This window comes from Chelon labrosus (assembly GCF_963514085.1).
Source record: "Chelon labrosus genome assembly, chromosome: 6".
In the NCBI taxonomy this organism is placed as follows: Eukaryota; Metazoa; Chordata; class Actinopteri; order Mugiliformes; family Mugilidae; genus Chelon; species Chelon labrosus.
The window spans coordinates 1,286,374-1,358,462 of NC_140342.1; the positions used below are offsets into that span (position 1 = coordinate 1,286,374).

The 72,089-nt window shown below is 41.0% G+C and overlaps 2 protein-coding genes across 2 annotated transcripts; both read right to left on the reverse strand.

Annotated features, from left to right (window-relative positions):
• Nucleotides 1-9,107: 9,107 nt before the first annotated feature.
• Nucleotides 9,108-13,165, reverse strand: LOC311488962 (GTPase IMAP family member 9-like). Its single transcript, XM_084545833.1, has 2 exons — nt 13,095-13,165; nt 9,108-10,234 (listed from the first exon to the last, which is right to left on the reverse strand). Exons 1-2 carry the CDS (start codon nt 13,114-13,116, stop codon nt 9,345-9,347), a joined length of 912 nt encoding a protein of 303 aa, XP_084401959.1. The 5' UTR covers nt 13,117-13,165; the 3' UTR covers nt 9,108-9,344.
• Nucleotides 13,166-36,317: 23,152 nt separating this feature from the next.
• On the reverse strand, nt 36,318-40,369 carry LOC311488961 (GTPase IMAP family member 9-like). The gene is made up of 2 exons (XM_084545832.1): nt 40,299-40,369; nt 36,318-37,444 (listed from the first exon to the last, which is right to left on the reverse strand). The coding sequence occupies exons 1-2, from the start codon at nt 40,318-40,320 to the stop codon at nt 36,555-36,557; spliced, it is 912 nt and encodes a 303-aa protein (XP_084401958.1). The 5' UTR covers nt 40,321-40,369; the 3' UTR covers nt 36,318-36,554.
• Nucleotides 40,370-72,089: the final 31,720 nt, after the last annotated feature.

Sequence of the window (72,089 nt, forward strand, 5' to 3'; positions counted from 1 at the left end):
AAGTTTAAGAATGAAAGTCAGCAATGGTAAGGACAGTGGTGGTGGTACAACCTTCAGAGGTGGGCAGACAAGGGACAAAGTCCAGCATGATATCTGTCCATTGTCGATAGGGCACTGGGAGAGGCTGTAGGAGACCAGAAGCTGGGAGATGGGAAGTCTTACTTATGGCACAGACTGGACAAGGTCTAAACAACACTCAGGGGCAGAGCACAAGTCTGGAAATTCTGTGTCCGAGGGCACAATGGGAAGTTGAGACTGATGAGGCGTCTTTGGGAGATCACATCTTCCTGGTGACAGATAAGGAGGACACAACGCAGGCGAACACATGGCTGAACGACTCTCCTCCCACTTTAATATTTTCCCATCAGCCCAGTCAATATATGAATTATGTTTGAGCAGCCAGGGAAATCCCAAGATTGATGGGTGCGTGCTAATCAGAGTAAAACAGGTGAAAGCAGATTTCAACATGATGCTTTAATAATGTTAATTTGAAAGTAGCCTTGGCCTTGAGGGGAGTTGATAAGGGGCTACAAGTCAGCCTCAAAAATTCCAGCGAGCTGAACTTGGAATATCAAGCATTTTGTGTACACAACTTTCCATGTTATAACCGGGGTACACCCTGAACAGGTCGCCAGTCTGTCGCAGGGCTAACACAGAGAGACAGAAATTACAATAGCCACATTGCCCAGTTTTAAAATATGTAGAGAAATCCATCAGGGGTGTTCAGCCTCTCCATGCCTGTTGCTTTAAGTGACTCAGCTTCTGGGTACCCCCCCTAACCTTGACTGCAGGTGGAGGGGAATAAATTCTGAACAGAACTAGATGTATTACTATACTTCTGAAAGATGGAACTCATTACTCTCGTTCATTAGTAATTACTGTACATGACTGTAAAGTTCCTTTTTAAAAACATATCATGCTAAAAGGCTCCATTTCATATAGGAATTAATTTGTAAATGATGTCATGGAGACAATGAGCATTATTTCTTAATCTCCAAGAGTGTCTTCTAGCACAGATTTATAAATTTTAATGGCCAGGTCTGTTTTTCTGTCATTTACTGTATAACTGATGCAAATTGATCATAAAACCATATTGTTTGTACTGTTAGTTGTATTTGATTAGTGACGTTGGCACAAACCAATGGATTGATTTGCCATTAGACACCTTTAGTAGTGCTAATGATGACGTTCATTTCAGTTACAAAGGAATATTTAGTTTTGTTGTGTACTTGATAGTGTTTAAGGTCTCCCTCCATTAGCAAGATGGAGGAGGAAAAAGGTCAAAAAAGGAAATATAATCATTTATTTATCCCATGGTGTGAATATAATGATTTACGAAACTTATACAGTTATTATAATATCATGTCATAATTCATAACTTCTAAAATAAAACTTCTATGAATAAATAAACAAAACTTTCTATAACACAACCAATATTTAGTGTGGTGTAATTCTTTTTTTCAGTTCAGAAGCCTAGATACTTCTCTGTTCAGAACATGACAAAAGAGTGCATCACAACACAGAGTTACAGTTAGACAGCTGAACCACCAAGCATTGTTACAAATCCAGCCAATTTAGCTTTAATTTACAAAAATCTGTATAAGTATATAATCTCTTCATTTGGTTATTTTAATGTGAATTAGTGTTCATGATACTAGGAGGATTTATTATTTTGGGGGATTTGTGAAATCAAGCCAATTACAATATAACCTTCCAAACATATTGAAACAAATGGATCTGAGGGGATTTGCAGGACAGATTTATCTTCTACTACCGTCGCTTTTACATCTGTGGGTCTTTTAATGCCCGAGCTCGCCACTTAATCACAAAGCTGATTGTTTTCACCCAACTAAACTATTTGGAAATTGTTGTTAATCTCCTTCCCCACTGGAGTCTGTTTTGGTCAGACATAATCTGCCAGAGTCTGATCGAGCTGCATAATCCTAGCCCCTCCACCCCTCTATTGGATATCTCTGTTGGTGGCTGGAAATGTGACCCCACCCCCATCTCCTCTGGCGTAGCTTCTCTACTGTATGAGTCTGCCCTGGGGGCTAAACAATATGCTCCTATTTTTTAATTAATCTAAACCTAAATCTGTGTATTGAAGACCAGAGCTGCATTGTATGACTGATGATGACGATCTGAGATGTTTTTTTGTGTGTTTTGATTGATTACACTCCTTTATTTTTACCCTTCCTTTATTCCTCCAACCATCCTACCATACATCTATGCCTTAATTCCTTCTCTTTATCCCATTTTCTCTTGTCTTTGTTTCCTTTTGTCTTCTGCCTTTCCATGCAGTTTTACTACCTTTTCCTTCTTTCTGCCCCCGAGTTTCTTCCTTCCCTCCCTCCTTCTCTCCCTCCCTCCTTTTTAACCACCCACCCAAAAACCTCCTACCCCTCATGTCCTCTCCTAACCTCACACCCCCAACATCTTCTTTCTTTCTCTCTCATATGTTCTTTCTTCTTCACCAAACTGATTTGGGTCAGTATTTTTTATCTCTTGGGATCACTCCTAGCAGTGATCAGGCAAATTGCATAACTTTGCCCACATAGGCGTCTGAGGCTTTGCTTTGACATTGTGCTGCCGTTGGAGATGCAGTGACGTGGAAGTGACTGACAGCTGGGTCGGTTGAGGAATGAATGAAGATCAATGACACATATCGAGAGACAGCACTGAGCTGGAGGAGGAGTGCCTGGGTGTGTGTGTGTGTGTGTGTGTGAGAGAGAGAGAGAGAGAGAGAGAGAGAGAGAGAGAGAGAGAGAGAGTCAGTGGTACTCCAAGTGAATACTTTTTTGAATAGGGTTTTTTTTTTATGACCTAAAACATACTTACAAACCGACTTGTATGTATGTAAACAATTAATTTGTAATTTGTTTTATTTACACATCCACAGTTCATTGGTTTAAGTGGTTTTCATAACCAAATAATTTTCTGTTGACTGAACTGTGATTACCAGACTAGTGTTAGTTTATGAATAAAAATACCCGTTGATCCACATGAAACTCACAAATGGTTCGTATGGAAAATAATATGAATCATAAATTAAACCATTACTCAAACTGCAGGTGGTCCTATATCAGAAGAGCTGGAATTAGCAGGGACTTCCACAACTCTCACCCCACTGACTCTGTTAACACCCTCTAAAAAAAGTGATCACCTAATAATGACAGTCATTCATCCTGTGTAAGCTTCTGCTGACTTCAAGTCATTGTGCATTCCTTGTACTTTAAGCGCCCTCTGCTGGAAATATTGGAGTAAAGCCTCACTCCCCTTAGACCAGAGGTGTCACACATACAGCCCAAAATTATCTCAAGTGGGCCGGACCAGTAACATAACAGCACAATAACAGTGATACATGAACTATCTTTTTACAAAACATTTTATGAACAACTTGAAATTTCTTAAGAAAAATAAATGCAATTTTCATTCAGTTTTGGGGCTAAGTGTTGTGTTATGTCCACAACTCTTGCTAAAACACTGAACTCTTAGTAGACAAATTAGGAGTAGCAGTTACTTTTATGTAAAATTTATATGTCTCTAGTGTAATTTTTGGCAGTTTGCAAATTCAACCTGCTGGCCAGATTGGACCTCCCCAGCACAGGGATCACAATTTTTCATTTTATTAGACAACTTCCAGTCCCATTATTTACAGGAATTATGTTTCAGTTTCCTGAGGTGTTTTGTTGTTTGTTTGTTTTATATATATACACTACCGGTCAAAAGTTTTCGAACACCACACTTTTTCCATTTTTTTTACTGAAAATTATTCAGTTTAGTGTCTCATTGCACTCTGAAATGAAAGCATAGAACAAATAAGCAATTTGGGTTGAAAAAGAAATCATGGAATCAATTTATAGACCAAAATGTATTCTCAACTTTTGACTCATCAAAGTAGCCACCTTTGGCAGATATAACAGCTGAACACACTCGTGGCATTCTTTCTACAATAGAAATCAAATATTCTTCAGAAAGTTCTTCCCAAGTCTGTTGCAGAAGTTCCCATAAATGTGTGGCACTTGTAGGTTGCTTGTCTTTCACTCTTCTGTCCAGTTCATCCCAAACCAGCTTGATGGGGTTCAAGTCTGGAGACTGTGCTGGCCACTCCATGTTTTCAAGCTTACCATCTTGTTCTTTTTTCCTGAGGTAGTTCTGGTATAGCTTGGACTTGTGTTTTGGGTCATTATCTTGCTGTAGGATGAACCTCTGACCAACTAGGTGCATACCAGAGGGTATTGCATGGTGCTGCAGAATGCTGTGGTAGCTGTTTTGGTTCAGGGTGCCTCTCACTCTGTACATGCCAGACCTCTTCCTGTCAGAGTTTCTTTTTCTCACCATTTTTGTAGCAACACACTACTTTCTGTAGTACAATACTGTTCACCTGATGCTCATGGGGGTCTGGTACCACAGTGTTTTCCAACACTGCTTTTATGCAGACAGAGGGGGTTGTAAGTAACCAAGAAAAGTTGGAACACCTGTAGGAATTAGTAGCACCAGCTTTGAAGGCTGATTCAACCTTCATTGCTGCAAAACAGCTTTAAATTGTTAACCCACTTGGTGTTCCCTGAAAGAGGCCTTTTTGTATAATTCTGAAATGTACATTATTTTTCAGTTTTGGGTAACCAAACCCTTTTTTTTTTTTTTAACCTCTGGCTGTTCAGTACTTACCTTTGTACCATTTCAAGCTATTCATTGGACTTGCACGACTTGAATTGCAATAAATAACTGGAAAAATTAGGGTGTTCTAAAACTTTTGACCGGTAGTGTACCTCTATAATTATGGACTAGTAAGCCTGTAGCTAAACATCTTTATCAATGAGCAACTGACTAAGAAGCTTTAGAAGAGGTTAACAGACTGCAGATCAATTAAAATCTGCCAAATCTGCACATTTTAAAGACAAAAATGTTAAGTGTATAATGTGAATGTTTTGCATTCACCATGCCATTTTCTTTTTCTTACATCCCAGCTGGTGTATAAGTAGCAAAAAACTGATGTTGCAGTAAATGTTTGCAATTGTAGAATCTGTGTATATAATTACAATTTACAAGTCACTGACCCTGGATCCAGCAAAACAGCCCCAGACCATCACACTTCCTCCTCCATGTTTGACAGTTGATGTCACACACTGTGGAACCATCCTCTCGCCTACTCGATGGCGTACAAAGATCCTGCGTGATGAACCGGAGATTTGAAATTTTGATTCATCAGTCCATAATACCTTCTTCCAGTCTTCAGTAGTCCAATGGCGGTGTTTCATGGCCCGGGCGAGCCTCTTTGTCTTATTCTGACATCTTAGCAATGGCTTTCTTGCTGCAACTCGTCCTGTCAAACCTGCTGCTCAAAGTCTTCTCTTCACAGTTGAAATTGAGACTTGCTTACTACGACCACTATTAAGCTGTGCTTGAAGCTGTTGTCCTGTGAGCCACCTATCACGCAAGCTGTTAACTCTCAGAAACTTGTCCTCTGATTCAGTTGTGGCTTTGGGTCTGCCAGACCTCTTCCTGTCAGAGTTTCCCCCAGTTTCTGAGTGCCTTTTGATGGTGAATAAAACTGTACTCATTGACACCTTGACTTTCTTTGCAATTTCCCTGTAGGAAAGACCTACATTTTAAGTGTTATGATGGTCTGTCTCTCTTCCATTGTTAATTGCCTTTTTCTCACCATTTTTGTAGCAACACACTATTTTCTGCAGTACAATACTGTTCACCTGATGCTCATGAGGGTTTGGTACCACAGTGTTTTCCAACACTGCTTTTATGCAGACAGAGGGGGTTGTAAATAACCAAGACAAGTTGGAACACCTGTAGGAATTAGTAGCACCAGCTTTCAAGGCTGATTCAACCTTCATTGCTGCAGAACAGCTTTAAATTGTTGACCCACTTCGTGTTCAAATATTGGATTTTAAGTATGTAGGCCAGGTGTTGGACACATTTATCCAGTAATTAAGCCTTTGAAGTGAAAAATATTTACATACTTGCAAGGAGGAGGCATTTCTAAATCTTAGTCAAAGTATTTTATTGCACATACAGTGGCTGCAGCAATCTTTAAAAATAGGAATTAATAAACAAGAACAGAAGCAACAGAACAGTACCAGTCTCCTTCTGTTCACCAGAAACACTGGAACATATTAAGGAAGGTTTTCATACTGTGTTGCATAACATACTGTTCACACTGTAACTCCGTATATCTGCAGAATTCAATGTTTTACAATTAAAGGCATAATAGACGGAAACAGAAATAAGACCAGCTTAAAGGCCTTTAAAGACAAGCTGTAACTATAAAGAAGTTATAAGGTGAAATACGGCTGTGTTTGTTTTGTTTTGATTAGTTTTTTGTTGAAGGGCCAAATTGTTAGGTTATACTTTCAAGCTACCCTGACTGAGAACAATAGACCATCTGTGATTAGAATGAATGGGAATGTCACCATGGTTTAGAGAGACAGAGACAGAGGACACACACACACACACACACGGGTTAAGGGTGTGTGGAAAACAGGGAAAAACAGACATACAGACAGACAAATACACAACATCATATACAATGCTTACACATCAGACATGTGCTTTCTTTGACAGAATTATTATATGTGGTCTTTAGAGAATTATGTTATTAACTGTATAACACTGGAAAATCAGTTGCTTCCCATGTTTTAAAATAAATACACTGAAGCTATCTGGCCATCCTGGTCTTGTCAAATTTAAATGCACTAAGGAACATCACAAGTATTGAACAGCAACATAAATTCTACCTGCTATCTGTTTAACTATTTAACTATGTACAACTAAATTATGGACGTTAACAAGATGATCTGAACTATTCTTCATAGCAAACCTAGATTTTTTTTTTTCTCACACTGAACCACTTCCTTGTAGAAAAATACTCATAATAATACTCGGCACTGCTGGACTAATGTTAGGAATGACTTGTTGTTTTTAAAGTGCTGATGAATGAATGGTTTGTGCATCCATGAGAGAAAGTGGTCAGGGTTGCTATGTAGCTTAAAATCTGAATTGCCCCTTATTGTGTACCAGCTCGTGATGGGAAGTCCCTCTTTTCAAAGACTCAGCTTAGAAGAGGTTCCCAAACAACTACCAAATTTAGTTTCTCTCGGAGTCTTCTGTTTTATCCTACGTAGCAAATATGAATGGTTTTTGTGTTGGTAAGCAATTTTTCATTTGTGCTCTCATAAAAGTCCTATTTTTATGCATTTTTTTTTCATCACAAAAAATGCTGGCACTATTGTTTGAAATTTCAATCGTGTATATATATATATATATATATATATATATATAGATAGATAGATAGATATATACTTGCATTTTGTATTCATAGTTTATATTGCTTTACACACTTTTCTATATAGTTACATGATGTGTATATGGTTTATATAATTTATACTTACTTTTATACATTGTACATACCTTTTATTTTATTTTTGACCATTTTTGACCCCTTTTTTAAAAACAGTGGGATGATCCTAGTCTGCCCTTGCATGTGATTGGCTACATGGGAAAAACACATTTCTACTATTTACATGGTATTCATGAAGATTTAGTTATTTCATTCAGTTTTCCACCACTGTGTCATGTTTAAGTAACTGTGATAATCGCACGGCAATTTATTTTCTTGTTTTCAGGCAAGTGTTTTGAAGTACATATACTGTGTATCTTCTGCTCTCAACAGAATTGTGCAACTGGAGATTGCTGACTGGTCACTGCCTGCCTGCACCGTTTAGTAAGGGCAGAATAAATTCAACACTCTTACACTGTGTTACCAGTCTAGTTGTTTCTGTCCCCAAAAAGAAAGATTTGTGTTAAGTATACAGATCGAAGAAAATATTGCAATAAATCATCCCAGCTTTTTCTGTATGTCAGTATAATTCACAATCACCAAATTCAGGATTTGTCATTCATCTATTGTATATTAATTTACAGTCATATAAAGAAAAACACTGAAAACCACCTAAATTGTGTTTTTGGCTTAACCTGAAAAATTAAAACTATTGTAAAGTTGTGCAACCTACAGTCTATATATGTGCGTGTGTGTGTGTGTGTGTGTGTGGGTGTGTGTGTGAGTGTGTGTGTGTGTGTGTGTGTGGCAGAGGGCCAGAGTGGATCGAGCCACTTACAAGTATTACGCAAGGCTCTAAGTATTCCCATATGCTCACCTTTGACCTCCATCGACTTATCCTTTTACATAACACACATTTCTGGTATCCTCCTATCTCTTCCACACCCCTTCCTACTTTTACACTCCATAACGTCATTTCCGTATCCTCCTATCTCCCCGCCCCTTTCGCCTACTTCCACACCCCATTTCCACACCCCCGCCCCCCCGCCCCCCCACCACACAGCCCTTGACGGGGGTCATCAATAGTTCAAGGCCATAAATCATAATTAAGAGTGACTCAAGATGTATCTCTATGTTTTTCACATCTTATCACATCTCATCACAGAAATATAACGTTTAGTTTTTCAGTTCCTCATGGGGGGCTCTGAAGAACTGTTTGTGAATAATTGGTTGATATTGTAAATTTACAATTTAATACATTAAATAAAGGTTTAGAATCAACAGTGGTGTGTATTTCATTTGTACTGAAGTTCCTCACCCTACTTTAATTAAACGGTGAAAATATTTAGAGTTTTTGTTTGGCAGCTGTAGTTGCCAGTCATTTGTTTTTCTAAGGTGGTTTTAAGGCTTATTAAAGCTGTTTGATCATAATTTAGGAAAAATCTGTAGAACTTAATATTAGTTTTTTTTTACATTATTTTTATTTTTATATTTTTACGATTTAGAAGCAAACCATTGATCAGCAACAGTGTTCTCACAACATGTCACAATAGTTGACGTCACAACACAACAAAGCATTTTGTGTACAGGACTTCCCATGTCGTGACCACCAGCTCAGCAGTTCCATTTGAACGCAGCAGTAGATCGATGACACCCCTGGACGTCACATACATGTCTCCTGAAGAGCAGACTTGAAGCTCAGTGTGGTGTCTGTGGTTGTCTCCATCTTAGCAGCTCCTTCTAATGTTTGTGACTGTGTTTTAAAGCATTAATCAAAGGGAACACTGTTAATGAATAACTGTCTTAATGCACATTGTGTTTGGTTTGTTGATTTATTACAAGACACAAAGAACATGTGATATCATCATCCAATCAGAACATTAGTAATCTCAGGACAGTTGAAGGTTAAGACAGCAGAGCTTGGTCTCATTAATCACATGATGAATAATTGTTACTGACATTAAGAAGCTCACAGTTAGTGAAGATGATCATAAACATAAAGACTCAAATAAAACTTAGTTACTGTGATTAATGAGCTGCAGCTAATGAATCACTGTATAACACAATCATCTCTCACTAGCGCAGCTACACCTCCCACTACAGTTCCCACTCCAGCTCCAACTACAATTCCCACTGGACCTGCAACACTTCCAACAGAAGCTCCAACTACAGCACTTATGGCAATAAGTTTGCCATCAGAAATAAATTTGTTGTCTTTCTCAGCTTCTTTTCTTGCGGCTCCAGGCGTCATGTCTGGATTTTTCTTCAGTAGTTTTTCCTTCTTTTCTTCTATGGCTTTCTCAGCCTCTCTGAACATCTCGTTGGTGTAGTAACTTCCTCCATTGATCTGGATCATTGAGTTGATCTTCTTCAGCAGCTCTCTGACCTGAGATGGATCTTTATCTCTGTTGTTAAAGACATGATATCCTCCTTCACACTGTTTAATGAAGCCATTGAGAGCTTTGTTTCCTCCGATCATTTCTTCTATGGAGACATCTTCTTCCTCCAGATCATCTCCACGGGTGAACAACACAATCGTGTAACGAGCTGCTGCTTCTCCAAAGATCTTCTGGATGAGTTTCACTGTTTCCTCTTCTTCTTCTGTGAATCTGTTTATACTGATCACCACCATGAACACATGAGGACCAGGAGCAGAGAATGAGATGCATCTAGTGATCTCTGTTATCACTTCTTTTTTTTTTTCTGTTTCAGTTTTTCTGGTGTCATATAGACCTGGAGTATCAACCACGGCCACTCTCTGACCTTCAAACTCTCTTGTCTCCTTCTGACACTCTGAAGTTACTGAAGAAATACCCGGTATGGATTTAAAAGCTCTTTCTTCTTTCTTCTTTCTTCCTAAGATGGTGTTTCCTGTTGAACTCTTCCCAGTTCCAGTTTTCCCAACAAGAACAATCCTCATCTCTCTTTCCTGTTCAGCATCTGTTGGAAAAATTCACAGAGACATTAGAGATGCTGTAAAGTCTAAATTCATCTGCAGCTCTCTGAAAATAATCTTTTTGAACACCCACCCACACACACACACACACACACACATATATATATATCAGGGGTCACGTTAACCGAATATTTTCCGTCATTGACCGTTTTTTTAAAATATGACGGAAAAATCTGAAGGCCGTCCGTCATTTTGACAGATTGCAGTTCACAACCCTGACCACTTGGTGGCGAGTGACCTTATTAATTGCCTCTTCTCTCTCGTCGAAGTTTACGTTCCAAACATCTCGGAACTTTTGTCGGTGCACGATTTCCTGGTACTCTGATCACACTGAACCTATGCAGCTAACTATCGACCAGGGATTCTCAAAGTGTGGTGCACACCCCTGGAGGTGTGAACTGCCTCTAGGCGGTGGGCGAGATGCAAAATGCAATGGTGGAGAAGAAGTTATCTTCTTCTACGCACCGTATATGCAACTAACTGAGCCAGCTGCTGCACTTGAAAATCGTCAGATGGATAATTTTTTGTTATCCGTTCCTGAGCCTATGCTCTTTGTTATTTATGTTGTGGGTCGTGTGTAACTTTATTACAATTTAATTCAAATTACTGGCGTTCTAATTTTATTTCCATAACCTATGATGACGCGGTTGTGTTTGCTCCACGGTCATTTAAAGTTGCTGCAATTTTTGTTTAATCGGCTGTAAATATTATCCATATTTCTCCCAACTGATCTGTTTCTGCCTCTGAGTCTGAGCCTGAGCCTGTCATCCATCCCCTTTGCTCTTAACAGTGGAAGCTTGTGCGTACCGTCCAAGAGCTGTTTACGCTAGCAGTCCCGTTCCGAGTACGGACACGTGTCGGCAGCCGAAATTTTATTTATTTATTTTTTTTGGTTACCATTTAAAATAAATACTGTTCTGAAAAAAGTACTTAAAGTTAATGAAACTTCAATGAAAAGGAAATGCTATTGAATATGTCTTTATTTTAAATGATAATATATAATCGTTTAAAAAATAATTAAAGTGACGGGTAAAAATAGATTATGACAGAATTTTTATGACCTTGTCAGTCAAAATGACCGACAATGAAAAAGTCGGCTTATAGTCCGGAAATTACGGTATATCAGCAATACAGCTGGAAGCCCCGCTTGCTTATTCTCTTTCTCTCTCTCTTTCCCGCAAAAATCTCGCGAGACTCTATTAAACTTATCACTATGAAGGTAAACAATATCACATTTTTAGGATTGATTTAGGAACATTCATAATGTAAAATGTCTACTTTAAACAAGGAACTATATCGGATTACTCTCTAGGCAATTGAATCAGGTCAACTGGACTTGGTTTTTGTCTGTGTCTGCGGGCTAGTCAGACTTGCTGCTAGTCTCTCGAACTGATGAAGCCGCTTGGATAAGGAGCGAAACGTCTTCACAGACAAAAACCAAGTCCAGTTGACCGGATTCAATTGCCTAGAGATGCCTTTGACCTGGACAAATGAGAATTTGCACAGACTCATCGGATTACATCATATTGCACTGAATCGTACCGAATCGTACCGAATCGGATCGGATCGGATCGGATCAAATCCTACCGAATCGAATCGAATCGGTTGTTTTTAAAATGTATCCTTCCTGAATCGTTTCGTACCCCATGTATCTAGATACGTATCGAATCGTCTTATATTGGAGAGATGCACACCCCTAATATGTATATATACATCAGCTAAGAGTTACATTTTCAGTCACCAAAGAGGGTGACTTACATCTACAATGAACCTACAATACATTTTCACAGTCCTCCGATTCTATACCTTAAATTGCTGACTGAAAAATCTACATGATTCCGTTCGTGGAAACATCAGCACCATGCCCTCAAATGACATATTAATAATGTTAGCATCTTAACTGGTAGCAGCAGTACAATGTTCTGGTGTGTGTGTTTTTTGTGTGTGTTAGTTTGGTTTGTATTGGTTTGTATTTTTGTATTTTTGTCTTCTTTTGTTTTTGACAGCAGAACAACTCTGGACAAAAGAACCTCCAGCAAAATATAATACAGTGACATATTAAACAGGGAAAGAGGGGGAGCTGCATTTGAAACCAAATGGTGTGCCATATTGATGTCTCATTAGAATTCTGACCCTTAGCTGTCTTTATTTTAAATGATAATATATAATCGTTTAAAAAATAATTAAAGTGACGGGTAAAAATAGATTATGACAGAATTTTTATGACCTTGTCAGTCAAAATGACCGACAATGAAAAAGTCTAGCGCAACCTCTGATATATATACACTATCATCTTCATCAAGTTATGTGCAGATCAAGCCGATACAGACCCAGAGCTGGCAGAGACAGAACCAGACGACTGAGGATATACAGGATATAACTAATGATAAAATTAATCTGATCTCAGCTCCAATTCACCAACATTTGACAGCTATGACATCCTTAAGAATGACTGGTGTGTGTGTTGGGGGGGGGGGGGGGGGGGGGGGGGGGTCAGTATTAGTGTCTTTATTCACTAGGTGGCAGCAGAGCTCAAACTACTGCCTGTTCTACCTAGTAGTAGAAGAACACAGGAACACAGGTTCTGTCCTCTCGGGGACGCGTGACAGAAAATAATGGAGAACCACTGAGTCCTGATTCTCAGCTGGAAACTCTCCAACATGGAGACAGTTTATAATTTAGAGAATAAATATCTGAGTGAACCGTCAGGATCAGACAAAACAAACACATGAAGTAAAATACATCAATAAATCACATTTAAACAGCTTCATGTTTATTCAGTTAAATTCATTATAGAAAACAGCTTCAAAACTAAATTAACACAACAGCTTTAAATGTACTTACACTCAGCTACTCTGGTCTCCATGATTGTGTTTGTCAGTCGGCTGATCTGTGAAGTCCTTCTCTGCTGGAGAATACTTTCACTTTCATCAGCTCTGCTTTATATTCTGCTTTTTATAGTTTATAGTCTCCTCCTCTGATCATGTGATGTCCTTATCACCACAGACGTCATTAAATTTATGTAACCCAGGTCCCATGTAGTTAAATATAAAGCTAGAGTGGTCAATATGATGAAACTGGGCCTGGGCTCCTTGTAGAAAGACACAACTGTTTGCCTCTCTCATAGAAAAACGTACCCTGACTACGTTGGTCCAAGTGCCAAAACGTAGAGGGGTTACAATAATGGCCCTTGAATCGTATAACTGTTACATTTTTTTTGCCTATTCTTTTCCTATGGTTTTGCGTCCAAGTCACGTGACTCTCACGATTCCGGCCGCGAGAACAAAAAACATGGCGGACATTTCTCAAATTTTTAGTGAAAAAATCTATATTTTGAGTTAGTTTCTGCATAAAAATGCGTTTTGATTATATTTCTAGCGAGAAATATATATTTTATTTTCATAATATTCACTCAGTGAATGTACATAATCACTCGCTCGCTCGTTGTTGCGAAGATTTTTCAGATCTCGCCAGAATAATGTGAAACTGAAACGTTTTGGTTGCTAGAAGAAGAAGAAGACGAAGAAGACGAAGAAGAAGAAGAAGAAGAAGACTTTTGACTTGCTTGTTGGAATCATTGTTAGCTGTTTGAATATTTTCACTTTGTAAGAAAATGGACTGACGTGTTATTTGTGGTATTAGGTATTACTTCTCTAACATGATATTTCAATAAATAGCCAGGCAGTGTTCCACTGATGACGTTTCTTATGACATACACAGTGCTGCCACCACTGGTCTGGTCTTAGTAATAACTTATTTCTGGTGTATGATCAAGTTTTTCTCTGCATGGTGGTTAATTAATTGCATTTATATTATTGGAACTATGCAATATCTATCTATCTATCTATCTATCTATCTATCTATGTGTGAAGGAGAGAGATGATCTGTCAAGCTTTTGCAAACACAGCATGTGTTCTCTGGTTTGCCACAAAATGGGAGTCTTTCAAGTTTTTGAAGTCGGAGTATGGGTTCAGTGTCTTGCCCAAGGACACTTTGACACAGTGAGCCACAGCTGCCCACAAATACAAGCCAAGGCTATTACTTGAAGTTTTGAAGTACTAAGAATTAGGCTATTCCAATCAAAACTATGATAAATTGTACATACCAGAGTGAACAGGGCTCCCACTCCACCAATTTCATTTGGATCCCCTGAAAAAACATCAAAGTTGGGGGGTTACTTTTAAGGGGTTTCCAGTTGGGGTGCTTGCAATTCCACTGAGTACATCGAAGACTTTTAATTATTGTAAAGCTAACCTTCTGCATTTTGGATCGGATCACCTTCTTCAAAGGGTAGTAAGGTTCCCCTTCTTGGATCCCATGGTTACATTCTGAAAGAGCAAAAAAAGTGCTTGAGTTTGAGCTCATACATCTTCATCAATGTATTAAAAAATGATTTTGACAGACAACACATGATATATTTATGACTTAAGTATATCTGGCTAAGGCAAAAGAATAACTGTATTTGAAGTCTGATTTGAAATGGTGAAATGTAAATCTAGGAAAGCTTAATAACCTTTGGGTGATTTTTTCCCCCTCAGTTTCTTCCTTGTTGACATGTCTGAGACTGCAGAATTCTTCTGCTTCTTTTTATTGTTTGCAGACATATCTGTTGAAATTAAGGAAATGTATCTGTGAAGAGCTGTTATTACAATGAATACTGGTCTAAATACCTCAATTCCAATAACAAATATATAATGTCACATTACAATTGGAAAGATATATAATAAATAATAATAAAGATATTGTAATCTTTTACAGGGCACTCATTGAAATACATGGAAATTGTTTAATCATATGCTGTATGGTCACTTATTCGCTCTACCAAGGGTTATAGTCTACAAGATGTACAAACAGGTGACCAATTGAAGAAAAAGCCTGGAAGATGAGGGGAACAACAATGAATGTAGTTCCTCCCACACAGATTACCTATATTTTATAATCTGAATATTGATGGGAGTTTGTCTCTTCCAGACTGATAATGCTTCAATTCACATGGCACAGGGTCTCACAGAATGATTTAGTAAGTATGAAGATTCTGTCAATCTGATTCAATGGGTTTTACAAACCCCATTTCCAATTAAGATGGGTCAACTGTAAAACGAAAATAAAAACATAATACAACGATTTGCAAATCAACCTATATTAAATTTAATACTCTACAAAGACAAGGCATTTAATCTTCAAACTGAAAAACGTTATTGTTTTTTAGATAATATTTACTCATTTTGAATTTGAGGCCTGTGACATGCTCCTAAAAACCTGGGACAGGATCAAGACTGGAATGTTTGGAACATTACACAGGTGAACAGGTTCAATGGAAACATGTGAGTGTCATGATTGGGCATAAAAGGGGCATCCCTGGAATTCATTCACAAGCAAGTCATCCTTGGTTGTGAATGATTGAGCCTTCTGAGGATGCTATGTGACGGTGGGAATCACTACTGTAAAGAATATTACCATGTGGACTCAGGAACACCTTGGAAAACAATTGTCAGTTAACACAGTTTGTCGCTAAAATAGTTTTTGGAATTCATGGACGTCGTGCTCTTCAGGATAAAGAGGAAAAGGACCTCCCAGATTGTTATCAGTGCTAAGTTCAAAAGCCATGGGGGTGTGTTAGTGTCCATGGCATACCCATGCCCCATGACATTCAAAATGAGTGGATCTTTGCAAAGAAACAATAATCTTTCAGTTTGAACATTAAATATCTTGTCTTCGTTGTTTTATATTATATATTATTCATTGAATATAGGAACTTCACTGGAATAGGGCTTTGTATTATCATCAGGGACCTAATTTATAAATGTATAAACACATATAAACAAACTGAGAAATAAGAAACTGATTATGATGACAGAAATCCACACTCCCCACAGAATATGAAATCTTGCTAAGTTATACCATATTTTGAGTTGATTATCATTTATTAACAGATACCAGCATAGGACGTGAATTGTTACAGCCATGTATTTTGATGTGTGTGTGTGTGTGTGTGCACATAGTAAGCTTGTCCATATACACAGTAGACTGAAGTAAATGGTAAATGGATGGTAAATGGACCTGTACTTGTATAGCGCCTTTCTAGTCTTCTGACCACTCAAAGCGCTTTTACACTACGTGCCACATTCACCCTTTCACACACATTCACTCAGTGATGGCAAAGTCCATCGAACAGAAACTAACTCATTCATACACATTCACACACTGATGCTATGCATCAGGAGCAATTCGGGGTTCAGTATCTTGCTCAAGGATACTTTGACATGTAGCACCAGGAGCCGGGGATCGAACCCACAACCTTCCGATCAAGGAACGACCCGCTCTGCCTCTGAGCTACAGAAGTGAATTCTATACAGCTAAAAATTAGGCACCGAACACCTACAGCAGACTTTGGATGTGCAACAGTGTTTTCCATCATCATCAGTTCCTACATAGACTGAAGTTGTTCTGGTAGCACATTGTGGCCTATACCACCGCAGTAATTCACTTGCCAAAAGTTTGTTTTTGCTTCTGCATCTGTCAATCATCCTGTCAGAATTTTGAAACGTTATATTTCCCTTTAGTAATATTTGAAAGGCAAGTTATTCAGACCTACATATTACAGTAGTTACTGGTATAAAACCTCAGAAGTCACCTCACACTAATCAGTCACTTGTGTTTTTTTTCCAAATTTAAATACATTTCTTCATTTAGAGTATTATTTCATTTTAAGGAGAGACAGATTAAATGTTTAACATGGTTATCATGTATACCGTGATTAAACAACACAAAACGACTAGCAATTCAGTCATGATTTATTTGAATATATAAGCAGAACTTACCGCGTTTCTGCTGAGGTGGTTCTGTGGTGAGCTGGATGGTGGGCTGGATGGGAGGACTGGTGGTGAGCTGGATGGTGGGCTGGATGGGAGGACTGGTGGTGAGCTGGATGGTGGGCTGGATGGGAGGACTGGTGGTGAGCTGGATGGTGGGCTGGATAGTGGGCTGGATGGGAGGAGGACTGGTGGTGAGCTGGATGGTGGGCTGGATGGGAGGACTGGTGGTGAGCTGGATGGTGGGCTGGATAGTGGGCTGGATGGGAGGAGGACTGGTGGTGAGCTGGATGGTGGACTGGATGGTGGGCTGGATGGGAGGACTGGTGGTGGGCTGGATGGTGGACTGGATGGTGGGCTGGATGGGAGGACTGGTGGTGAGCTGGATGGTGGACTGGATGGTGGGCTGGATGGTGGACTGGATGGGAGGACTGGTGGTGGGCTGGATGGTGGACTGGGTGGTGGGCTGGATGGGAGGACTGGTGGTGGGCTGGATGGTGGGCTGGATGGGAGGACTGGTGGTGGGCTGGATGGTGGACTGGGTGGTGGGCTGGATGGGAGGACTGGTGGTGGGCTGGATGGTGGGCTGGATGGTGGGCTGGATGGTGGGCCTGGATGGGAGGAGGACTGGTGGTGAGCTGGATGGTGGACTGGATGGTGGGCTGGATGGGAGGACTGGTGGTGGGCTGGATGGTGGACTGGGTGGTGGGCTGGATGGGAGGACTGGTGGTGGACTGGATGGTGGGCTGGATGGTGGGCTGGATGGGAGGACTGGTGGTGGGCTGGATGGTGGGCTGGATGGTGGACTGGATGGGAGGAGGACTGGTGTTGAGCTGGATGGCAGGACTGGTGGTGGGCTGCTGGTTAGTACAACCTCAATGGTAAGAAAAAAAGGAAATTATTAACCTCCTGTAATAAGAACAAATGTCCCCTTTTTTCTAGCAGTGAGTGTGCTCCATAAGGAAATGTACCAGTATGTCTTTTGTATGTTTCTGTTTATAAATGCTACCCTATGGACTCAATACTCTCTGTAGAACTGAGGCGAGGCTGATTTTGTAATCTGTAAATTGTAGGATCTCATTACCTCATGTGAAGTGGAGATATGTGTTTATAGTTTTTTGAAGTTGAATTGAGCAATCTTGCTGTTGACGCTTTTCAATTCAATTCAATTCAATTTTATTTATATAGCGTCAATAACAATACAAATCGTCTCAAGACGCTTTACAAAAACCCGGCCTGAAACCCCCAGAGCAAGCCTGAAGGCAACGGTGGCAAGGAAAAACTCCCTTTTAACAGGAAGAAACCTTGAGCAGAACCCAGCTCATATGGAGGGACCCATCTGCCTAAGGCCAGCCGGGTACAGACAGAAGAAAGAGGGAAGAGAACAGCAAAGAGAGAAGAGAAGAGAACAGCAAGATAAACATACATCTGTCATAGATACACATATCTGACTAAAGTGTACATGTGGAATCTTATGATACAAACTGATGATGTTACATGACAGTTTGAAAATGTAAGAGGAATCATAGGCAGGTTGGAGAATTGTTCATTCAGGTAGGAGTGGATAACTGCAGGATTCCATGAAGACTGGGCAGGCTGATGAGACCACGACAACAGATGTAGTATAGAGCTCCACGGGAAACACACCACTCCAGGCCAGAGATACTCACAAGAAGAGGGGGGAAGGGGGGGAAGGGGGGGAAGGGGGGTGGGACACACACAGCAGTAAACATTCTACATAGTAATAGCACAGAATTGTATGACTAGTAGTATATAGGAAATTAGAGGGCAAGAGCTCTGTGCCAGAGAAAAGAAAGTGGAGGATGCGAGAGAGGAGAGAAGAAAGAAGGAGGACATGTGTTTGGTTCATCGTCCCCCAGCAGCCTAGGCCTATAGCAGCATAACTAAGGGATGGTTTAGTCCAGCCCTAACTATAAGCCTGATCAAAAAGGAAAGTCTTAAGCCTGACCTTAAAAATAGAGAGAGTGTCTGCCTCCCGAACCCAAACTGGGAGCTGGTTCCACAGGAGAGGAGCCTGATAGCTGAAAGCTCTACCTCCCATTCTACTTTTTGAAATTCTAGGAACCACAAGTAGGCCTGCACTTTCAGACCGAAGTGATCTGCTGGGATGATATGGTACAATAAGGTCTTTAAGATACGATGGAGCTAGGCCTTTAAGGGCCTTGTATGTAAGGAGGAGGTTTTTAAATTCTATTCTAGACTTTAAAGGGAGCCAGTGAAGAGAAGCTAAAACTGGAGTAATATGATCTCTCTTGCTAATTCCTGTCAATGCTCTTGCTGCGGCATTTTGAATCAACTGGAGGCTTTTTAAAGAGCTATTTGGACAGCCAGACAGTAATGAATTACAATAATCCAGTCTGGACGACACAAATGCATGAACTAGTTTTTCAGCATCACTCTGAGACAGGATGTTCCTAATTTTGACGATATTACGCAGGTGAAAGAAGGCAGTCCTGGTCACTTGCTTTATGTGACATTTAAAGGACATATCCTCATCAAATATAACACCAAGGTTTTTTACAGTAGTACTGGAGGCCAAGGTAATGCCATCCAAAGACACCATGTGATTAGATAATGAATCTCTGAGATGCTTAGGACCAAATACAATAACTTCTGTTTTGTCTGAGTTTAAGAGTAGGAAATTACAGGTCATCCAAGCCTTTATGTCTTTAAGGCATGCTTGGAGTTTAACCAACTGATTAGTTTCATCTGGTTTCATAGATAAATATAGCTGGGTGTCGTCTGCATAGCAATGAAAGTTTATGCCATGTTTTCTAATAATCTTGCCTAATGGCAACATGTATAACGTGAAGAGTATTGGTTCTAGCACAGAACCCTGAGGAACTCCATAACTTACTTTTGTATAAGTAGAGGAATCATTATTGACATGAACAAACTGGAATCTGTCAGATAGATAGGATTCAAACCAGTCTAATGCAGTTCCTTTAATCTTGACCTCACTTTCAAGTCTCTGTAGTAAAATATTATGATCAATAGTGTCAAATGCAGCACTAAGATCTAGCAGAACAAGTATAGAGACAAGTCCACTGTCTGAAGCCATGAGGAGATCATTGGTAACTTTAACCAAAGCTGTTTCTGTACTATGATGAACTCTAAAACCTGACTGAAACTCTTCAAACAGACCATTCCTGTTTAAATGGTCACACAACTGATTAGCAACAACTTTTTCTAGAATTTTGGAAATAAAAGGAAGGTTGGAGATTGGTCTACAGTTGGCTAAAACATCTGGATCTAGAGTGGCTTTCTTGAGTAAGGGCTTAATTACAGCAACCTTAAAAGACTGAGGCACATATCCTGTTAATAAAGATAAATTTATCTGGTCCAATATGGAGGTGTTAATTAATGGAAAAACTTCTTTGAGCAATTTAGTTGGGATTGGATCTAGAAGACAGGTTGATGGTTTAGATGCTGTAATTGTTGAAGAGAGCTCAAGAAGATCTACTGGGGAGAATGTATGGCAGACAATCGGTGAGCTATGTGGCTCACTGACTAGTAAAAGAAACTAGGCCTTATTTTCATAAGATGGCGCCCGCTTGGATATGCGAGCCGGACGCGAACGGTACTGTGTTCCTTTTTTAATAAACTACCTGTATACTTGCAACGTTCTCAATGCTTCGGTTTACATGTAGAGACCCTAGTTATGCTACCGTGTAAGTGTGGTGATATTGTGAGCCTTGTTAGTGGTATAGAAATAGCGATTTCTTTTTATGTGTAGGTGTGCCCCGAAGGCTAGCGTTATACGCTAAATAGCGGTTTGCAAGAAAACTGGTCACATTTGACTAACAAAACAAATGCATGAAAACAAATACCAGAGAACGGTCGAACTCGGTACACATGTGTTATTAACCCCAGGTTCATTTTGAGCCGGAGTTCCCCTTTAATCCTCATACCTGACACTCCGGAGAAGAGTGAGGTGACTGCTGGTAAGAATATTTTATCAATGATGTTTTATTTTTTAATTTTTATGTGATGTTACTCGTCATGATATTTTCAAACATTTGATTTGGAAAGGTGATGAAGGGAATGACAGCTCCAGCACCGAGGATTTGCCTTACCCCATAAACCCCAGACCGTCAGAGAAACAAGAGAGCGATCCGGCTGTCGGTAAGAACATTTTATCTGAAAATTTCATTTTAAATGACGTCGGTTATGTTTAAAATCCGTCTCTCACCATTCAGAAGACTCCAGCCCCCAGCCGCTCTGAATGGTGATACGGAGGATTAGAAGGACAAGAAGGACGAGAAGGAGAGGACATCTGCGCCGAGCAAGAAGAAGGGCCCTCAGAGAATTCTGGAACATAGTTTCTTCGGCCTGGAATCTGGTCTCAGCATCGCTCGGGTAGAGTTGTATGTTTTAATGATGAATGACAATAACCAAGGGGAAAATTCGGTTCCGCTGTCAGTTCTTCAGTTATTTCATGCAGAAATTGAATCTTTAAGAGAAATCCCTCAACAACATCTTGATCAGCCGCACTCACAAACTTTACCTCCATTAAACGATTTACAGCATTTAGAGAATTTAAACGAGGCCCTGGCTCGCCTTGAACCTTCTGATTTACAGCGTCTTGACAATGTGAACGGAGCCTTTGAGAGTTTAAGAGAACCTCCTACCAGTCAGCCGTCCCCCGAGCATGTACCTCATCCCTCCGAAGCGCGTGCCGATCGTTCATCCGAAGAGCCGTTACCCGGGCCGTCTACAACCAGTCACCCGTCCCCCGAGCATGTACATCCCCCCTCCGAAGCACGTGCCGATCGTCCGTCCGCTGAGTCATTACCCAGACCATCTACTAGCGGCCTACCTGCAACACCTGCCGCCCAGAGGGGTGCGGGACAAAATCCTGAACCCCCCAGGGTGATTTCCAGAGACAAATTTAACAACGTTGAAATACGACAATTTCTAAATTTTCCCTCTCCCGGTCCTGTGCCTGATTATGCAGAGTTTTACTGTAACGTGATGGGTTCTGTCCAAGAATCAGTAGAAAGAGCTCTATCATATGCCAGACAGGGGGATGTGGTGCAGTTAGAATTAAGGGGGGAAAGACTTTTAAACGACGCCTCTGTCATCGCCGCTCACGACGGTGATATAGATCTAAATGAATTTCAGAATCTTCTCGACAGATTAGTGCAATCAAACACGTCCCTTATGACGGATGAGATGCTGGAATTAGTCATGCAGGTGGTACGTAGTCCTCGAGGGGGTGTTAAAAGAAAGATACAAACCATTCTCAACGATGAAATCTGCAGGAAGAAAGCACATTGCTTACATATAGTCGTTAACCCTACCGATCAATTATGCTTCGCCACTAACCTCGCACTCCTGTTAAATCGGGAATTATCCACAACCGAGGCCACCGTACAAGCTAGAGTGTTACAGAATCAGGCGGGGTTATCACACGACACTCCTGTGACATTTAATGACATTATTAAATTTGAACAGGCTTTAGACTGTAAAATCGTCGTCTTCTTCAGAGCGGAAGGTGAGCGAGCCCTCTCTAAGTTTCAAACGTGTGAAGGAATGCATCTTCAAACGTGTGAAGGAATGCATCCTAAAACCCTTTATCTCTTCCTCCATCAAAACCACTACTACGGTATTACCGATCTGAAAACATTTCTGGGTACGCCTCATGTTTGCAATTATTGTCACACATGTTATGGTCAGTTATGGAAGCACCACTGCTCGGGCCACTGTTCTGTATGTTTTACATCAGATTGTACAAAAAACAACATGGTAAAACGGAGGAAATGTTCTGATTGTAATATGACGTGCCGATCCAACGTCTGTTATATCAAGCATAAAGTGTCTTACCACTGCCCTATGGCGGGTAAAGCTGCCAGCGATTGTCAGATGATTAAAAAGTGTGATACATGCAAAGCGGTGTATTACAACGCTATCAGCAGCACCACCCAGCACAGATGTAGAGTTAAAACATGCCCCGTGTGCTCCGTAAAGGAACTGGCCGAAGACCATCTGTGTTACATGACTCCTTTGAAAGTTGAGACTGACTATTCAAAACAGGTAGTGTTTTATGACTTTGAAACACTCGTAGACGCATCAGGCGAACACAAACCCTTTTACATCAGTACACAAACGCTGCTAGGTGAGAAATGGGGTTCATGGGGCTTAACATGCGCAGGAAGCTTCTTTAAGCATTTCAGAAAACAGGAATACAAAGATTACATCTTCATCGCTCACAACGCTAAGGGTTTTGATAGTTATCTTCTTCTCAACCATTTAATTCGTCAAGGTATGACACCCCGCATAATTATGCAAGGCAGTAAGGTGTTGCAGATGGTGGATGAGGCATTCCATCAAACATACATCGACTCACTCTCATTCTTAACCATGCGCTTAGCAGACATGCCTGCAGCCATGGGTCTGGATGTTGAGATCGGCCTGCGCGACGACGACGAATTAAGCAAAGGTTTCTTCCCACACCTTTTCAGTTCAGAGGCCCACTTGCATTATGTAGGATCTTACCCACCTCCAGACGCCTACGGCGTAGACAGAATGTCGGCGGAGACGATGAAAAAATTCACAGCCTGGTACGCCACCAAGGATGGTTGTACATTTGATATTCAAAAAAGAGGCCGTGCTTTATTGCGATAAAGACACAGAAATCCTAGCAGCGTCTTGCTTAAAGTTTCGGGAAGAATTCATCAAAGAAGCACGCGTCGACCCTTTCACCTGCATTACGATTGCTTCCGCGTGCATGAAAGTTTTTAAAACAAACTTTCTCCCTCCCCACACTCTGGCTCTCCCGCCCACTGATAACTACAACCGCCAATTCAAAAACTACTCGAACGCGGGGATTCGGTGGTTAGAATGGATTTCACACAGCGAAAACGTCGCTATTCGACACGCTCTCAACGGAGGTGAGAAGAGGCTGGGGAAATATGTTGTAGACGGGTATGCAGAAATTGACGGTGTAAAAAAGGTGTGGGAATTTCTCGGCTGTTTCTTTCACGGGTGTCCCAAGTGTTTCTCGCCCCATGAAGTTAACCCCCTGACAAAGACTCCCTTTGAGCAGCTCCACTCGGCCTGGCAAGAAAAGCTGTTAAACCTGCGGTCTAAGCTAAAGGTCTCGGTACAGTTCATATGGGAGCATGACTGGACCCGCATGACAAAGTCTGACGATCGAGTGAAACAGTTCCTGAGTCATCATCGCACTCCGCAGCCTTTAAAGCCTCGCGATGCGCTGTTTGGAGGTAGAACTGGTCCCCTCCGTCTGAGGTACACGGCGAGTGACACTGAGCAGGTTCGTTACGTGGACGTCACATCCTTGTACCCCTATGTCAACGCACACTTTGAGTACCCTCTCGGCCACCCTGAAATTATCCGTCGGGATTTTAAAGATCCGCGTGTGTACTTTGGTCTGATCAAAGCCGTTGTGCATCCTCCTCGAGGGTTATTTCTGCCGATTCTGCCTTACAAAACTGAGCGAGGTAAACTGGTGTTTACTCTCTGCCGCGTGTGCGCTGAAATAAACAGTCAAACTGGTTCGTGCATGCATAGCGAGAAAGACAGAGCTTTATCCGGCACCTGGCCGACCCCCGAATTCACAAAAGCCCTAGATGCTGGATATCGCGTCGCTGAAATAACTGAAGTCTGGCATTTTGACAAAAAGAGTGACACTATCTTTAAGGGTTACATCAACACCTTTTTGAAAGGGAAACAGGAGGCTTCAGGCTACCCCTCTGAGGCATCGGATGAGGCTAGCAGGGACAGGTACGTCAGAGACTACGAGGCGAACCAGGGTATCCAGTTAGATCCGACTAAAATCCATCCAAACCCCGCTAAAAGACAGATAGCCAAATTGTGTCTCAACAGCTTTTGGGGTAAGTTTGCCCAGAGAACCGAGCTGTCGTCAAGCATTTTGCCTTTCTGAACGACGAGGTGGTGATGGTGCAGTGGCGGTACGGTGAGCGTTACATTCTCCCTCCCGGGAAAAGCAACAACATTTTCATCGCTGCATTTACCACTGCCTATGCTCGTTTGACTCTGTACAGTTTCATGGAGAAGGTGCAGAATCCTGAGCGGATTCTGTACTACGACACGGACAGTTTAATCTACATCGTCAGAGAGGGAGAGACCCCGCTTCCCACGGGTAACTACTTGGGACAGCTGACCGACGAGCTGGGTGGGGATAGCATCCAAGAGTTTGCAGCGGCGGGGCCTAAAAGTTACGCCTATCAGACCAGAGGGGGTAAAGTGTCCTTGCGTGTTAAGGGAATCACACTGACTCAAGAAAGCTGTAAAGAAATCAATTTTGACAGCATTAAACAGTTGGTAGAGGGTTACATTCAAAATCCTGACCACGGCGCCGTTATCACGGTGCCTCAGCAGAACATTGTGAGAGATAAAATAGGCTTCCGTCTGAAAAATTCCTCATTCCAAAAGAAGTTCAGGGTGGTGTATGACAAAAGGCGTCTTTTGGCTGACGGACGAACCGAACCCTTTGGTTATTGAAAATAAAAATAAAATAAAGAAAAAAAAAAAAATGTCAAAACCCCTAGGAGAGGAGATTGAGTTTGACCCCAGATTGCAATTGCCTCTTTCATGTCTGGTGGTGGGGCCTAGCGGGTGTGGAAAAACTGTTTTTGTAAAAAATGTTTTGGAAAACTGTGAACATGTCATGAATGATGTACCTGACAATATTGTGTGGATTTATACTTCTTTTCAACCTTTGTATATGGAACTGCAGAAGAAAAATAAAAAAATAAAGTTTGTCAAGGGATTACCTGATTCTTTTGAAGATGAGACTCTTTTTCCAACCGATCAAACACACTTGGTTATTTTAGACGACGTCATCTTTCAAGTTTCTGATCATCCGGAGGTGGCGAGAATTTTTACCCAGTACCGGCATCATCGTTATGCTCACTCAGAATATTTTTCATCAAGGTAAATTCAGCCGAACCATCGGTCTCAACACAAATTATTTAGTACTGTTCAAAAACCCGCGAGATAAACTGCAGATGAATATATTAGCACAACAGATGTTTCCCTCCAGAAAAAAATACTTTTTAGAAAGTTTAGAGGATGCCACTAGTCAGCCTCACTCCTATTTATTACTGGATTTAACTCACCGGTGCCCAGACCGGTTCAGACTGAGAGCGGGGTTACTACCCCATGAGTGGCCTATTGTGTACTTGCAGAAAGAACCATGACAAATGCTCGTCTGAAAAGAAACGGCCCCTTACTTAAAGTTCTGTCCAAGGCCACACCGAAGAAACGTCAGGATAATTTAAGGAGCTGCTCCCCAGATCTTCTCCAGTCGCTGTGTGAGATTGCATTCAATCTTTTGAAGGGAAATATACCCCTTTCTACGCAGCAATATCAGAAATTAAAAAGAATCATCGCCGATAAGAAAACCTGCGTGAAGCGCAAACGCAGGGTGTTACAACAAACAGGAGGCTTCCTTTTACCTCTGCTAGGAGCGGCCATTCCTATTATAGGGGAATTGATAGGAGGTTTTGCTAGACGACGATAGGCCTTTTTTCTACTCCCCATGGCTCTGAAGGCGACCCAGAAAATGTTTCTGGTGTCGCCGCATCAGTTAAACCGGCTGAGTCAGCCGACAGCGGCTACAGGCAGCACCATCAGACAAACGGCCCAGCAAGATTTGGATGAAAAGATGAGAGAGATATTAACCCTTATGAAAAAAATGAAGAAGTGCAATGCTCTGCTCCAGCGCTATGTCAGCCTCGCCAGACAAGGGGAGAAAGAAGTTCAACCGATAACTCTGAGTCTGCCACGAGAGGAGCTGCATCAGGGGGAGAATGTGGAGCTGCAAGGAGGGAGGGGGGAGGAGGAGGAAGATGTTTTAAAAAGTCTGCCGACTCGCAGTCGTAAAAATGCCGAGTATGTGATGAAAAAACTATCCAAGAGCGACAGTGGCTGGACGCCGAAAGGTGAATTTATCTACAGAGGGAAAACTGTGAGAGGATCTCATATGCTCGATCTGGTCAAACATCTGACCAGCTCCTATAAGAAAGTGAATGAACAGCCTCCCGACGGATGGACAGAGTTTCTCATGACTCTGTCAGAGCTTAATATTCCCGAGACCTCTGTGACTAACCCGCGGGCCCGTGAACAGTTTTCTTGTCGTTTTGAATTGATTTCCAGAATGGAATCGTAACAGGCGTAGATGATGAGGGTGAGGGTGTGAGGTAAGGGAACTCGGAATCTCATTTCCAGCCTCAAACTACCGCTGGATACTGGGGAAAGAGCCCCGACGTCCTCGTCGGCGCTCAGATTGAAAACAAATAAAGTATAACCTCTTTCAAAATCTTCGCGGTCGATAGACAGAGGTAAATCCTTCAGATGTCTCCCGGTGGCGGTGAACAGATTATAAAATTCTCTCACGGCAATGCCGCTGTTAAATCGGGGTTGGAAAGCTTTGGATGGGATCTGCCTGCCGTTATGACACAGAGCCAGATACTCCACGTCGTTGTGGGAAAAGTTGAAAGGCGAGAGATCTTTTCTTCCGGTGAAGGCGTTGTGGTTCACCATGCCTAAAACAACGTATTTAGGCATGACGCCCAGAAACAGCTTCTCCTGATTGCACAGTCTGGAGTTTTAAGGAATAGAGTAGGTTTTCACATTGATTCTTGACAAGGGGTAGAGGGTGTTGCCTTTCATCAGAGCCGCTGAATGACCTAAACGTACTGCGGGGGAAACGGTTACTTTTTTCACAAACAGAGAAGCTCCCAGTATTTTTAGACGGAAGTCGGCGTTGGGCTGACTCATCAGACAGAAAGCGTCGCTCGCTCGGGTCAGTTTAACGCGCAAGTCGATGTTGTTCAGAAGAAGTTTCTCGCTAAAGAAGATGTCCGCGTGCAGGGGCCCCAACACTTGAAACTCGCTCGAGGCGGCGCTAAACTGGGCCCTTTTAACCAGGCCCCTATTGGGACCGTTGGCCGCCGTCACGGTTGAATCCATAAAACCGGCTGTGTCTTTGTAAAACAACCCGGCGCTGAACTGACTTTTTGACGCTGAACTGAGTTTCGATCATAGCTCTGTAGGGGTGTGTGGCGCTGGATTGGGAGATTAATCTATCTCCCAGGGTCACGTCGACCTGAGAGAAAATGGTATTGAGGGGATAGTTGATCACGCCCACACGAGCATCCTGCGCCGAGTGTGTCCCGTCCTCGTTAATAATTTGCAGACGCAGGAGAAGCAGAGTGTTGGTGAGATCCAGGTATTTCTCTCCATCACCAGGGATGAAAAATTCAATGAGGCCGGCGTCTGTGAGAGCCGATAGAGGGGAAATCTCTGTATACTGGCTCTGCTCGATCGACATCTGTGTGGCCAGAGCCGCGAATAAGTCCAGCTCCGTCATGCTGCATTCCGGCGATTTGTGATGTAAAAGAGCCATGATCTTCAGGAGAATATATCTTCAGACTTCCTTCTGTTAGCCCTTCGTCTCCGCACTGATTTAGTACAAGCGGCTGGCTCACGCTTTTTATGAGCTGCTACGCGACGTCCGGGGGGTCTCTTTCCTGCTCGTCGAGCGAGAAGCATAATTCCCGATCCTTCTTGATTTTCCCCCTCTGGACCTCTCACGCGCTGCACGACCCTGCTGACTACGTCCGATGCGATGTTTTTGGCAGCGTTTTTAAGATGAGGCTTGGCGATGGTAAAACCTTTTTTGACCAGCGGAGTCACAAACCTAAATAGTTTTGAAAATATGGACCCCAGCCCCTTACCGTACATCACGGGGGCTCCATGGAACCCAGGCAGCCCGCTCCCCACTTGATCTTCATAATAACTTACGAATCGATAAAGGTCGGGATGAGCTTCCGCCACCACCATTTTCAGGGCCGTGTTTTAATCGGTTTAAAATGTAAAGTCACAATCACTTTGCCGAACTTGAAATTTATCGGTTGGTTCTGATCGTTCTTGAGTTCGACGCTGATGTTTTCAATGTGTCTTTTCGCTACCGGTACGTAGTAGGCGGGGCTGAAGGACTGTGTCACAACATCTTCAAATTTCCCGTCAATTCGAATCGTTCGTAAGAGCGGAGCGTAAGCGTCACCCACCACCTGATGCTGCACCACGTAGCTATAACAGAACATATGATAAAAACCCGCTTTTATATCAGCGAGGTGAGGAGACTTTTTTCGTTGGCCGCACGTGAACCACTCGCCGGATTTTAATCCTAACATGTAGGCCATCGGCGGGAAAAAACGTAATCTATAGCGACCGCTGCCTAACCACTGAAACCTCTGTCTACAATCATTATATTGTAGAGTAATGTCGCTTTGCATGTCCTTCATACACGCGTTTATCTGTTTCATGATGCGCTCTTTGTCACCGTAATATCCGCTTTCAAAACGTTCGGTGTGCAGGGTAAATTTTTTTTCGGTTAAATGGTTCACAGGCGCATTCATCTCCAGGGCTCCATGCTGCCACGTGTCGATCCAGTGAAAAACACACTGGTCCTCGGGAGCATTATACCACGTGTGCGGGTAGGAAATCTCCGTCAGAGCCACTTGCCAAGGACCCTCCAAGTGGAGATGCTGCGCTAAATCCACTCGGTAGCTCCCGATAGTGTTTTCAGGAAACACACTGAGACTGGCGTTAGAAGGTAAAGTCACATAAAAACCCTCTTCTGTTCTGGCTTCCATGACTCTTTGTGATATGAAAACTGAGGTGTGCGTTGAGTTTATACATCGATGAGCTGACTGGCGGCTACCCAGCTATTAAATTTTTCAGGCCAGTTTTTCCAACGCACCAAGACGTATTTTTTACCTCGACTAAAACGCTCATCCAGAATCTCCTCCACCTGATACGGCTTGTCCTCAGTCACGGTCACTTTTTGTAGTTCGATCTTGTAAAAGGTTCCGTCGATAAGCTCACCGTCATAATCTTTTACTTTGTACACCGCTGGAAGTCGCGGGATACATTCCGATACGGTAAACAGCTCATCCGTGTAACTCTGCTCATACTTTTTGTCAAACACCCCCCTGAGTTTGGAAATCCTCACCACGTCACCCTCTTTTAAATTCATCTTCAAAGTGTTTTTTCGACAAAACGGAAATGTCCCGTACAAGTTTTGAAATACGACGGGGGTGTTCTCGCTTGTGACGTCATTCGGCTTCATTTTTATACTGCTATGATAGCTCTCGTTATAACTTTTAACCCTCCTGTTATGTTCGTTTGTCAGGAACAGCAATGGTGTTCCTGGGTCAATTTGACCCGGTGCATGATTAATTACCCAAAAGATGTCTGAAACCAAAAAAATCCTAACAAGCAGTGTGAATATTTCATTACTAACTCCATTACTAATTATTCTATCAATATTTAGTGCAATGGTGTTCCTTACCTCTAACAGGTAATGGTTCAATTGGGATAATTCACTCGTTTTTCATTAAAAAAAAATACATGTTCAAACTTTTTTTTAATGTTTCACTACTTTATTACTTTTGAAAGACCAATATATAAAACCTGCATGTTCAGTGCATAGCTGGTGTTTGCATCACATGCTGCCCAGATTTTTATCCCATATTTAGCTGGTTTGGAAGTCATGTATTGCCTAAATGGGCAGCGACCTCTGAATGCCACCAGCCTTTCATCCACTGTGATATTAGGGCATGGGTTGTAGAGTAGTGGAAGTTGCTCTACCCACTTGTCCCACACTGTCCTAATAGCTGCCAGCTTGTCTCTCTCCCGTCTACCAGCCCTTTTCTCTCGATTATCAAATCGGATTACTCTGGAGAAAATGTGAAAAGTCTCCAGAGACATTGTGGCTTGAAATATAGCCCTGCCTGTCTCTGCATCCCACAGAGTCTGTGGGATGCAGAGACAGGCAGGGCTATATTCAGGGTCGATTCATCCTTTGACTTATAGACCCCAGCCAGGATGAGGAGCCCCAAATACGCATCTAAATCTGCCTGACAGAGTGTAATGTTGGTAGGACTCCCATGCAGAGAATCTTTTATATGTTTTGCCCCTCCCCTGTTGAGTGTCCACTGAATGTGGGTGGGGTTTTCCCGCGAGAACATAAATGGTTCCCGTCAAAAGTCATAACATCTGCACCTGTGCGTGTGTGTGTGTATGTGTGTGTGTGTGTGTGTGTGTGTGTGTGTGTGTGGGGGTGTGTGTATGTGTGTGATTGGGGTGAAATATGTCTCACAGTTGCAAAGAAAGACATACTCTGACATTTCTGACACCCTTTTACCTCCAGTTTGACTGCTGGGTCAAATTGACCCGAACAGTATCTATGTGATATAAACATGCAGGGGGTGGTTGCAAATATGTGAGATGAACCATTTTCATATTATATGTTGATTACACTAATTAAGGCAAGCAGAAGAAGTTTCATACTGAAAAAATACTTTTAACTATTTTTCCTAGATCTTCAAACTTTAAAACGGGTCAATTTGACCCGTAACATAACAGGAGGGTTAAGCAGCTCCTGCAAAACGTCTACGTATCGACGTGTGTTTCTGGCCGTAAAGTACCTCCACATTCTAGTCTTTAGCGTACGGTTGAACCTCTCAACGACGCAGGCTTTGAGATCGCTGGCGGTGGCAAAGTGGATAATACCGTGCTTCTTCATCAGAGCTTTAAAAGTCTTGTTAAAGAATTCTTTACCCGCATCCGTCTGTACTTTCTCAGGCACTTTACTCTCCCGTAACACCGAGGCAAACGCCTTAGTCACTTCGCTTCCCTTTTTGGTCTTCAATGCTTTATCATACGCCTTCTTTGAAAAAATATCGATGACCGTTAATAGATAATTATACCCATCATTGTACTCTGATAAAGCTTGCATATCGCATAAATCCGCTTGAAATTGATTCAGGGGCCATGGTACAAATACTCTGTTTCTAGGAAAATGTATCCTGGCGGGTTTATGTAGAGTATAAGCATCCTGCTTCGATAAAAATTATTTTACTCGATCAATTTTTACTTTAACCCCGCTTTCATCCTGTACAGCCCTCTGAAGACGTTCTACTCCTCCAAAACTACCCGGATGTGAAGGTGTACAATAGAGCTTTTTCATCAGACGGTCTCCCCTTTTCTCCATCTTTCACCTTCAAACGTTAAAGAATGACAGAGACCTCTTTACTGTTTCTACCTTTATAGTTTATTATTCACAACAGAACACAAAACATGACTTAACAGCGAGGGGGTTTATATTTCGCGAACTCCCAGACTTCGATTAAAACCGGAGCTGTGAATTTGCGCAGTGTAACACCGTGCAAGTTTTGCAACACATGAAAGATATCATCGCATTGATGGTCTTAAACGTAAAGGGACATGGCATCTACGATCATAGTGTAAAGCGTAAACAGATGAAACTCATCAAGTTTGGGTGAACCTTCGGTCATATACCCGATCAGACGGCTAAATGTTTCAGTCACAGAGGTTTCAGATATTAACGTCAGTTTTTTGCACCATCGCTTCCCATATAGCTTCTGTAGCCTTAGCTCGTATTAAATCCAACATCATTAATTATTGGTTCACATTTTTTAACATCCTTCACTTTGTTGGCGATGGTCTGGTGTAGAATAGCCAATAGTTCCCATACGATGTATCTCACCTTCACAGCCCTAAACAGTGCTCTCAAACAATTACCCATGACACAAAACAAAGATAGATAAATGCACATACAAAATATCACAACGTATTCTAAAGATAAATGCACATACAGAATAAATGCGTCTAAATAAGAGATATAGGAGCAGTTAGTTTAACTTTTTTTTTTTGGAGGATTTTTTTGCTTGTTTTCAAATGTCCGTAAGAACGTATTTCTCTCTAAGACTCCTCTCCTTTCCCCGCAGTTCCTCTCCAGGTATTGGAGACCCTACAAAGTAGGGCTATTTTCACCACGTCCTCTCAACGTATCGTAGAGCTCACTGATTTTTTCAAAGATGTTGTCAGAGGATTTCAGCTCGTGTAGTATGGCTTCAGCGGCGCCTTGAACTCTGGATTCATCAGCGGGGGTACAAAGCGCGGTTAGCAGCTGCTGAAGGGCCGGTATAAAGCGCGATGTCCAGAGCTTCTTCATCAGCTGGGCAAAGTGAGTCGTGTAGAAGGTCGAGGGCTCATACAAACACTCATGGTTCGTCTGGCTGGGGTGGTTAACCTGGCAGCCGAAGCAGATCTCACGATGATACTTGTGCAGAGTGATATTCAGCAGATGGACGATGGCGGCTTTAAGGTTTTCTTGGAAAACGTTAGACAGCAAACCGTCTGGTAGGTCTTCATCCGAGGGTTTGGAGTGGCAGGCCGCCAATCTCTCCTCTTGTACGACCACCGCAGGAGATGGAGGCGATGTGGACGCCTGGTCCTCATCTTCCTCTATAATAGGAGATAAGGGAGGAGATGAAGGCTGAGTCCAAGGTGAATCAAACGCGAGAGACATGATGCTCCGACTCGAAGTTGTGGTCTTCTTCAGGCTAGGGGTAAGGGCGAGCAATTTTATGCGGCGGGTAAGGAAGTGGGCGGGGAGATGGGAGTGGCCTTGTTTGACCGCGTTTCAGTTTTTCAAAAAAAAATCTAAAACAGATGAGAAAGTTTTTTTCTAATCATCGTCACGTCTTTCCAGCAGCGACAGTCGTGGAATACAGCGGTAATGCGATCGGCTGATTTGTCCAGCATCTTCATCCACTCCGACACCGGCACACGCAACGTCCTGAAAAATACTCCGTTTTCAGAGTTGAAACGCTCCACCACCAGGTGACCGGCGGGGGTTTTCTTCCCATGCATCTCAAAACTTACTCAGTAAAACCATTTGCTGGAGCTGTCGGATTTGGTCTCCCATATTATCTTGATCACTTTTCTGATTTCTTCTCCTTCATGGAGCTTGATGGCTTCCCTCTCCCTCAAATGGGCCTCTCCCTCTTCGTCTAGCAGGACAAACGATGGAACGGTTTCGCCTCTCATGCATCTGGACACCAGGCCGTTCAATACTCCCCAGTCATTTGAAGTGATTATGGTTTTCGGGGTGTCAGGACCGAAGGTTTGCCCCGGATAGAGGTGATACATACACAGTTCACCGGTGTGGTAGTTGAAAGAATACCCCCATTTCTCACCCCTCTCCAAAACCCACTCTTCCAGGAGCGGCTCCGTCGGCGGCTGCTGAAATCTGCATTTAAACACCATCAGTTTTCTTGGCGCCTTCCACACTGAGGCCTCCTGAAGGACGCTCACAGGCGTCTCACTAATGATCGTGGACGTGTACGCTCTCTTGCTCATTTTTATTTATTTATTTTTTTAAATCTGGCTCGGACTGAAGCATGAAGCACCGAAACGATCTCATCGACTGAAACTATCTTTAGCTAACGTTAGCTTTTCACCGCGCTCAGAACATGGGCGGACTCGGTTGGCATCACGTGACTGTATAACATCACTGTATACTGTTAAACATGTCTGGACTCATCCTCTCCCGCTTAAACATGTCCGGACTTGTCCTTGGACGTCTCCCGGGGAGTATGGGGGTGTGTGTGCGCGCGTGCGTGTGTGGCAGTTTCTCAGAAGAGAGTGTGTGTGTGTGTGTGTGTGTGTGTGTGTGTGTGTGTGTGTGTGTGTGGCAGAGGGCCAGAGTGGATCGAGCCACTTACAAGTATTACGCAAGGCTCTAAGTATTCTCATATGCTCACCTTTGACCTCCATCGACTTATCCTTTTACATAACACACATTTCTGGTATCCTCCTATCTCTTCCACACCCCATTTCCACACCCCTTCCTACTTTTACACTCCATAACGTCATAGAGAGGCGAAGTCCCGCCCCCCTACTTCCGGGTTATGGGACCTATCTTTCGAAAAAATATGAACGGCAGTCTATGGAGAGATCATAATTATTTTCTGGTCCCGATCGAATTGTGGCATGAATTTCACATATGATGTGTGTGAATTTAAAAGATAATTTTTCACGTCAAGAGATAAATTATTTGACGTAAATAAGCTGAACAACATTAGGTTTTGTATGAGATCGCTTAGTGAACTACATCTCTCTAGAGATCCCTAGAGAACTATGGCTGTCTCCTTGTTGAGCTTTACCGTCTTCTTCCAGGACGAAGGCAGAAGCATCAAACGAGGTGAAAATCATTATAAATCGGGTCATGTCGAGAGCTGTAGTTACAGAAGGGAGTTTTGGTCGGTTCTGTACGCGCCAGCATGCGGGACTTGTAGTTCGTTTAATTACGTATTTTCTATAGCGTTTTACTGAACTATCTTGCGACAAACTGTGACATTCTTGACATATAAAATCATTTTTTATTCTGAAAAACAACATATGTATAATCCAAGGCACAAGTCGATCGGGACCAGAAAATAATTTATCTTTCGCCATAGACTGCCGTTCATATTTTTTCGAAAGATAGGTCCCATAACCCGGAAGTAGAGGGGGCGGGACTTCCGCTCTCTATTTCCGTATCCTCCCATCTCTCCGCCCCTTTCGCCTACTTCCACACCCCATTTCCACACCCCCACACCCCCGCCCCCCCACCACACAGCCCTTGACGGGGGTCATCAATAGTTCAAGGCCATAAATCATAATTAAGAGTGACTCAAGATGTATCTCTATGTTTTTCACATCTTATCACATCTCATCACAGAAATATAACGTTTAGTTTTTCAGTTCCTCATGGGGGGCTCTGAAGAACTGTTTGTGAATAATTGGTTGATATTGTAAATTTACAATTTAATACATTAAATAAAGGTTTAGAATCAACAGTGGTGTGTATTTCATTTGTACTGAAGTTCCTCACCCTACTTTAATTAAACGGTGAAAATATTTAGAGTTTTTGTTTGGCAGCTGTAGTTGCCAGTCATTTGTTTTTCTAAGGTGGTTTTAAGGCTTATTAAAGCTGTTTGATCATAATTTAGGAAAAATCTGTAGAACTTAATATTAGTTTTTTTTTACATTATTTTTATTTTTATATTTTTACGATTTAGAAGCAAACCATTGATCAGCAACAGTGTTCTCACAACATGTCACAATAGTTGACGTCACAACACAACAAAGCATTTTGTGTACAGGACTTCCCATGTCGTGACCACCAGCTCAGCAGTTCCATTTGAACGCAGCAGTAGATCGATGACACCCCTGGACGTCACATACATGTCTCCTGAAGAGCAGACTTGAAGCTCAGTGTGGTGTCTGTGGTTGTCTCCATCTTAGCAGCTCCTTCTAATGTTTGTGACTGTGTTTTAAAGCATTAATCAAAGGGAACACTGTTAATGAATAACTGTCTTAATGCACATTGTGTTTGGTTTGTTGATTTATTACAAGACACAAAGAACATGTGATATCATCATCCAATCAGAACATTAGTAATCTCAGGACAGTTGAAGGTTAAGACAGCAGAGCTTGGTCTCATTAATCACATGATGAATAATTGTTACTGACATTAAGAAGCTCACAGTTAGTGAAGATGATCATAAACATAAAGACTCAAATAAAACTTAGTTACTGTGATTAATGAGCTGCAGCTAATGAATCACTGTATAACACAATCATCTCTCACTAGCGCAGCTACACCTCCCACTACAGTTCCCACTCCAGCTCCAACTACAATTCCCACTGGACCTGCAACACTTCCAACAGAAGCTCCAACTACAGCACTTATGGCAATAAGTTTGCCATCAGAAATAAATTTGTTGTCTTTCTCAGCTTCTTTTCTTGCGGCTCCAGGCGTCATGTCTGGATTTTTCTTCAGTAGTTTTTCCTTCTTTTCTTCTATGGCTTTCTCAGCCTCTCTGAACATCTCGTTGGTGTAGTAACTTCCTCCATTGATCTGGATCATTGAGTTGATCTTCTTCAGCAGCTCTCTGACCTGAGATGGATCTTTATCTCTGTTGTTAAAGACATGATATCCTCCTTCACACTGTTTAATGAAGCCATTGAGAGCTTTGTTTCCTCCGATCATTTCTTCTATGGAGACATCTTCTTCCTCCAGATCATCTCCACGGGTGAACAACACAATCGTGTAACGAGCTGCTGCTTCTCCAAAGATCTTCTGGATGAGTTTCACTGTTTCCTCTTCTTCTTCTGTGAATCTGTTTATACTGATCACCACCATGAACACATGAGGACCAGGAGCAGAGAATGAGATGCATCTAGTGATCTCTGTTATCACTTCTTTTTTTTTTTCTGTTTCAGTTTTTCTGGTGTCATATAGACCTGGAGTATCAACCACGGCCACTCTCTGACCTTCAAACTCTCTTGTCTCCTTCTGACACTCTGAAGTTACTGAAGAAATACCCGGTATGGATTTAAAAGCTCTTTCTTCTTTCTTCTTTCTTCCTAAGATGGTGTTTCCTGTTGAACTCTTCCCAGTTCCAGTTTTCCCAACAAGAACAATCCTCATCTCTCTTTCCTGTTCAGCATCTGTTGGAAAAATTCACAGAGACATTAGAGATGCTGTAAAGTCTAAATTCATCTGCAGCTCTCTGAAAATAATCTTTTTGAACACCCACCCACACACACACACACACACACACATATATATATATCAGGGGTCACGTTAACCGAATATTTTCCGTCATTGACCGTTTTTTTAAAATATGACGGAAAAATCTGAAGGCCGTCCGTCATTTTGACAGATTGCAGTTCACAACCCTGACCACTTGGTGGCGAGTGACCTTATTAATTGCCTCTTCTCTCTCGTCGAAGTTTACGTTCCAAACATCTCGGAACTTTTGTCGGTGCACGATTTCCTGGTACTCTGATCACACTGAACCTATGCAGCTAACTATCGACCAGGGATTCTCAAAGTGTGGTGCACACCCCTGGAGGTGTGAACTGCCTCTAGGCGGTGGGCGAGATGCAAAATGCAATGGTGGAGAAGAAGTTATCTTCTTCTACGCACCGTATATGCAACTAACTGAGCCAGCTGCTGCACTTGAAAATCGTCAGATGGATAATTTTTTGTTATCCGTTCCTGAGCCTATGCTCTTTGTTATTTATGTTGTGGGTCGTGTGTAACTTTATTACAATTTAATTCAAATTACTGGCGTTCTAATTTTATTTCCATAACCTATGATGACGCGGTTGTGTTTGCTCCACGGTCATTTAAAGTTGCTGCAATTTTTGTTTAATCGGCTGTAAATATTATCCATATTTCTCCCAACTGATCTGTTTCTGCCTCTGAGTCTGAGCCTGAGCCTGTCATCCATCCCCTTTGCTCTTAACAGTGGAAGCTTGTGCGTACCGTCCAAGAGCTGTTTACGCTAGCAGTCCCGTTCCGAGTACGGACACGTGTCGGCAGCCGAAATTTTATTTATTTATTTTTTTTGGTTACCATTTAAAATAAATACTGTTCTGAAAAAAGTACTTAAAGTTAATGAAACTTCAATGAAAAGGAAATGCTATTGAATATGTCTTTATTTTAAATGATAATATATAATCGTTTAAAAAATAATTAAAGTGACGGGTAAAAATAGATTATGACAGAATTTTTATGACCTTGTCAGTCAAAATGACCGACAATGAAAAAGTCGGCTTATAGTCCGGAAATTACGGTATATCAGCAATACAGCTGGAAGCCCCGCTTGCTTATTCTCTTTCTCTCTCTCTTTCCCGCAAAAATCTCGCGAGACTCTATTAAACTTATCACTATGAAGGTAAACAATATCACATTTTTAGGATTGATTTAGGAACATTCATAATGTAAAATGTCTACTTTAAACAAGGAACTATATCGGATTACTCTCTAGGCAATTGAATCAGGTCAACTGGACTTGGTTTTTGTCTGTGTCTGCGGGCTAGTCAGACTTGCTGCTAGTCTCTCGAACTGATGAAGCCGCTTGGATAAGGAGCGAAACGTCTTCACAGACAAAAACCAAGTCCAGTTGACCGGATTCAATTGCCTAGAGATGCCTTTGACCTGGACAAATGAGAATTTGCACAGACTCATCGGATTACATCATATTGCACTGAATCGTACCGAATCGTACCGAATCGGATCGGATCGGATCGGATCAAATCCTACCGAATCGAATCGAATCGGTTGTTTTTAAAATGTATCCTTCCTGAATCGTTTCGTACCCCATGTATCTAGATACGTATCGAATCGTCTTATATTGGAGAGATGCACACCCCTAATATGTATATATACATCAGCTAAGAGTTACATTTTCAGTCACCAAAGAGGGTGACTTACATCTACAATGAACCTACAATACATTTTCACAGTCCTCCGATTCTATACCTTAAATTGCTGACTGAAAAATCTACATGATTCCGTTCGTGGAAACATCAGCACCATGCCCTCAAATGACATATTAATAATGTTAGCATCTTAACTGGTAGCAGCAGTACAATGTTCTGGTGTGTGTGTTTTTTGTGTGTGTTAGTTTGGTTTGTATTGGTTTGTATTTTTGTATTTTTGTCTTCTTTTGTTTTTGACAGCAGAACAACTCTGGACAAAAGAACCTCCAGCAAAATATAATACAGTGACATATTAAACAGGGAAAGAGGGGGAGCTGCATTTGAAACCAAATGGTGTGCCATATTGATGTCTCATTAGAATTCTGACCCTTAGCTGTCTTTATTTTAAATGATAATATATAATCGTTTAAAAAATAATTAAAGTGACGGGTAAAAATAGATTATGACAGAATTTTTATGACCTTGTCAGTCAAAATGACCGACAATGAAAAAGTCTAGCGCAACCTCTGATATATATACACTATCATCTTCATCAAGTTATGTGCAGATCAAGCCGATACAGACCCAGAGCTGGCAGAGACAGAACCAGACGACTGAGGATATACAGGATATAACTAATGATAAAATTAATCTGATCTCAGCTCCAATTCACCAACATTTGACAGCTATGACATCCTTAAGAATGACTGGTGTGTGTGTTGGGGGGGGGGGGGGGGGGGGGTCAGTATTAGTGTCTTTATTCACTAGGTGGCAGCAGAGCTCAAACTACTGCCTGTTCTACCTAGTAGTAGAAGAACACAGGAACACAGGTTCTGTCCTCTCGGGGACGCGTGACAGAAAATAATGGAGAACCACTGAGTCCTGATTCTCAGCTGGAAACTCTCCAACATGGAGACAGTTTATAATTTAGAGAATAAATATCTGAGTGAACCGTCAGGATCAGACAAAACAAACACATGAAGTAAAATACATCAATAAATCACATTTAAACAGCTTCATGTTTATTCAGTTAAATTCATTATAGAAAACAGCTTCAAAACTAAATTAACACAACAGCTTTAAATGTACTTACACTCAGCTACTCTGGTCTCCATGATTGTGTTTGTCAGTCGGCTGATCTGTGAAGTCCTTCTCTGCTGGAGAATACTTTCACTTTCATCAGCTCTGCTTTATATTCTGCTTTTTATAGTTTATAGTCTCCTCCTCTGATCATGTGATGTCCTTATCACCACAGACGTCATTAAATTTATGTAACCCAGGTCCCATGTAGTTAAATATAAAGCTAGAGTGGTCAATATGATGAAACTGGGCCTGGGCTCCTTGTAGAAAGACACAACTGTTTGCCTCTCTCATAGAAAAACGTACCCTGACTACGTTGGTCCAAGTGCCAAAACGTAGAGGGGTTACAATAATGGCCCTTGAATCGTATAACTGTTACATTTTTTTTGCCTATTCTTTTCCTATGGTTTTGCGTCCAAGTCACGTGACTCTCACGATTCCGGCCGCGAGAACAAAAAACATGGCGGACATTTCTCAAATTTTTAGTGAAAAAATCTATATTTTGAGTTAGTTTCTGCATAAAAATGCGTTTTGATTATATTTCTAGCGAGAAATATATATTTTATTTTCATAATATTCACTCAGTGAATGTACATAATCACTCGCTCGCTCGTTGTTGCGAAGATTTTTCAGATCTCGCCAGAATAATGTGAAACTGAAACGTTTTGGTTGCTGTAGACGCTGCTATCGCCTAGCATAGCTGTGGCCCCAGTTTCCACATAGGACTCCCTTGTGATTTCACTCCGTCTGACGGATCAAACCCTCGCCCACTACATGTCGGAGGTTGATTTGCTGATCAACACATTATTCCGTGGCAGCGGGAGAAACTAATGTTGACAAAGTGACGAGTTACGATCGGATGTTTGTCCACTGTGTTTAATTTTGAAATCTACCGGATCCTCTGTGCATTTAACTTCCTGTCTGGTGCGAGCTCATTGATGGGGAAGAAGAAGACGACGAAGAAGAAGAAGACGAAGAAGAAGAAGATTTTTTGATTTTTACAACCACCGTTTATTCAAAATGTTTGACAAATTCTTCACAAACTGAGATGATTCTTGTTTATATTACTGTGTACATAAAAAGTATGTATGAAAAATAAATAAATAAATGAATAGATAAACAACAAAAGTAATTCAAAGAAAAAGCACCTAATCTCTCAGCATATTTCCAAAAATTAGTTTGTCCTCAGAACAAATACACAAGATATTTTTGTGACACCACACTTCTCGGAAGCTTTTAAGGTCTTTCATTGATTTATAAAAGTTAAATTCTAGCCTCAGTCTGCAGCGCAAGTTACAGCGCCACACTGAGGCTGCATCACTACTCGACAGGCCTTCTATTTTGTTTTTTCTCGATATATAAATGGCCATTTTCGCTTCTCCAATAATAAAGTTTAAAAGCTGCCACATTTTCTTGTCTTTCTTCTTGTGGCTTGCTCCATAAATAAATAGGGTGGCGGTAAAAACTACATTAAATAAAACAAAAACCTCCATTAAAAGAGTAAAAAACGCTGTGAGCCTTCGACATTCATTAAAAATGTGAAACGTTGTTTCCCTTAGACCACAGAAAGGGCACTGGTTGGACACAGAGGGATTGATGGTTGAAATGAAAGAAAGTGGTGTCTTCTAAGGGGGGGTGTTGAAATGTGCGCCCCCAAAGAGGACATAAGTAAGTATGCGTGTGTGTGTGTGTGTGTGTGTGTGTGTGTGTATATATGTATTAGGGGTGTAAGAAATTACCGATATGAATCGGAAATCGGTTTTGATTTAAAAGATGTGAGTGCATCGATACACAAGCCCCTGGACCGATCTAAATGTACCACGAACCGGTCGATGGCCCGATTACAAAGTTATGAATCGGGTTATTACCGTAATTTCCAGACTATAAGGTGCACCTGAATATAAGCCGCACCAGCTAAATTTTGGAGAAAACTACAGATTGTTCCATATATAAGCCGCACCCAAGCCGCTGGTGTTTTAATGTTTAATTACCGTAAGGGTTTCTTCTACCACGGAGGGGATCGTCGGGACAGAAATGACTGTTTGGAAACGCAAAGCGTCCCATTTATTTACATTTGAGAAACACAATAAATCTTTCAATCAATCGATCGATCAAACTTTCACATCTTTGACATTACAAACAGCATTCGTGCAGTGCTCAAATAATACAACGGTGCGCTCCTAGCGCACTTCCTGCAGTCATAGTACCGTAGTGCAGTATAACAAAATACAAGGCTTACAACGCTTGACGAGGCAATGACGTTAAATGGCTAAATTTAATTCGTTTTTAAAAGTGCTTGCCTGTAACACGGCAGCAAAAGTGCAGTAACCCGCTGCTCAACAAAATAACCAGCATCTTTTTCTAAAACAGCCAACACAGCAGTAAAGGTGCAGTAACACGGCCGTTTACTGTATCAAAATAACCAGCCTACTATACCAGAAAAGTCAGCCAGATCGATCGCCTTTAACTTAAAAGCAGCTCTCGTACTGCATTTGGACTCACTTGGTTTGTTTTGCTCTCGTTACCTGGCGCAAACTGTCTGTCTCGCTCCTGCGCTTCCATGATAGTGCGCCCCTGGTGACCGTTAGCTGTAAAAATCCATAATAAGCCGCAGGGCCCAAAGCAAGTGACAAAAGTAGCGGCTTATAGTCCGGAAATTACGGTATATCAGCAATACAGCTGGAAGCCCCGCTTGCTTATTCTCTTTCTCTCTCTCTTTCCCGCAAAAATCTCGCGAGACTCTATTAAACTTATCACTATGAAGGTAAACAATATCACATTTTTAGGATTGATTTAGGAACATTCATAATGTAAAATGTCTACTTTAAACAAGGAACTATATCGGATTACTCTCTAGGCAATTGAATCAGGTCAACTGGACTGCTAGTCTCTCGAACTGATGAAGCCGCTTGGATAAGGAGCGAAACGTCTTCACAGACAAAAACCAAGTCCAGTTGACCGGATTCAATTGCCTAGAGATGCCTTTGACCTGGACAAATGAGAATTTGCACAGACTCATCGGATTACATCATATTGCACTGAATCGTACCGAATCGTACCGAATCGGATCGGATCGGATCGGATCAAATCCTACCGAATCGAATCGAATCGGTTGTTTTTAAAATGTATCCTTCCTGAATCGTTTTGTACCCCATGTATCTAGATACGTATCGAATCGTCTTATATTGGAGAGATGCACACCCCTAATATGTATATATACATCAGCTAAGAGTTACATTTTCAGTCACCAAAGAGGGTGACTTACATCTACAATGAACCTACAATACATTTTCACAGTCCTCCGATTCTATACCTTAAATTGCTGACTGAAAAATCTACATGATTCCGTTCGTGGAAACATCAGCACCATGCCCTCAAATGACATATTAATAATGTTAGCATCTTAACTGGTAGCAGCAGTACAATGTTCTGGTGTGTGTGTTTTTTGTGTGTGTTAGTTTGGTTTGTATTGGTTTGTATTTTTGTATTTTTGTCTTCTTTTGTTTTTGACAGCAGAACAACTCTGGACAAAAGAACCTCCAGCAAAATATAATACAGTGACATATTAAACAGGGAAAGAGGGGGAGCTGCATTTGAAACCAAATGGTGTGCCATATTGATGTCTCATTAGAATTCTGACCCTTAGCTGAAGGCATTGTGAAAATGTATGAAAAGTAATTAAATAAATCTGTGAAAAGGGATTTAATATCCGACAGACTATGTGAAAATTTGAAGGCTGTCATATGGTTGGTTTGTTTGTCAGGACTGGAATACTGAGCATCAGGAAAAAACAAAGCTCGAGTGGTGTGAAAAAGTGGAGGCAATGGACATTTTGGAATTATTTGCTTTTATGTATGAATTTGCAAAATCGAAAGTCTGAAAATGTAATCAAATCTTAATCAAATCTGTATTTAAGTCATGATTATGAACAACATGGGCAATTAAAAAAATGATTGTATTGTTGATATAGAGTGTATCATTTATACTATGGCCTGGAAAAAGTATGCCAACCATCAACAACAGACAGCTGTTAAGGATTAGTAAAACTGAAGTCCACCCAATCCAATTTTCCACTTTGCTTATAAAATACTCCTGACCCAGTGACATTTTGTTTGTCTGCCAAGGCCTATCCAATCAGGCTTTGTTTTTGATGGGTTATTTAGGGGAGGGCAGTCAATGAATGCTTCATAATTGTAAGTGTCTGACAGCATGGTCAAGAAAAATAAAACAGTGTTTGTTTCTTGTTACAAAAATATCTTGTAATGAATTTAAATGTATTTTATATCTAACCACAGAAAGGTATAGTCCCATGAAATGTGTCTTCATTGATACTAGGCTACCTGTTGCCCTATTTTACAAGTTACTGATGATTAGAAAGGGTATTTCTAGATAGTACTTACAAGTCACAGAACTCCTGCCAAATTCAAATTCAACAACTACTTTCACTCAGATGTTCTTTTGGTGAAGGGTTTTTTAAAATACACTAACTCAACACAATGCCATCAAACAATACGTTTTAGAATATTGTCACAATTTGCAGAAAAGTTGTTAGGAAAATGAACAAATAAAACCATTTCACAAATAGAAATGTGAATAATGTGTACCATGAGGAGAATAAGGTTAAAAAATGAAATAATTGGTAAATATTATTAAAGGTAAAGTCATAATTTTACTCCTCCTCTTCTTCTCTGCTTCCAAAATGGTGTATGTTTTCACTCAATTAGATGTTTCAGTCACACTTAATTATTATAAGATGAGATGAGATGAGACAAGACTTAAAGAGATAAAACTTTCAATTCATTCATTCATCTTCTGTAACCGCTTGTTCCTGGAAAGGAAAAACGCCCCCTGGAAAGGAAAAAAGCCTTTTAACAGGAAGAAACCTTGAGCAGAACCCAGCTCATATGGAGGGACCCATATGCTTAAGGCTGGCCAGGTAGAGACAGAAAAGAGAGAAGAGAACAGGAGGAAAATGAGATAAACATACATCTGTTATAGATAGATATATCTGACTAAAGTAGAATCTGATGATGATACAAATACAACATATAGCTGATGATGTTAGTTTGAGAATATAAGAGGAATCATAGGCAGGTTGGAAATGTTCATTCAGGTAGGAGTGGATAACTGCAGGAGGCAATGAAGACTGCCTTCATTGCCTCCTGCAGTTATCCACTCCTACCTGGGAGGGGAGAGGGACACACAGTTTAAAGTTTAAAGTTTAAAGAGCAAATTACAGTAGAGAAAGCAACATTGCAATACACTTTTACAAACCCTAAGAAATACGAGCAGCAATAAAAAGGTATTGCATTACTTCTGAACAAATGAACTCTCCTGCCCACTGAAAGGGAAGGAGAGTTTTATAATCTAACGGACATCGGTAGGAAAGACGTCCCCTGGCATTCTGCCTTGGACCAATAGTCTCAGCAGCTACCTCAGCGTGGTGGGCAGGGAGTGAGAAGCATACACCAAAGACTCCAGCTCCACTCCCAGGACAGAGCCAGCTTTCCTGATAAGCTTGTTGAGTCTGTTGGCATCAGCTGTGTTCACCTTGCTGCCCCAGCACACTATAGTGTAGGAGAGGGATGGGCAACTGGCGGCCCGGGGACCACACACGGCCCGCAACCTCACTCGAAGTGGCCCTTCGATTAATTTTTGATAACGCTTCCACCGGTCTTCTCCACCGGTGAAGAAGAGACGTTGCGCCTGGCTAAGAGCGGAAGAGAGAGAAAGTTTGATCGAGAAAATCGTGTGTGTGTTTCAGGTGAAATGGGAAAAAGATTATCTGTTCATAGAATTTAAAAGCAAATATGTGCTTAGTCTGCTTAGAGACATTATCTGCCATGAAAGATTTCAATTTAAGTTGCCGCTACACGTTGCACAAAGCTAAATACGAGAAGTATACTGAAGCTGCAAGGGCTAGCGGACCTTAAATGAAAAGTACGCAAACAGCAGCGACTTTTTGCCAGTGCCCACAGCTGGTAGTGGTGAGGTAGAGTGGGTATACAGGGAAAATGTTGAACTCTTTCTTAGTGTAAAAATGCATTAGTTCTTGTAATCAATGTTTGTCTGCTGTTCTGCAGCTTTCTGCCATCCTTGAGATGGATGGTGATGTATGTTTTATTTTCATGAGCCCTTTGCACTGAAAAAAAAAGAAATAACAGTAAGTGGTTATTTTTTGTTTGCTTCAATAAACATATAAACATAACAACATATACACACACAAACATATTTAAAATGGCAGTTTTATGGTTAAGTGTGCGGTCCTATGTGGCCCTCTGGTGGGGTCGATGAAAAGTTGTGGCCCCCTCCATCATTTAAGTTGCCCATCCCTGATCTACGGTAACGTTAACAGCACAGACTCGTGTGTTTTATTTTAGCAGAAAGGGAAGTAATCCGTGCTGCTAACTGTCGCAGTACGTGATGTACCGTCAGCCATAGCAGCTGTTGTCTCCAGCTTTGTTTGTTTTCTCATTTGCGTTAACGTGAAGTCACATGGTAAAAAGAGGAACTTGGTCACATTTCTGAAATCATCTGTTTGAATGGTTACAGTGGACGCAGGTAACGTCAGTTACCAAGCCTTTATGGTGTGATTTGATTAGTTCATAAGCCAGGGATGGGCAACTTAAATGATGGAGGAGGCCACAATTTTTCATCGACACTTCCAGAGGGCCACATAGGACTAGTCTGGCTTTCGCCAGCCTGATCTGACGGCGGATTCTTTTCCGCCTGCAGATCAGTCTGGAAACCCACACATTAATTTCTCCTGCAGCCGAGCCACTTTTTCTGGAGCCAATCACAAACAGGCTTATCCGCCTGGCGCGCTGACGTCAGAGAAGCGACGGTAAAGTCGGCAAGCAGCTTGTTGTTTACATGAAACATGGCTGCCACCAGAGCACAGCTATCCGTCGACGCCGCTGTCGCTGCTGTTTTAAAAGATTTCAAAGGCAAGTTTTCTTTGAAAACGGAACAGAAACTTGCACTGGAAGAATTCATACAAAAGAAAGACGTGTTTGCCGAGTTTCGCGTCGCTCTGCAAAGTACGTCACCCGGATCGATGGTCTGATTGGTGAATGACTATCCAATTGCGTACAGAGTCATTTGAACTATGCCCGTTGTTCACGCCTCTTGTGCAGTAGAAATTACATGGCAGACTCCCCAGACTAAGTTCAAAGATTGAACTTAGTCTGGCGAAAGCCAGACTAACATAGGACCGCACACTTAACCATATATGATAAAACTGCCATTTTAAATATGTTTGTGTGTGTGTGTTTTTATATATATATATATATATATATATATATATATGTTTATTGAAGCAAACAAAAAATAACCATTTACTGTTATTTATTTCTTTTTTTTTTTCAGTGCAAAGGGCTCATGAAAATAAAACATACAAATCACCATCCATCTCAAGGATGGCAAAAAGGTGCAGAACAGCAGACAAACATTAATTGCAAGAATTAATTTGTGCATTTTTACACCAAGAAAGAGTTCAACATTTCCCTGTATACCCACTCTACCTCACCACTATCAGCAGTGGGCACTGGTAAAAAGTCGCTGCTGTTTGTGTACTTTTGATTTAAGGTCCGCTACGATAGCAGCCCTTGCATCTTCAGTGTACTTCTCGTATCTAGCTTTGTGCTACGTGTTGTAGCGGTGACTTAAATTGAAATCTTTCATGGCAGATAACGTCTCTAACGAGACTAAGCACATAGGTTTGCTTTTAAATTCTGTGAACAGGTAATCTTCCCATTTCACCTGGAACACACACACACGATTTTCTCGACCAAGTTTTCTCTCTCCTCCGCTCTTAGGATTGGTCAGATGTTTTAGGAAGCAATGATGTTGATGGGGCTTGGAATTTGTTCAAACAGCACTTTATGGCTGCTCTTGACAGTGTAGCACCAATGAAGGAAACTAGAGTTAAACAGAGAAGTGCAGCTTGGATGACTTCTGACATTCTGGATCTCATTAGACAACGTGATAAATGGTTCAGAAAATTTAAGAGGTCAACCTTGTCATGTGATTATGATAAATACATATACTTTCGTAATCAGGTTAATTATAAGGTACAGAGCGCAAAGTCTGAATTTTTCGCTGATGCCATTACTGCAAACTCACATCAGCCCAAAAAGCTTTGGAGGGTCCTCACTGACATGGGCTCCAAGGGAAAATCAAAATCTAAGTCTGGTAACATTGGATTAGTTATTGAGGATCAGATGATTTTTGACAAACAACAGGTTGCTTGCCATTTTAATACCTTTTTTACAACAGTTGCTGCCAGTCTGGTTGATAAGTTACCGAGTGTGTCGGGTAGATATGGACTATCGTTTGTAAACTCTTTTTATAAAAACAAACATGTAATTCCTGATGCTTTTGAGATTGGCCCTGTCTCAGAGGAGAGGGTGAGAATGAGTTTATCCACGCTGTCAATTAACAAAGCCACTGGACAGGACCTTATTCCGCCCAGATTTCTGAGGGATAGTGCCAATGTAACCTCTAGGGCACTCACTCATATAATAAATTTATCTTTAAGTCAGGGTATTTTTCCAAGCGACATGAAAAGGACTAGGGTTGTCCCCCTTTTTAAAAAAAGTAGCAGATCAGAGGTTGGTAATTATAGACCTGTATCAATTCTGTCAGCCATATCGAAGGTGATTGAGCGTCTTGTGTACGAGCAGGTGGAAGAGTACCTTGTCAGACAGAATTTACTGTACGAACTTCAGTCCGGATTTAGAGCAGCTTATTCTACGGAAACCTGTCTTGTTCATTTATTTGATTACATCCGACAAAACTTTGATGAAGGAAAGTATGTGGGCATGGTTTTACTTGATTTACAAAAAGCCTTTGATACAGTAAATCATGCTATACTTCTATCAAAGTTACATAGTATAGGCTTTAGAAATACTGCTGTGAAATGGTTCACCTCTTACCTCACTGGAAGAACTCAAGTATGTGATGTTGAGGGGACCATATCAGATCCTCAGGATATTACTTGTGGGGTGCCCCAAGGTTCTATCCTGGGTCCCCTTCTATTTTTAATTTATATCAACGACATGCCAGCTGCTCTAGGTAATGAATTAGATAGTGTTTGTAAGTGGCTTATAGACAACAGGCTTTCGATTCATCTGGGTAAAACAGAGTCCATTTTATTTGGAACAAAAAGGAAGTTGTCTAGAACAAATGCACTTAAGGTCACATGTAATGGCACTGATATAGTGTCTCAGAAAAGTGTCACATACCTGGGGCTAACATTAGAGCAGTCATTAACCTGTTCATCTGTTGTCGACAAAATATTATCCAAGTGTGCTGGTAAATTGAAATTTCTGTATCGCAAGACAAGACATTTAGATTTCTCTATCAAGAAATTACTGGTTGTATCACTGATTCAATGTCATTTTGATTATGCATGTTCTGCCTGGTACTGTGGGTTATCAGTTAAACTTAAAAACAGACTGCAAGTGATGCAAAATAATGTTATCCGCTACCTACTAAACGCACCCCCCAGGACTCATATTGGTAGAGATGCTTTCAAAAGGTTAGGGCTGTTGCCAGTACATGTTAGAGTTGAGCAGTTAAAGCTGAACCACATGTTTAATGTCATAAATGGCTCTGCTCCCAAATATTTACACGCTCACATAGAAATGGTTCATATACAACATAATCATAATACTAGGGCCAGTGTCCGTTCTTGTAAAGTACCCAGAGTTAACAGTGCAGCTAGAAGTGCTTTTTTCTATACAGGCATTATATTGTGGAATAATCTGCCACTTTCCCTCAAAATTCTAAACACCAGAGGGAGTTTTAGACGTCAGGTGAAGTCATTTTTATGGAATATAGTAAATTAGCTTTTTTAAATATAGATGGATTATTTTATGTGATCTGTGATTTTTTGTTTATAGAATTCTCCTAATCTTGGATGATTCTGTGTTATATGTTATTCTTCTGTTCTGTAATATGTCTTATGTGTGTCTCAACCACCAAGGACCATGTTGGAAATAAGTGTGTCACACTTTAACATGCTATCCTTTGGATTATGTTGTCTGTCTAATCCACAAATAAATCAAATCAAATCAAATAGCCATGGCACAACGTCTCTTCTTCACTGGTGGAGAAGACCCGGTGGAAGCATGTACGAGGTGACGTCTGCATTAGAGGCGCCATCTAGTGGCCAACTGTGGAATTACAACTGATTCAGTGCCGCAGAGGACACATTTTTATAATTATCAAAAATTTATCTAAGGGCCACTTCGAGTGAGGTCGTGGGCCATGTGCGGCCCCTGGGCTGCCAGTTGCCCATCCCTGATCTATGCTAATCCCTCTCTGGTTGCCAGCATCCACTGCTGTGCTCTTTCATGTATAGCTACTACAGCTAATAAAATTAAATTCATACAAAAATATAAAGAAGCATCACAGGCATGTATCCACCATAACTAGAAACTTGCGTCTCCCCACTATATAACCCCATTTCAAGAGCCCTTCAAGAAATTATTATATTATAAATATCTGCTCCACTTCGCTTCATATAGATCCAGTCTACCCAATTGTTTATATGACATTTTTTTAAAATGCTGCAATATGTGCCATCTCCATAGCCCACTTTTGCAGAGAGGGCACCCCGTCTATCTTCCACCCCCTGACAAGTATTTGTCTACCAATCATGATACTAGTTTGGACAAAACTTTTGATATGTTTATCCTGTCCTGCCAGGGCTGAATGATCACCCAAAACAAATAATCTAAAATTGAATGGGATTTGTATCTCTGTGATCTCACACAGATTATCATAAATTGGCCCGGAATTGTTGGACTTTGTCACAGGACCATAAAACATGAACTAAATGACCTTCCCCCGATTTGCATTGCCAACAAATTGGTGTGGGTAATAAACCTAATCTAAATAATCTGGAAGGGGTCCAGTAAATGTAACCGATGTATAATTTTGAATTGAATGAGGCGCACTCTTGCATCCCTTGATACTACTTTGATGTTGTCATAAATTCTATTCCAATCCTCATCACTGAATGTCAGGTTCACATCCCTTTCCCATGTCTTCTGCAGAGCTGACATGGGCCCATTACCATGAGAACGAATCAACATAGAGTAATAGACAGCTGCCTCATGTCCTTTTCCATAAATCTTCAGAATTTTATCAAAGAGTTCCGCTTTTTGGGGAACCGAAACCCCAAAAACCCCCACCAACATATGTTGGAGCTGCAGGTACCTAAAAAAGTGAGACATAGGAATACTAAATTGTTGCACCAAATCCCCAAAAGATTTTAAGGAATCATCACAATACAGATCCTCCAATTTGACCACACCATTCTCTTGCCAAATCTTCCAATAAATAGGGAATTTACCAATTCTAAGTTTAGGATTTAACCAGATACTTGAAGAGACATTTAGAAAGGGATCAAATTTAAATATTCGAGAAACCCTAGTCCAAATACATTTAAGATGAGAGATTATTGGATGTGTACTTGCTTTTTTACTTAATTTAGTAGACAAGATTTGCATGGGTGACAGAGGGGACACTACAGCTTGTTCCATACAGTACCACGGGGGGGCCCTTTCAGGAGGGAGAGACCAATGGGCCAAGTGCCTCAAATTAAAAGCATACTAGTAAAACAACATCTTTGGGAGCCCTAATCCTCCTCTATCAGTTGGTCTTTGTAACTTTTTGTGGTTCAAACGGGGGCGCTTTCCATTCCAAATTAATATTTTGGATATCCTATCAAACCTTTTAAAATAACAATGGGGAATTTCCAAAGGGAGGGACTGAATAAGATAATTAAGTTTGGGGACACAGTTCATTTTCAGAACATTAACTTTACCTGCCATAGACAAATTAAGAGTTGCCCATCTCTCAGCATCACAAGAAATGTTTTGTAATAATGGGTCAAAATTAACTTTGACCAAGTCTTTCAGCTGTCTAGGAAATCGGATACCCAGATACATGATACCTTGCTGAGGCCACTGAAGTGCACCTGGATGGAAGACAGTAGAAGGGCAATAAGATGGGAGTGCGGAGTGCCTCAGACTTGGACCAGTTCATCCTGTAGCCAGAGGATTTTGAAAATTAATTTATGATTCCAAGAAGACAAGGTATAGATCTGCTGGGTTCAGACACCAGTAATAAAATGTCATCGGCATGAAGCATCAATTTGTGTACCATCCCACCTATAGTGACACCTGGGAAATCAGCCGCCCCACGCATGGCTGCTGCAAGAGGCTCAATGGCTAAACAGAAAAGCAAAGGAGAGAGGGGCGATCCCTGCCTGGTTCCTCTCCCCAACCCAAAATAATCAGAGATAAGCCCATTAGTCTGTACAGCCACTTGTGGATACTTATATAATAGCTGAATCCATTTTATAAAAGTAATACCAAATCCAAACTCTTCCAAAATATGGAATAAATACCCCCATTCAACCATGAGAGATTGCAGCAACTGGGGACTGGGCGTCGGCCAGCAACCACATAATATCAACAAGGCGTTGTTAAATGCTACATTAAAACATTTAGATTTCTAGTAAAGCATATTTTTAAAGGTACTTTTTGATTAAATAATAAAAATAAGTGACATAATTGTTCTTCATACATGAGTCTTTTTAAGTTGCACTATGGTGTTATTTTCACCCCACAGTCTTTTCAAAAATGTGTTACTACAGGAAAGACGAGGTAGCAGAGAGGCAGGAGTGGTGGAATATTATATGGAATATTCAAAATGTCCCTCTTATTTTGTTGTCCAAAACCACTTGGAAGCACCTTAACTTCTCATGAATGGAGTGTCTGTCTTCGTTATCCTTTCACCCTCCAAGGAGCATTATAATGATGGTGAGAGTGGCACCGATGATCATCATATGCAGGTAACGCTATAATAATACTAGAAGATCTGAAACATTGTTTTGTTTTTTGCCTGTATGTTTGTATGCTTCATCTCATGAAGATGGGCTTGCAGGACCAGCTGCCAGACGAGAGCCCTAGTTTGTTCTAGAAACTGTCCTGAGTGAAGATGAGTGTAAGGAAGCAATCACACTGATTAAACATTGAGCTGATGAAGACACCATCAAGAAGAAGATGAAGCTGATATTTGACTTCCGCCGCAACATGGTCCTCGACCCACAGCAGTCAAGCAACGTACTGTCTGTCTTTCCACCTTTCACAGATGTCAGAGGCTTGGTAATTGATTTTCATTATTTTGACACACAGGCACACCCATTGCACAATTATGCACTTTTTTTTTTTTTTTTAAGTGCAGAACGTGAACAGTTTACGTGCTTTTGTATAACTAAAGGCTGATTACAAATGTGAAATGCATTTTTGTGGTAACTTTTATTCAATGGTACATTTTGTGGATAGAGGCAGTTTAACACTACAAAAGTGTAAAAATAACACTACATATTTATCTGTGCAGTGTTGATGACTGTTAAGATTTGACTGACTTGTTTTTTCATAGCAACAGAGTAAATCATCAACACAGTAGTGTGTAAAATTAACAATTATCAGAGTTATATGAGCCTCCAGTGTTAACCTTCAATTGTCATCATAGTAGAGTAACTTATCAGCACTGCTGAGAATCATATTTACTCTCTCCAGAGTTATTTAGACTGTAGTGTTAAGTTTCATTAACACTGTACAGTGTTTGCCAGTGTTAATTTTTTACTCAGTTTTGAGTTAATTTTACTCTGAAGTTTTAAACACTATGAAAATAGTGGGGGAGGGGGAAAGAGGAAAAAAAAGAGGAAGAAAATGCAGTTTAAATTCATTCCTATCAAATCCTATTATGTGTGAGAATAAAATCTATGTAAAGTCACGCAATTTATTACAAATTCACCTTTTTAATAATTTTCTATTAAATTAAATACTTATTAAAAAATTAAATACTAATTAAAAACTGCACACTCTTGCAAGGATTTGCACCTGGAGTCTTCCACCCAGAGGACGGATGTGTTTCTGTTATACCACAACAAGAATTAGGTTTTGTGGAAGAAAACACTAGAACCTGAGATTATTTATGTATCAGAATATTTAAAGGTGACAGAGAATGAAAAAACGTTTTTACCTTGTCTTAGTTGAATAACGGTAGTCTGCCCGCATTCACGAACATACGAAAAGTGCTAGACATTCCGAACATCTCCGTTTCATAGAAATTCCTCCTTTAGAAATGTCAGCCAGAAAATGGCCCAATCTGAACAACGGATACATATTACGTAAAATGTATCTCACTGCCCCCCCACTCTCATTCAATTCCCTCCCCTTCAAAATAATTTGCATACATCCGCCCTCTCGCCTCCAACGGGAAGTACATTGCAGCAGTGCTTGCGGAGTTCAAGGCGAAATGGCGAGTCGCGTTCCGAGGTGTGCTCTTCCAGGCTGTGCAAGCGGTGTGCAAACTTTCCATTACATTCCCACCGAAAGAAATGCACGAGATGCGTGGCTGCTGTTCATTTATAATCGGATTCCAACTACATTCAACCACAGACTGCTACTTCGTTTGTGAACGGCAGTCTATGGCGAAAGATAAATTATTTTCTGGTCCCGATCGACTTGTGCCTTGGATTATACATATGTTGTTTTTCAGAATAAAAAATGATTTTACATGTCAAGAATGTCACAGTTTGTCGCAAGATAGTTCAGTAAAACGCTATGGAAAATACGTAATTAAACGAACTACAAGTCCCGCATGCTGGCGCGTATTCTTTTGAGTGGCAGCAAATGCAGCCAATCAGCGTCAAGTGCTTGCATTTCATAATGAGGTTGCCAGTTAAGCCCGAAGGGGCGCCAAATAGGTGCAAAACCACGCGTTTAAAATCCCCCACCCTAATATAGCTTTCTGAGAGAGGTTTTTAGGAAGCTTCTAAGGCATTACAGACCCAACCAAAATTTTGTTGTCTGCATGTCACATCACAGATCAAGGATAAATACCCCGTTCAATCATTCTATGTCACCTTTAAAATAATACCTGATAAAGGCACACAAACACTTAATATAAACAAGTATGTTTACCAACAAACATATTTTACAATGAGCTTTTCCAGTCTGTAATGGTCTGTCCGAATTTCAGGACAGTAGCTACCATTTCCCCCATAGCTGTGTATGGTCAGTAACTTTGTTTTTTACCTTACTACACATTTTACAGTGATAGCTCTCTTTGGTTTGCCGCGTCTTTGGGAGCTCACCTCTCATCTCTCACTCCTGATCATCAAGGGCTGCCTTTTGCAATCGGCATTCTCGGGAACCGATTGTGAGGCGCTGGCACTGGTGGCAGCTGGTAAGAGTTTCAGCCCTGATGTTGAGACTCTGGCGTTGGTGGCAGCTGGTATGGGGAAAACCCCTGAGAGTGAGACATCTGAGAGTGAGATGCAGGACCTGAGTGTTTACCCTGCTCATAATAGGCAAGGTCAAATCCATCTCCTCCAGTGTCTGTGTGTAGTTGGTTTTCAGATTTTCATAATTGTCCATAACTGTATGTCCATGTTGAACAGGCTCAGATGGTAGGTCCTGGGCTTCCAGGAGGGATTCCAAATGAACCTGTTGAGGAAGCTGTACCCCTTTAAGAAATGAATCAAAATAAAAATCAGAAGAGCACATTGTTTTTCAGTCATTATTTTTTTGGACTTGATTTTCTATTAACATGCATTTTCATATTTAAGCAAATGTATGAAGCTGAAAAAAATGAACTCACCAGGACGAGACTGTGGTGTTGTTTATAGTCTGTAGTACCAGGTTGCTGTTCAGTATTTCTTTGCAGTCCTCAATTAGCTGTAAGTCATGACAATTGACTGGTGTATTGCAAATGTTTTCTCTTTGTTGTCTTTTGGCCTATTTCTGGCTTCCCTGTACTCTTCGTAGAGTCTCAGTGCAACACACTCAGAAATCCTGTTATAATCAGGTCTGTGGGCAGCCTGGCCATGAACCATGAACAATCTGTGAATAGATAACAAGATACCATAATCCACATTATATGTGTACTGAAAACACATGTATGCATATACCTCTCTGCTGCTTGCTGGCCTGTGGTGCACTCAGCTGACCTGAACTGGCTGCTGCTGTCCCTGCTTTCTCTACTGACCGGGGAACACAAAACTGGGTTTACATTTACAGTACATTTCCCTTAAGCCAATACTCTGCATCCAAATAATTATGTACTCACACATTTTTCTTAAACACTGAAAACTGATGAAAAACCTTTTCCCACTATATTTGCATTATATCACAGATGCCGTGTCATCGCTTACCTCCTTTTTCAAATATATCATATGTGCAGACAGTAAGACCATAGAGGGGGTCAGAATACAAGCAGCAATCTGCTCCATTATCGCCCTCCATTTCCTGGCCCCTTGTTTCTGGCCTGTTGAAAATTTGTATTTACCCTGACCATACAGGTATATCATACCTGCCCAATACAAGTCTAGTTTCCCAGTCTTCATCATTCTGCAGATAAGGACAGGATATGAAAAACAGCTGTGATTCGGGAGCTGTAAATAGCCTTCTTCATGTACTACTGATCATTCAAGAAAAAAAAAAATATATATATATATATATATATATATATTTATATTATATATATATATATTTATATATATGTATATATATATATACATATACACATATGATTTTATTATTTCATAACGACAACTGCTGGCTGCCCACATGGTGGCGCCAGAGACATTCTGACACATTATTCTGGCCCGGCACAGTGGAGTGGTGGTTAGCACTGTTGCCTCACAGCAAGAAGTGTCTGCGTGGGTACTCCAGCTTCCTCCCACCATCCAAAGACATGCTGGTTAAAATAACTGGCTATTGTAAATTGGTCAAAGATGTGCATGTGAGTGTGAATGGTTGTCTGCCTCTCTGTGTTAACCCTGTGTCCAGGGCAGTGTTGGTCAAGTTACTTGGAAAAAGTAATTAGTTACTGATTACTGATTACTTATCCAAGAAAGTAATCCAATTACTTTACTGATTACTTGTTTTCAAAAGTAATTAGTTACTTTAGTAATTACTTTACTTAGTTACTTTTCAAAAACACACTAGCCAGCGACAAGCTTCTTCAGTTCAGCGCCACTAAGTCCTGTCGCTCTTAAGTCTATTTTCACCTGTTTAGCAGGAGAGGGGCCCTCTGTTGCTACAGGGTGATGTCGGGATCTGGGGGTGTCTTTCACATTCCTGTGCCGACTTGCTAGGTGCTTGCTCAGGTTTGAGGTGGAATTTTTCGCTGTAGACAACATTTTTCTTCCCACGCAGAGTGTACAGCGGACGCTAATGTTTTTGTCATCTTTTACCGAGTCAAACTCAAAGTAATGTCTGAACTTCCATGAAATAAATGGTCCATGTTCGCGCTCTCTGCCGCACTCCATGTCTTGCACACGTGTGTCTGTTGTTTACATCTACGTGCGCCGCTATACGTCATTGTCACGAGACAGTCTCACAAAGCAAAATCCATACGGCAAAATCCCAAATTCTTTTATTGTCTATGGCAAAATCACGGTTTAGTAACGCAGTAACGAAGGCTGCTTGCAGGAAAGTAAAGGTAATCTAATTACTGTTTTTGCAATTGTAATCCCTTACTTTACTCGTTACTTGAAAAAAGTAATTGGATTACAGTAACGCCTTACTTATAACGCGTTACTGCCCATCACTGGTCCAGGGTGTACCCCTGATGACAGCTGGGATAGGCTCCAGCCCCCCATGACCATTCACAGTTACAGAAGATGAATGAATGAATATTATTTACTTGCTGCTAATTCCAAGCTTCCATATGTCTGCTTAATGTCAGTTAGCTACTAATAAGCTGCAAAACACAAATTTAACTTGCGGGATACAGCTTTTTGTTACTTTAAAACAGAGTACTTCAGTTGCAGAAAGTCAATGCTACATTTCTCTTAAAAAAAATCCAAAGATGTTACATGAAAAATTCACAGTATTAGATGAGACAGCCCTTTTAAAGATTTTAAATGATATCAGGTTCAATTTGGATAAACATAAACTAACAGTCTTGGTACTACTGGATCTAACCGCCGCCTTTGATACAGTAGACCATCACATTTTATTAAACAGATTAAAGAACCTGGTCGGCCTCTCTGGTACTGTTTTCAACTGGTTCGTCTCTTACCTCACAGATCGCCACTTTTTTGTGAGTATGGATACATGTTCCTCAGGAACCCATGAGATCAAGTGTGGGGTTCCCCAGGGGTCAATTTTAGGTCCAGTTCTTTTTAATCTATACATGATTCCCCTTGGGGATGTCATCAGGAGGCACAGCATCAGCTTCCATAGTTATGCTGACGATACACAACTGTACATGGCCGTGTCTCCTGATGACACAGGGCCTATTGATGCCCTTTTTAATTGCATTTTAGATATCAAGTCATGGATGGCAGCGACTTTCCTGCAGCTCAACCAGGACAAAACAGAGGTTTTAGTCATTGGTCCTGAAGGCCAGAGAGAGAAACTTTTAACAAAATTACAAGATTTTAAACCATCGCAAATTGTAAAAAACCTGGGCGTGATTTTTGACTCTGAGCTTAGTTTTATTCCACATATCAAAAACATAACAAAGATTGGTTTTTACCATCTTAAGAATATAGCCAGAGTCCGCCCATTTCTCTCTCAGGCCAGCACGGAGGTGCTGATGCATGCTTTTATCTCTTGTCGTTTAGATTATTGTAATGCCCTGCTCTCTGGTCTTCCCAAAAAAAGTATCTCTAATCTTCAGCTACTTCAGAATTCAGCCGCACGAGTGCTGACGAGGACCAGAGGGCGGGAGCACATTACACCGGTTTTAAAATCGCTGCATTGGCTTCCCGTGCGCTTCAGGATTGATTTCAAGGTTCTTTTACTTGTTTTTAAGTGTCTTAACAGTCTTGGGCCTTCTTATTTATCTGACTTACTTTTACCATATCAACCCTCGCGGACCCTGAGGTCCTCCGGCACTGGCCTTTTAACCATACCTAAAGTTAGATCCAAAACACACGGGGAGGCGGCTTTTAGTTATTATGGTCCCCGATTATGGAACAGCCTGCCGGAGAACCTCAGGGCCGCAGAGACTGTTGATGTTTTTAAAAAGAGGCTCAAGACCCACCTTTTCAACCAAGCTTTTAATTGATTCTCTTAATATGTTTTTATGGTACGTTAGAAAGCATTTTATCTATATTGTTCCTTTCTTTCCCATTTTACAGTTTTAGTCCCTCAGTTTTTAGCAATTTTTAGTTTTTAGTAGTTTTTATCAGACTTTTTATTATTTCCTTTTCTATTTTTATTTTTAATTATATGTTATAACTACATGTTTTAATTTTATGAGCTGAAAAGCATTTTATCGCTCAATTGGGTGGGGTGTGTGGGACATGTCTGTGTGTGTGTGTGTGTGTGTGTGTGTGTGTGCGTGTGTGTTGGGGGGGGGGGATGTTTGTGTCTCGTGTCTCTGTGTTTTTATGGGGGTGGGAGGGTTCGATTTTTTTATTTTTTTTTTGTTCTGTTTTTGCTGTTTTTAGCCTCTGTGAGGCACTTTGTGTTGCTTTTAAAAGGCATGAAAAGTGCAATATAAATAAATTTTGATTTGATTTGATGAGACAAGGACAAGACAGGACAGAAATGTATTATTGGGGTACTCATTCTAGGGAAATTATTTGTCATCACTTTTTGTGCATATGATTTCAAATGCACTTTTCCACATTTTATCAAATGTTTATTCTCCAAAGAAAGAATATTCTTGCAGATGAGTTAAATAGAATTGGTTAATTGTGCCATATGAAAGTATCAGCGCTTTGTTTTGTACATTTTCACTCGCATTTATAACATGTTTTGATAAATAAAAGCAGATTTAAAAGGTATATATGATCTGTCATTTGAATTTAATATATTATTACTGTTAAAAGGACTCAAATTTAAAAGTGTTGGCTTGGGATTTGACTTGGAAACATACTGAAACCTTGACATGACAGGTTTCAGTAAACTTTACCAACAGTAAAGTAAAAATATCCCAACAGTGGTGATGGACTTGGCAATTGCAGTGATACAGCTGTAGGCCTGTTCTTGTAAAACTGCTTGCTTAACAAAGGAACTATCATGTGAACCACTTATGTTGTGCTCTCTGTGATGTTAATGTCAAATGTGCTTGAAAAAATGTCTGGCGTTCATACTTCCTGTCCTGTGTGTAGAGAAAGCCTTTTCATCATGGGATGGCTTTAAGGCTTCCTCATATGTGGTTTGAGATTAGTTAGGTGGAAGCACTCGACTCACTAAACCATTCTGATGCTGATGCTCTGTGTCAGTGTACACTTCCAGAATTGACCCAAGGGGTTTTGTGAATTTCTGTTGTCTTATTTTTCTCTTTATTCGTATGCAAGGCATCTTTTCCGATTCACATTATATTATATTTCTAGTTTCAATCTTGTTTTTCACACTCTTTTAATGTGTGGTTTGACGTGAGGGTGCGGCAACAACTGAGAAAGTCACAGAATGAGTGGCAGCATAACAAAGACGACTGAGGACCTTCTTCGATCACATTGCCTTCAGGAAACTTGGGTTGACTGAAAGTTGACTAAAGACCAAGCAGAGAAGCTAAGCACAATGTTAGCCGAACACAAACAAAGCTTCCCGCAGTCAACACACACAGGGTGGGGAGCGGGGTGTCAACGAAGCAGACAAAAGACAGACAGCTGTAGGCAAAATACCTCTAAAGGCAAAGCAAATCCAAGAACTAAAACATCCAAAGCCAAAGCACACCCAAAGATAGAGGAGCAGCGTTTGGAAAAGTTTCAGCAGCAGCATGGCTACTAGGCCTCACCAACTCCTGTGGTACATATTAACATATCCCATTATAAACAAAAAGTTTCTTGGTCCACCCACACTCGATGATGCCTTATCCCCTACCCAGCCAACAGTCCCTCCCTTATGGCCTGGTCATCTGCCACATTCTACATCAGGGGTGTCCAAATTTTTTTCACTGTGGGCCTTAAACAGAAAAATGGGTTTGGCCACTGAAGTGAAGTATATCAGCAGATAAATGTAGGTAAATTGTGATATATGATCACACTTTAAGAAACAAGCAGCCAACATTACAGCTTTTCTGTAGAGGCTTTTCATTAATTTTGTTACAAAAACAATTGACACAGAACAAAACAAAACAGCCGCTTCAGATTTCTTCTTAGTCAGGATGAGGGAAGGGATGGGTGGTAAAGTACTGATTAGCTCCTGAATACAAGTTAGTCCGGTGTAATATATTTTTAACTCTTTGTTTAACTCAATCGCTTAGTTCAACTTTAAACTTAGTTGCTCCTCTGAAAAAGAAGGTCATAAATAGGAGGAGGCGAGCTCCATGGTATAATTCACAGTTGCGCTGTTTAAAACAGGCAGCCCGAAAGCTAGAAAGAATTTGGCATTCCACTAATTCTGAAGAAGCTCGCATAGCCTGGAAAGATAGTTTAACAACTTATAAAAAAGCTCTCAGTAGTATTAGAACAGCATATTATTCATCATTAATAGAAGAAAACAAGAACAACCCCAGATTTCTTTTCAGCACTGTAGCCAGGCTGACAAAGAGCCACAGCTCTGTTGAGCCATCTATTCCTTTAGCCCTCAGTAGTAATGACTTCATGAGCTTCTTTACTAATAAAATTGTCGGCATTAGAGAAAATATTCAAGGCATCCTTCCAACAGCTGTTAAAGATGCAAGTACAGCGACATTAGAAACTTTTGTAAGACCTTATCAATATCTGGAATCCTTCTCCCCAGTAGATCTTCTTGAGCTCTCTTCAACAATTACAGCATCTAAACCATCAACCTGTCTTCTAGATCCAATCCCAACTAAATTGCTCAAAGAAGTTTTTCCATTAATTAACACCTCCATATTGAACCAGATAAATTTATCTTTATTAACAGGATATGTGCCTCAGTCTTTTAAGGTTGCTGTAATTAAGCCCTTACTCAAGAAAGCCACTCTAGATCCAGATGTTTTAGCCAACTATAGACCAATCTCCAACCTTCCTTTTATTTCCAAAATTCTAGAAAAAGTTGTTGCTAATCAGTTGTGTGACCATTTAAACAGGAATGGTCTGTTTGAAGAGTTTCAGTCAGGTTTTAGAGTTCATCATAGTACAGAAACAGCTCTGGTTAAAGTTACCAATGATCTCCTCATGGCTTCAGACAGTGGACTTGTCTCTATACTTGTTCTGCTAGATCTTAGTGCTGCATTTGACACTATTGATCATAATATTTTACTACAGAGACTTGAAAGTGAGGTCAAGATTAAAGGAACTGCATTAGACTGGTTTGAATCCTATCTATCTGACAGATTCCAGTTTGTTCATGTCAATAATGATTCCTCTACTTATACAAAAGTAAGTTATGGAGTTCCTCAGGGTTCTGTGCTAGGACCAATACTCTTCACGTTATACATGTTGCCATTAGGCAAGATTATTAGAAAACATGGCATAAACTTTCATTGCTATGCAGACGACACCCAGCTATATTTATCTATGAAACCAGATGAAACTAATCAGTTGGTTAAACTCCAAGCATGCCTTAAAGACATAAAGGCTTGGATGACCTGTAATTTCCTACTCTTAAACTCAGACAAAACAGAAGTTATTGTATTTGGTCCTAAGCATCTCAGAGATTCATTATCTAATCACATGGTGTCTTTGGATGGCATTACCTTGGCCTCCAGTACTACTGTAAAAAACCTTGGTGTTATATTTGAGGAGGATATGTCCTTTAAATGTCACATAAAGCAAGTGACCAGGACTGCCTTCTTTCACCTGCGTAATATCGTCAAAATTAGGAACATCCTGTCTCAGAGTGATGCTGAAAAACTAGTTCATGCATTTGTGTCGTCCAGACTGGATTATTGTAATTCATTACTGTCTGGCTGTCCAAATAGCTCTTTAAAAAGCCTCCAGTTGATTCAAAATGCCGCAGCAAGAGCATTGACAGGAATTAGCAAGAGAGATCATATTACTCCAGTTTTAGCTTCTCTTCACTGGCTCCCTTTAAAGTCTAGAATAGAATTTAAAAACCTCCTCCTTACATACAAGGCCCTTAAAGGCCTAGCTCCATCGTATCTTAAAGACCTTATTGTACCATATCATCCCAGCAGATCACTTCGGTCTGAAAGTGCAGGCCTACTTGTGGTTCCTAGAATTTCAAAAAGTAGAATGGGAGGTAGAGCTTTCAGCTATCAGGCTCCTCTCCTGTGGAACCAGCTCCCAGTTTGGGTTCGGGAGGCAGACACTCTCTCTATTTTTAAGGTCAGGCTTAAGACTTTCCTTTTTGATCAGGCTTATAGTTAGGGCTGGACTAAACCATCCCTTAGTTATGCTGCTATAGGCCTAGGCTGCTGGGGGACGATGCACCAAACACATGTCCTCCTTCTTTCTTCTCTCTCCTCTCTCGCATCCTCCACTTTCTTTTCTCTGGCACAGAGCTCTTGCCCTCTAATTTCCTATATACTACTAGTCATACAATTCTGTGCTATTACTATGTAGAATGTTTACTGCTGTGTGTGTCCCACCCCCCTTCCCCCCCTTCCCCCCTCTTCTTGTGAGTATCTCTGGCCTGGAGTGGTGTGTTTCCCGTGGAGCTCTATACTACATCTGTTGTCGTGGTCTCATCAGCCTGCCCAGTCTTCATGGAATCCTGCAGTTATCCACTCCTACCTGAATGAACAATTCTCCAACCTGCCTATGATTCCTCTTACATTTTCAAACTGTCATGTAACATCATCAGTTTGTATCATAAGATTCCACATGTACACTTTAGTCAGATATGTGTATCTATGACAGATGTATGTTTATCTTGCTGTTCTCTTCTCTTCTCTCTTTGCTGTTCTCTTCTCTCTTTCTTCTGTCTGTACCCGGCTGGCCTTAGGCAGATGGGTCCCTCCATATGAGCTGGGTTCTGCTCGAGGTTTCTTCCTGTTAAAAGGGAGTTTTTCCTTGCCACCGTTGCCTTCAGGCTTGCTCTGGGGGTTTCAGGCCGGGTTTTTGTAAAGCGTCTTGAGACGATTTGTATTGTTATTGACGCTATATAAATAAAATTGAATTGAATTGAATTGAACAGTGATGCTTTGGACTGAAGGATGGTTGGCAGGGTAGGACTAAGTTTGGTGGTTGAGATGTGAAGGACATCACAGACAATCTGTGGTCTCATCACATATGTTCAACAAGTCTTTAATTCACAGCACAACTGTGTTTCTAGACACACTAACGTTGTTTAATGGATTTTTTTCCAGGAACAACAGGAATACTGTGACTGTAATGAGTCACTCTTTTAGGATGTCACCATCTGAGAAAGGTTTCCAATGTTGAGCAATGAGCTGAGTACATCAGAGCTGGTCATTGTGGCATATTTGTGGGTTTTGTTAGCCTGGAAAAAAACTGTTTTAACTGCTTCCTGCTGTCAGACATTTGGTTTCATAGTGTCATTGTACAGTGCCTGGCCAAAAAAAAAGTTGCCACCTGGATTTAACTAAACAAATAGGTACGAGCCTCCTATTGGATAATTACTGCATGGATGATTATCGTTCAGCTGGCAACAAGATATTTAACCCCAACTGATGCAATGAGTAGCTTTTAATTTCTTAAACAATCATGTTGAAAGACACATCCCGTGCTCGTGGAAAAGACATTAGTCTGTTTGAGAAGGGTCAAATCATTGGCATGCATCAAGCAGAGAAAACATCTAAGGAGATTGAAGAAACTACTAAAACTGGGTTAAGAACTGTCCAACGCATTATTAAAAACTGGAAGGGTAGTGGGAACCCAGCGCATCAGTGTGAGAAGAGAGGCAAATGAAGTGATGCACCCATCATGCCTAGTGCCTACTGTACAAGCCTGTGGGGGCAGTGCTATGATCTGGGGTTACTGCAGTTGCTCAGGTCTAGGTTCAGCAACATTATGTGTCCAAAGAATGAGGTCAGCTGACTACCTGAATATACTGAATGACCACAGGTTATTCCATCAATGGATTTTTTCTTTTCTGATGGCACGGGCATATTCCAAGATGACAATGCCAGGATTCATTGGGTTCAAATTGTAAAAGAGTGGTTCAGGGAGCGTGAGACATCATTTTCACACATGGATTGGCCACCACAGAGTCCAGACCTTAGCCCCATTGAGAATCTTTGGGATGTGCTGGAGAAGGATTTGCACAGTGGTCAGACTCTCCCATCATCAATACAAGATCTTGGTGAAAAATTAATGCAATACTTGATGGAAATAATCTTGTGACATTGCAGACGTTTATCGAAACAATGCCACAGAGAATGTGTGCTGTAATCAAAGCTAATGCGATCCAAAGAAATGGCCAAGCAGTGTATGTTAGCCTATATTCTTTCATCACAGCAACAGTTTCATTGCATATCAAACAGACACACTCCCATTCATTTCCTTTGAAGAAATATACATTTTTCCATTGTGTCTGAAATTGTCTGTAATCACTGACTATCCCGCATTTCTTTAGTTCCCATGTGGTAAAAGTCTTCTTTGATTAATCTTGTTATAAAATACAGTCAAGTGGGAGTTCCAAGTGTTTGATCCATAGTTTGGACATTCCTGCTCCACACTGACTTTTTTTTTAATTCTGTGGGGTCATATGTAGCAGATTGTAGGGAAATAAATCTTCATATTCAGTGGTCCCAATTGTTGTAAAAGATACAATGTTTGTGTGAAAAAAATAAATGAGAACGTTAAGTACATTTATGTCCTACTATACTGTACAATACTATCAAGGAAATGCACCGTATTCATTTGCCAAATTGATGGAAAGTGCAATGTAGTCATGTCTTCTTTTCCCTCACATTATTCTAAGCTCCAGCTAACAAGCAATTTAGATGTCTATGTGCGGTAAGGCACAGCCCAAATAGGAACGGTTTCAGCTCCAGGTTGCAAGCCCCCTGGCAAGGCACATGTATAATCAAATGTCGTTGTGGCCCTGCACTGTACAAGATACTGACTCAGTGTAAAAAGAAAGCCATGCACCATGATCGGCTGCCTCATATATGTTTCTCTCCTCAACAGTAAAGTAAAATAACATTGTTCATTTTCCAGAGTTCCTCCGTAGATCAGGTCTCCCACATTGCTGAGCTTGTAGGTCATGAGTTCTTTTCAGTCTTTGTTGAGCTGCATGGAGGTGCTGATGTCCTCACCAAGGCACCTTTAAAGGATATGCACATACTCTGCAGGATTCTCTTCCAGACCAGTGCCTTAGCTGTTTCTGCAACTTGGTCTCCACCCACCTTGCGAACTGATCCATGATGACAAGGATGTACTTATTTCCAGAGAATGCTATGGGAAATTGACCTAAAACATCAATATGCAACCGGTCCATAGGTGCTCTAGCCGGATAAGTTTGCAGCTTGGCTCTTTTTGTGGAACGTCTTGATTTCTGGATTTTGCACTTAGGGCAATGAATGTTTTTGCAAAGACCACCTTTAATTCTGTTCCAAAGGTAATCAACCCCCGTGTGTCTGCATATCTGCCCCATGACAAGTACACATTAGTTCAGTTCATTAGTTCATTAGTCAGGCTGGGACCCGCAACAGAAAAGACTGGAACCATCAGTATTTTCTCAGCAGTAGAGGCAACTCTTTGTGGAAGTTCTATTTGTGAATAATTGCATATTCTTTTCAGGCATGGAAGATGTAGAGTACTGGGTCATCAGATTGTTCCCTCACAACTGCTGACAGCTCACAGGTTGTAGCCAATTTGTTGTGGAAATGTGGTGATCAGCTTCTGCCTGCTGGTGCTGCTGCTGCTTGCTTGCTGCTGTTTTCTGCCTCCTTCACAATAACCAGCCTAATTATTCGCGGGACAGAGCTGCCTCCTCCAATATGGCGGCGACGTTGACGTACGGTCCAGCGCTCAATGAGGCGTCTATGTCTATGGGTGTACCGAGCTGCCGGAGGGTATCGATGCTGTAGTCATGTCCGATCAGTCACGTCTTTCACGTCATGTAAAGTGCTTTGAGTACCAATAGGTAGAAAAGCTCAAAGCAAGGCATTTGATCCATTTTTAATTCAGTCTGTTCAACTAAATATCTTCCACCATTTGCCACTTCTTGTTTTGACTGGAGGCTTATTGGTTTTGAGGATGTTTAAAGCTTAGATATACAATCCTCCATTTTTGGCATTCACACAGAGAAAAGATCCCAATAAACGGACCGCGGCCACACAGTTGACTCAGCATAGAAAAAGAGCAACAGCATGAACCCGTGGCTCACTCTAATATACAGTCAATGGGCTCACTAGTGCCCTCTTCCGAGGCACATACGGGGGGCTGTCATCCAGCTTTGGAGTTTGTCGTCATCACTAGAAGGGTAAGTGTGTCTCTTCGTCCCAGATACGCTGTCATGCTGGCAGCATAATGGAACTAACTAATCACTGCGCTAAGTGACCTAAATTGAAGAATTTTTCTAATGAGGTTTTTGACAGTAACGTAACTACAATAACAAGTAACAGTTTAATCCCGAATTTCTTTCTCATTGTGAGTAGTTTTGTAGTGCTGAATGAACAACACCCCTTTGTTATAAACATTAGCGGAAAGAAATCTGTTGGACATGCTAAATAAACAAACCATTACACTTGGGAAACGCTAGATTCTGTACCTGATATAAAGTGATCGCTACACAAGCGAAATCTGTTTCTTGAGGGATCCTACCGCTCCGTTTTCTCGTGCCTGTTTCATGCCCTTTTTATTGCAGTAGGTAGCCTACTCCACATCTGCCGTCTTGTGGGATCTTTGGGAATCCTATCAAACCTACTGTGAAAAGTGAAGCCAAAGCAAGTAGAGCTCTCTGGCGACTGGCTGTCCTATAGAGAGCCGAAGTCCCGCCCCCTCTACTTCCGGGTTATGGGACCTATCTTTCGAAAAAATATGAACGGCAGTCTATGGCGAAAGATAAATTATTTTCTGGTCCCGATCGACTTGTGCCTTGGATTATACATATGTTGTTTTTCAGAATAAAAAATGATTTTACATGTCAAGAATGTCACAGTTTGTCGCAAGATAGTTCAGTAAAACGCTATGGAAAATACGTAATTAAACGAACTACAAGTCCCGCATGCTGGCGCGTACAGAACCGACCAAAACTCCCTTCGTGTAATTACAGCTCTCGACATGACCCGATTTATAATGATTTTCACCTCGTTTGATGCTTCTGCCTTCGTCCTGGAAGAAGACGGTAAAGCTCAACAAGGAGACAGCCATAGTTCTCTAGTTACGTACATTGTTCGAGGCGAGAGATGTAGTTCACTAAGCGATCTCATACAAAACCTAATGTTGTTCAGCTTATTTACGTCAAATAATTTATCTCTTGACGTGAAAAATTATCTTTTAAATTCACACACATCATATGTGAAATTCATGCCACAATTCGATCGGGACCAGAAAATAATTATGATCTCTCCATAGACTGCCGTTCATATTTTTTCGAAAGATAGGTCCCATAACCCGGAAGTAGAGGGGCGGGACTTCGGCTCTCTATAGCTCCACCGCCTCCATGTTATGGATGGGACTTGGGTCAAACTAAAACACTAAAATACACGTCAGATTTTTTAAGTATTGTTTCTGTCGTTTTAGGTAGTTAGTATAATGCTTATGCATACTCAAGCGTCAATTACTCAGATAAGTTTGGTTTTAGTTAGTTATTTGACGTTATAGAAACAGGATGTGACCTCTTGATGACTACAGTTACCATGCCAACTGCTCCAAGAAGTGGTCCATAGAACCGTGAGAGTAGGAATAAATAAATAAATAAATAAATAAATAAATAAATACAGTGTATAATCCAACATTTCTTTGTAACTAGTGGAGGTAGAGCAGAGCGCAGTATTAATCAAACGAACATGCGAGTAAGTCTGGCAGAAGTGTGGGCAGGTCATTCCCAGGAAACTAGCCTCAGTTTGCCCAATGCAAAGAAGTCAGGAGGACACACTGTCCACATTTATATAAAGACTGTGGTCCAAAATCTTGTGCACATGACAATAGCCAGCTACAAAATATCCCCATTTTGTACAATACACACCAGACTGGTCTGATATGTTTGTTTATTCATTTCTATTATTATTAGTACAAAACAAATATACACAAATTTATGGTGCTGCATGTTCCAGTGGTCACATTTTGCATCCTTCATCAACTTAATTCTAATAATTTCCTTCTCATGCACCTTTTATAATGGGCTCTATTCTAATACAGTTAAACCACTGAGTATTTGTTTTTACAATGCTTGACATATGATGTGTCACAGTTATTATAGTAAGTGATTCATTATGCAGTACCTACACAGATAATTGATCTTGATCAGATTACAGTGTATATCAGGAAATAGTAATCCTGTTAAAATCAATTAATGAATGGTGGTGATGATTGAAGCAAGAGAAGTTTCAGTCACACGTTTAGAATGTTTAGGAATGGTTATAGATTGTCCAGTAGGGCTTGCCTGTGCAGAATGCTGCTGCAGTCTGGGATTTCTACTGGTGAATGCTCTACTGCAGGGGCCAGGGATGTGTTAGAGAAGGGGGAGGGAATACAGGAGAGGAGGTGAGAAATGTAAGGACTAGAAAAGCAGCATGATGTAGGAAGGAATAAGGGGAGGAAGAGGAAAGACACACAGGGTGGAGACTAGAGGAAATTCTCCTATGGATGGATAAGCCGCTTCTATTGCTTGTACTCCCTTCTGTCTGACTCATCCCCCTCTCTTTTTCTATTCTGACATTGGTGCATTCTGCCTGCTTGCATTGATTAGCACCGGCATACACACACTCACACACATACAGAGAGCTCACTGAGGCAGCTCCGCCTCCTCTGCAGTGTAGCGAAAGCTAGAGAGGGCAGCAATGGAGGAGCCAGCAATGCAGCAAGAAAAAATAGAGGGATCATGGGAAGCAGGGCATGATGGAGGGAAGGCAGGCTGGAAGAATGAGTGCTCTCTCTCCTCTCTCCTTAAACATTCCTGCCTTCTTTGCTGGTCATCTCCCAGGGACTGTGACATTGTGGAAACGGATGAGAGAGTCCTCGCTAAGACAGCCGAGATCAGAGTAAGAAGACCGCAGCACCTAGCTCTGGTGTGTGCGTATGTGTGTTGGGTTTTTATACATCTGTGTGAGTGTACTTTGTGTTGGTATCACATTTTCTGAGTTTCTTAAATAATGTGGACAGGGCATACATCATAAATGTGCCTATTTTGTGTTCTAATACCATCACTGCATATCCCATGATTCTGTCGTGTGATGTCATCATGCTGTAAGACTGGTCTCAGTCTTACAGCGTGATGCTGCTGGGGCCTATTCCAGCTGTCACTGGGGTGAGAGGTGGAGTACACCATGGGCATGCTGCCAGAATATCACAAGGATTATTTATTTATTTAATTGAAATAATTTCATATCTAATAATATGGGGTATAATAATTTATCCCTTTTTTCTATAAACTACAGAAAATCATTCAGGCCATTGTAAAAGAAAAAAAAAAAAAACAAAAAAAAAAACACCATAACACATCATAGGTCAGGCTACAAAATATCCTCTCTCAATTTATTTCACGGGTTCCCAAACAATTACTTGGTTTGCCTGTCCTGGTGGTGCACCCCTGTTCCTCCTTGACTAATTTGTTTCTGAAGAAAGGATGCAACTCACTAAGTGTCACAGTGTTAAATCAGACACGGTTACACTGAGTCCTGTGTTAAGTTCTTAACGTTATTTAGGTCATAACTGACTGAATGTTTTTTTTACCATAAATGTTCACATGTCACCTAATTTTAATTGATTATGTCTTTTAAACAGCTGGCCAGACACAGCAGATGCTGAGGCTGTCTCTGGCTTATTTAGCTTTTGTGTGTTTTACCTCTGTTAATCAGTGAGCATAGTTCCAGTAAAATAAATTAAGACTTCAGCTTAAAATCAACAATTTGTGACTAGCTTTATAACTAACATGATTTAAGACACAAACTCTTATTTTGTACATGGAGCTTTTCTAGCAAAACATCCCTGTTTACAGTTTTTACTTAAGACTTTCCTGTTACATGTTAACATGACAAGGCATTCGAGGATACTTATCCCTGATCCTCTGCATCAGGTAAATGGACCTGTTCTGTTTGTATAGGATCATTTACATTTGTTGTTCAATCTACATTTCTCATCTCTGTCTGTGTGTGTGCATGTGTGCAGGAGCTGGAGAATGCAGTAGCAGTGGAGAACATAGAACTTCAGGAGCAGCAGTCAGACCGCAAGGAGCTGGAGGAGACCTTGGTGAAATTAGAGACACATAAAGAAGGGCTGGTGCAGCAAATTAAAGCTACTAGACAGCTCTGCTATGAAGAAAGTCAACAGGTAATAAAGAACTGCTATTCTCTATTAGCTAGTTCTCTGTCACACTCTGTGTGAGCTACTTTTTACGTTAATTAAATACAGCGTCTATGTGCAGATAAAAAGTTGTTCACGTACTGTGGTTGTAATATCCAACTCACACAAGAAAGCGATACCAAGAAAGAAGTATTGCACAGTATTGTAAAACTGGATGATTTAATTGAATGAAGCATGATATTGTGCAGATAAAAAATAAACATATTTTACTGTCAAAGACTGACTACAGCTGGAATACAACTATAGAATAATATACTGGATTTATTGTTTTTTTTATTATTTAATTTAGAGTTTTTAATTTAGAGTTGTTAGGCAATGATATTTGGACTAGTAAGCAGTTGTTCTCCTTTATAGACAAAAGCAAATGACTGTTGACAACTGACAATTGCACTAATTAATCCCATCAAGGCATTTAACTGTATGGCATGTTAACTGTAACTCCATTTA

Bases quoted from the DNA above. Each gene is read 5' to 3' on its own strand.
- LOC311488962 (XM_084545833.1), bottom strand. From the start codon at position 13,116: ATGGAGACCAGAGTAGCTGAGT. The intron at 10,235-13,094 runs GTAAGTACATTT...TTTTTCCAACAG, and splicing joins GGAGACCAGAGTAGCTGAGT to ATGCTGAACAGGAAAGAGAG.
- LOC311488961 (XM_084545832.1), bottom strand. From the start codon at position 40,320: ATGGAGACCAGAGTAGCTGAGT. The intron at 37,445-40,298 runs GTAAGTACATTT...TTTTTCCAACAG, and splicing joins GGAGACCAGAGTAGCTGAGT to ATGCTGAACAGGAAAGAGAG.